The 72089-nt window shown below is 44.7% G+C and overlaps 3 long non-coding RNA genes across 4 annotated transcripts; all 3 read right to left on the bottom strand.

Moving 5' to 3' along the window:
- Positions 1 to 3843: 3843 nt before the first annotated feature.
- Positions 3844 to 15962, bottom strand: LOC148001305 (uncharacterized). 2 transcript variants are annotated; one of them, XR_015636984.1, is made up of 3 exons: positions 8593 to 8952; positions 4637 to 4891; positions 3844 to 4556 (listed from the first exon to the last, which is right to left on the bottom strand). It is a non-coding gene; the product is annotated as an uncharacterized LOC148001305 (long non-coding RNA). The 2 variants fall into 2 exon arrangements; XR_015636985.1 differs by lacking the exon at positions 8593 to 8952 and adding an exon at positions 15915 to 15962 and having other exon boundaries at positions 3970 to 4556.
- Positions 15963 to 24163: 8201 nt separating this feature from the next.
- Positions 24164 to 46315, bottom strand: LOC148001304 (uncharacterized). Its single transcript, XR_015636983.1, has 6 exons — positions 45885 to 46315; positions 30859 to 30953; positions 28638 to 28766; positions 27985 to 28102; positions 24471 to 27392; positions 24164 to 24268 (listed from the first exon to the last, which is right to left on the bottom strand). It is a non-coding gene; the product is annotated as an uncharacterized LOC148001304 (long non-coding RNA).
- Positions 46316 to 51152: 4837 nt separating this feature from the next.
- On the bottom strand, positions 51153 to 53785 carry LOC120096529 (uncharacterized). The gene is made up of 3 exons (XR_015636981.1): positions 53449 to 53785; positions 52950 to 53146; positions 51153 to 51997 (listed from the first exon to the last, which is right to left on the bottom strand). It is a non-coding gene; the product is annotated as an uncharacterized LOC120096529 (long non-coding RNA).
- Positions 53786 to 72089: the final 18304 nt, after the last annotated feature.

The raw sequence follows: 72089 nt of genomic DNA, 5'->3' as shown, positions 1-72089 counted from the left end.
TTCATTGACCTTAATATTTTTCTCCCATGCGCTTTCTGTTTTAGTGCATGACAGCACCATGTGCTAAACAGCAGCTGGAGCCCCCACTCCTACTTCTGTCTCTAAAACATTAGCTTTTATTACTCTGCACCCAAACTCCAAGTATATAGAATCTAACTTCAGATGCTTTGCTGACGTCAACTGTTTTACTTCTGTTTTGCACTAACTGGTTCTCCACGAGGGAGCCATAATCACTGATACTAAGAAAATGGGTTCACTTTTAAAATTATTATTACTATTATTATTGTTGTTGTTGTTGTTAATTTCTGTGTGTGCATGCGTGCATGCGTGTGTGTGTGCCCATGCGTATGCTCAGAGCATGCGTAGCGATCAGATGATCACTCAGGAGTTGGTTCTGTCCTTCCACTGTAAATTCCTGGAATCACATTTGGACTGTAGGCTTGTGTTGCAAGCACTTTAACCCACAGAGGCATCTTTCAGCCTCCAAGACAGATTTTTAGGGTTCTAAAATGGGTAAGGCAAAATGAAGGGGAGGATGGGGTCACAAGTGTACAGCCTTACTCAAGTGTGCATGACGGTCTTAAAAGAGGAGAGGCAGAGGGAATACTTTATTTAGGGCCTCATGGAGTAGGCTAAGGCTTAATCTCAATTCTGTTGCCTGGTCTCATCTCTGGTTTCTGGCCTTGTCTCTCTCTAATCCATTCTTCATATCCTATAAACACAGCATGGTTATGCCATGTGTTGAAGACCTACCCAACTTATGCACACACTGACTTTCCTGCTTAGAATTTTAACTAGATCCTTGATATCATAGAGTCCTTAGTATGACACTTAAGGCTGTCTCAGTCAGAAGGTAGGTCCTTTTCCTGTGCTGTGCTTTCCTATCATCCCCTAATCAAGTTGCCTCTTTTTTTTTTTTTGGTTCTTTTTTTCGGAGCTGGGGACCAAACCCAGGGCCTTGCGCTTCCTAGGCAAGCGCTCTACCACTGAGCTAAATCCCCAACCCCTCAAGTTGCCTCTTAAATGCTAGTTCTAAAAATTATTGTATGTTTGTTTATTGCTTTAAAATTAAACCCAGCTATCAATTTTGGTTCTAATTCTGTGGTTGTGTGATTTGGAGAAAATCCCCAGTCTCTCAAAGCCATCATTTTCTTATCAATAATACATAGTAATACTATTATCTATTGGATAAAGTTGCTATGGATCAATCCTGATCTTATTCAAAAACTAGCACAGTATCAGACTTAGAAGTAGGTCATTTGACTTGGGTTATTATTAATTTATACCAGGTGGAACTCCATGAAGAACTTTCGCAGCCATGCAAGTGCCCACCAACTTCCATCTAGTCCCTGAAAGTTGAATGAGCAGACAGGTGCTGTGTTTGCACAAAGTGCACTTCAAATACTTGTTCACAACTCAGTCCAAAGAGAGCTGATCCTCTGTAGGCTATGAGAGATGCTGGGTCCTCCCTCCTGTACACGTCTACTCATCACAGACAACAGACGTTGCTCAGGTCTATGCTCCCTAGAAAGCTGCTGCTGACCTCTCTAGCTTTACTCGAACTTCCCTGTCAGTAACTAATCTCCCTGTCATTCATTCCATTCTCAGTTCCAAGATTTTCCAAGTTCTTTGGCAGGGTACAGACCCTGAGGAATTTACCATCAGCCACAAGCCAAGTCAACTCCAGTATTCCATCCACAGGGCCAGGAAGCCACTCCTTTTATCATGTTTCATGGGGCAGATAGCCAACCGTGTTCTTTCTTTTAAAACTATATTTGGAATATAAAAGGACAAATTCTCCATCTTTAGGGAAATGCATAAGGCATACAAGTATGTGTAATAATGTCTTTGGTGTCATGGGACATTTCCCCTAGTGTATATGTAGCGAATCTTGTGAAATGTCAGTGGGGTGCCACGCCAAGGATTAATGGCAGTGGCAACAGCCTGATCATGATGGGGTCAGGAGTCTAAAGCCCCACCCACGGAATGTTTCTGAGCATCCTCTATAAAATGCCTCCTAAGCTATTTAGGGACTCAGGGCCTCTCACTATGCCACATCTTATAATAATTCCCCAGGTTCTCTGTGTGTTGGTTTTCTGGACACTGCCATGAATGTGGTTGACTTAAAAACAGTAGACCTCTGTTATCATACAACTCTGTATGTCTAAAGTTAAGGTACTGGCATGTAGGTTCCTTCTAGGGGCTCAGAGGCAGGGTTGACTTCCTGTCTCTCTCCTACTTCTTGGTAGACGTTAGCAGTCTGTGGCATTTTACTTCAATATCTGCCTCTGCCATCTCAGGACCTTTTCTACAAATGACTTGCCAAATACCTCTCCTCCTATAAGGATGTTGGATAGGCTCGCCCTGTCCACTGTGTCTTCCTAATGTGATGTAATCTGCAGAGACCATTTTCAAATGAAAGAACATTCACAAGCACCAGGTGTTAAGACCTGAACATGTATTCAGAGTAAACAGAATTCACCTCACAGTCACCTCCTCCAAGCAGACACCTAGAGGTCTTTCATATTCACCCATGGTAATAACCTCAGAAGTTGTGCAGGATAGTTTTGTATCAATTTGACTCAAGTTAACGTCATCTGAGGGAAGGGAACCTCAATGCCTCCAGAAGGGCAAGTCTATAGGGAGTTTTCTTAATTGGTGATTGATGGGGGAGAGCTCCACCTATTTTGGGTAGCTGGTGGTCCTGGGATCTATAAGAAAGTAGGCTGAGCAAGGCAGTAAGCAGCATCCTCTGTGGCCTCTGCATCAGCTCCTGCCTCCAGGTTCCTGCCCTGTTTGGGTTCTGTCCTGGTTTCTTGTGATGATGAACAGTGATGTGGAAGTGTAAGCCAAATGAACCTTTTCCTCCCCAACTTGATTTGGTCCTGGTGTTTTATCATAGCAGTAAAAACCCTAACTAAGACAGAGGCCAAAGTCTCGATGGGCTCTCTGAGATGTGAGTCCTGTGCAAAGTTGATACATTTTTGGTTTATCAGTGAACGGCACTTTCTAGATCTTTTTTTTAATTTTATGTAAGATTTGTTTGTTTGTTTATTTATTTAATGTATATGAGTACACTGTTGCTGTCTTCAGACACACCAGAAGAGGGCATCGGATCCCATTACAGATGGTTGTAAGCCACCATGTGGTTCCTGGTAATTGAACTCAGGACCTCTGGAAGAGCAGGCAGTGTTCTTACCTGCTGAGCTATTCTCCGGTCCCCCCACTTTCTGAATCTTAACTGTTTTTTTAATCCCCCCCCTGAATCTTAACTGTTAATTACAGAACACATAATATTAACATTTGGATGATATTGAAAGATTCTCAGGGAATGGGAGAAGAGGTATAAGGTAAGGTCTGTGCTTTCAAAAGATCTACATAGTTGTCAAATGTGTGAATTTAGCCTACGGGTTCAGAACCCAGACTCCTGCCTTTTGCAGATGGTTTTTGGCATCGTACCAATATTTCACCTCTCTGGAGTATAGAATCTCCATCAGATGAACCCAAACTGACATAGAGCCTTAGAATACCAGTTCAGCATAACCGATCTGGTTATAAACCTCATAATTCATAACTGTGGGGGTCATTAAATATCAGGAAGCTCTGAGGAAAGTGTTAGAGACTGGCTGAGGCTTAGAAGACCTGACCACAGGTAATGGAATGTCTTGACTAGGTCTTGGAAACAGCAGGAATAACTGGAGGACCTGGCCAAGTGTTAGACCGATTCTGGTTTATAAGAGGCAGACCTACCATGATAGAGAAAAGACGCAGGTATGGGACACACGAGAAAAGAGAACAGGGATCCCCCTGTACTATCCATGCAGTCTTTACTTTAAAACTATTGAAAAATTTTAAATTTATTCGTGGTTAAGGAAATGTTCTCTATAGAAATCTATCCTGTCTCCCTGCCTTGCTAGATGCTGCCGACATCCATGACACCATTTCCTTACACCTGAGCATCTTTTTTTTTAAATTAGATATTTTATTTATTTACACTTCAAATGTTACCTCCCTTTCCAGGTTTCCTCTCCACAAACCCCCTATCTCCCTCTCCCCTAGGGTGCTTCCCCCACCCACGCCTCCCCATCTCCCCACCCTGGCATTCCCCTGCACTGGGGCATTAAACCTTCACAGGACCAAGGACCTCTCCTTCCATTGATGTCAGATAAGGCCATCCTCTGCTACATATGCGGCTGGAGCTATGGGTCGTTCCATGTGTACTCTTTGGATGGTAGTTTAACCCCCAGGAGCTCTGGTTGGTTGATATTGCTGTCCTTCCTATGGGGTTGCAAACCCCCTCAGATACCCTCAGTCCTTTCTCTAACTCCTCCATTGGGGTCCCTGTGCTCAGTCGAATGGTTGGCTGTGAGCGTCTGCATCTGCATTTGTCAGGTTCTGGCAGAGCCTTTCAGGAGACAGCTTCTGTCAGCAAGCACTTCTTGGCATCCGCAGTAGTGTCTGGGTTTGGTGTTTGTATATGGGTTGGATCCCCAGCTGGGGCAGTCTCTGGATGGTCTTTCCTTCAGTCTCTGCTCCACATTTTGTCTCCATATTTCCTTTAGACAGGAACAATTCTGGGTTAAAAATTCGGAGATGAGTGGGCGGCCCCATCCCCCAACCAGGGGCCTTGCCTAACCTCAGACACCTGAGTATCTTATGTGAAGGTAGTTAAGGCTCTTGTTCTGAGGTGGGACCCTGTAGGGCAGTTCCAGATGCTCCTGGTCCTGGGCATTCCTGATCTTTAGGACTCTCCCCTTCAATGTGAAGAGACCTGGTGATTCTTTTTCTTAATCACATAGAATAAAGATGTGAGTGTCACTCGGATGTTGGATTCCAAAGAGACTACATCTTCCAACATAACTCCCCTGCTTGCTACACAGTGAGGAGCTTCCTGGAGAGGCAATAAACAGAGGGAGAGTTTAAGCCCTAAGAACTGTGTCCTCCACCAGCCTTTTAAGAGAGTTCCGTACACAGTTTTCACTCTGGTGAGCCTAGACTCGCCAGCAAGCCAGCTAGCAAGACTTCTGCCTCCTGAGAGCCACACCCGAAGTCTGTCTTATTGCCCCAGCGACTGCTGGATAGCAAATGTTTGTGGTTTGGAACTGTTACATTCTGCTGTTGTTTATTATCCAACAATAGATGAGCAGTGCATATGCTTACCTTGCAGAACTATTGTGAAGAATGAAATGGTTCCCCGGCTAATTAGATTTCATATGCTAATAAGCCCAAACACCCCAGTCAGAACACAAAGCCTCTGTCACAGAGCAGACTACAAGTGACAGCCCTCCCCATTTCCCTCCAGGAGGAGAAGAAAACCTGCTCCGTTGTGTGTATGTTTTGAAAACTGCAATGTACTACGCAATTAGAAAACCTGGAGTAATGGAAGGTATTACTGTAATAAGAAAGAAAACATTATTATTTTCAAAGCTGTTTGCAGTTTAGACTGCTTGGCCCAGAAGGAAGGCGAGAAAATTCTTTCAGAACAAAGCTGTTCTTTTGTTTAGGGAGGGAAAAAGCCTAAATAGGTAGGTATGATTATAAAAGAGCAAATAATTCAGCGAGATCCGAAATTCAAAGCAGGAGGTGACCTTGATAATGTGGTACCCTTGGGGGAAGCTTTTCACAGACTGGGAGAAGTGGTGGCCTTTCCCTAGTACAGGAGATGAGATCTCATGCTACTTTAATGCCTACGTTAAAAGAAAGTCAAGCTCTAGAAAAGAGGGGTCTCGGGTGCCTGGGCAGAATTATTTGCATTACATGTATGTACAAGACTTCAATTTGGCCCCAGATTAAAACCTGGAATTGAATCGGAGTAGAATGTAAAATTATATACTTCCCCAAAGTATGCAGGACAATCTGGTTCCTATGAAACATGTTCTCACTGTTTTATTTATATTAATTTTATTAGTCTTATTAATTTATTATTAATTAAAGTTAATAATTAAAAAACCACAGTTTTTATTAATAATTAAAATCTCTTTAAATTTATTTATCACTTAATGATAATAAAAATTAATTTAAGGAATATTTGTATCACATTTATTTCTATGTGTGGAGGGCATTGATCGTGAAACGGCACATGCAAAGAGCATAACTTGTTGGGTCTGCCCTCTTTTTCCACCATGTGAGTCCTGGGGATCAAATTCAGATCCTCAGGCTTGGTAGCAGGCACTTGGCTCACCGATCAATCTCTCTAGTCCTACCGCCTTTACTGTCCGTCTCTTCCTGATGTGAAATATATAAAAATGTTATTTATTAAGGAATCAAGTGAGCCGGTTACCACAGCTTATAATAACTTAATCTTTGAGTGTTTTCCTTTTTAGATTCATTTATTTTATTTTCTGCATATGAATGAGTGTTTTGCTGGAGTGAGAGGCGCCACATCTGTGCAGTGCTGAGGAGGTCAGAAGAGGGCATTGCGTTCTACGGAACTGGGGTTACAGGTGGTTGTGAATCACTGTATAGGTGTTTGGAATCAAACCCTGGTCTTTTGCTAGAGTCACAAGTACTCTCAACTGCTAAGCTCTCTCTCCAGCCCACTCTTTCTTGTTTAGTGCATATATATAATTATTATTATTACTAGTATATATATTATAATACATATTAATGCAAGTAAGAAATCAGAATTGCTAGGAGAATATCACTCATGTCCCCAACATGCCTGCTCTATCTGTTACTCTCTTTGAGTCCTTCCTAGCCTCAGTCTATACTACTTGCTTTGAGGCCTTGCCCGATCAGTTTCTCGGCAGCCTCCAAACCCACCTCCCACCCATCCTGGGTCTCCTGTGTCTGACACCAGCAACACCAGGCTTTTCTGCGTATACATCACCCTGTTCTCATCCTTCACACTCACTCAAAGGTCACCGTTAGGGGAGTGTCTCTGCCCTCCATAACCAGCAAGCCTTCTCTTCCAGATTGCCTGTTTCAATGCTGTGGTATGTTAGACTGTAGGCTGGGTGAGACCACCAGTTACTGGGCACATGACCTTAGGCAATCCATTGAAATCTTCCTGCTTGTCAGCTTTTTATCACTGTACTAAAAGATCTGAGATCATTAACTTAGAAAATATTTACTTTCGGCTCACAGTTGAAAGTTTCCAGACAATGATGGACTGTCCCATTTCTTTGGGCCTGGGGCAGACCAACATGTCATAGTGGGAATATGTGGTACATCTGGAAAGCAAAAGAGAAGAGACGTGTGTCCCATGGCACCCAATGAGGGTAGATCACCTGTGACCTAAGGACCTCCTACCAGACCCTACCTCCTAAAGACTCCTCTATCTCCCAATACTATATATGCAGACCTTCAGAGAACAGTCAACACCTAATCTGTAACACTATCTGTTCCTCACATTCCACACGGTGTAATGTACGGTGAGGATAACAGTAGAGCCTGTGACACAGGTCATTGCGAGGTGACATGAGTTAGTAGTACAAACTGTTCAGAGCAGTAGAAAGTGTCTTAAACAGTAGCTCGCCACACACTAAATGCTCAAAAAAAAAGCCACAACCATTCTTAATTAACTGATCCTGTTTCCTTGGTTGCAATTTCCTTGAGAATAAGGAAGATGTCATGTCCAGAACATGGTGGAAGCTGGACATGCATTTCATGCTAATATAAACTGACTTTAGGTGAAGTGTGAGTGTGTGTATCTTCTTTGAATTAGAAGGTTCTGTGGCTATTGATTCCTTAGTGGGTTGCTAGGTAATACACAGCTGCTCGAAACATGAGTTAAATTTGTTGCTTGGTATTTCATGGGCACTTATTGATAGTGGTATAGTAATGAAATTCTATTTTTGTTTAAAAAACAAAGCCCAAAGCACGATTGCCATAGTCCATAGGGAAGCAAACAGACTATTTCTTATGGTTTTTTTTTTACACAAACAAAACAAAAATGTAATTTGCATCTGCATCAAAAAGACTTTGTTTTGATTTCTTTTAAAGACTTTCATTAAAAGAAGAATATGGTATTTAAGGAGGATAATTCAATATGCCCGAAACTCAGGTGATACAAAGAAATTAAGAATATTGTAATAGAAACAGCCCCGTCAGTGGCCCACTCCCAGTTTGGAACACAGAAACACACAGACGATGAAATGGGCTCTTCTGCAGAGCCTCCCTGGGCCCCCAGAGCAAACGTTAGCCAGAAATTTTAACGGTAATGCATGGCATGTTTATTGTCCCAGAAAGGGGCTTGATGTACAGGCGCCCAGCTACACCCCTCTTTTCCCACTCCCTTGTTCCCCTCTCCTAAAGTAAAGATTTGCCCTTACCCTCCCCTCTCTTCAGTCCTTACCTCCTTTCCTCATCTCCTACCTGCCATCTTCTTCTTACTTGTTTGCTTATTTACTTATTTGCTGACTGGTTCCTTTTGAGGAAGTTCACAGAGCATCACTAAACTCAGTAATAGAACAACTGCAATGACAGTGCGGACGGGCATGCTGCCATGTCCCGAGTACAGTGTGCCGACTCACTCCCTGCCATTGGGGACAGCCTCTCCCCACAGCATGTGCTCTCCCTCCCTCCCTCAAGCCACCCATGCTTCTTTATCAGCTTCTCCCTCTCTGATGCCAGTAGACTCATGTCCCTCACCTTCAGCGTTCCACTTGTCTCTTCTACATCCTCAAGCTGCTCCCAGTATGGTTTTCTTCTTTGGGCTACGTTTCTTGAATGTGTTAATTAACACTTTTGAGTTCCTTATCGCCATTTCTTTCCTAACTCCTTTTAACATTGTCGATCTACCAAAACAATCATCTCGGGCAGTTGTCTTTGAATTTGGGGAGGATTCTGAGTCCCTTCCCAAATACGATAAAAGTTAGAGATCACCTCACCGAGGAACAAAATGTCTTACAGCTGACACTTTCCCTTTTCAATCTCATAGCCACTGTCACCTAACGTCAGGGCTTCACAACCGAGCTCCTGTGGCTTCCTCAGCATCCTGACTCATACCACAAAAACAATCTTTCTGAAGCATCATGGCTCCTCCTGTGTGTCATCACATGACTCCTCCTGTGTGTCATCACATGACTCCTCCTGTGTGTCATCACATGACTCCTCCTGTGTGTCATCACATGACTCCTCCTGTGTGTCATCACATGACTCCTCCTGTGCTTCATTTCCTCACCAAACCCAACCTCATCTTCTACTGACTATTGTTCTGAGATCACCGTCATTGTGAAACTGATGTTTTACAAAACAGTAAAAGCGATGACTTCTCTCACCTCTGTGGGCATGTCCAAGTATCTTTTACAAATATATGAATGTAATCTGTACAGAAAAACAAAAACAAACAAGCAAACAAAAACAGAGCTGTTCCGAAACCAAAAGGAGGCAACTAAGGCATTGGTGTGTTTAATGACAGTTGATGAAAATAAATATCTGATTCTTGAAGATGTTGAACCGCAGAGGCATGCCGTGGTTCGCCACAGCCATTGCCAGCTGTTTTCGGCATTATTCACCAAGGAAGGACGATGTTGGTCCCAACCACACAGCTCCGTCCACCAAACCTTCTCCGAGTTGAGATGAAGGAGAGATGCTTGGGAGCTGGTCCTACCCAGCAGGGGGAATCCACAGAACAAAGTGTTTGAAGCCCAAGAGGCACCAAAGAAAACGAGGGTTTCAAAGAGTGTGAAATCTAAACACGCCCCCTTCATGCATGTCAGAAACTCTTAAGGGAGGGCAGAACCACCTGAGTTCAATCTCCACGGCCCACGTGGTGGAGGGAGAACTGACTCCTACACTAACTCTTGCAACACGTGACATGATGTACACCCCAATGTGGGACCATGAAAGGCCCCCTGGTTCCCAGTTGAGCTAATGCTAGAAACCCCTGTGACCCTAAGGGAGGGTAGGTGTTTTGTCTGATTCCTGGGAAACCAGGCCCCCAACACTAGCCCTCCATAGATATGTGGTCATCCATCAGTCACCTAAGGGCAATGCCCCAAGCCCCTCCACAGGTAGAGGACATGACCACAGGTCACATAGGTTCAAGACAGACCTCCATTATAATGAACTATCTAAAGGCCTGGAGGCTTAGTCAATGAACTTTCCTTCACAGACACCCCTCCCTGCAAAAGGTATTTAATCTTAGGCCCACTCTGAGAAGTGGGGTATGGTTTTACTCACCTATCTTCTGCTATGACAATAAATGTCTTAAAACCATGAACTGCCTCTTTTCATCGGGATTCTCCATGGGGAGTCATAGAGAAGCCCTTCACTTACTGCTGTCTAATCTCCCATAGAAGGCCTCTCTGTGCTCCCAGCCACAGCCAACACCAAGCCTGCAGCCTGCCACCTTAAAGCCAAAGAAAACCCCCAGGGACCAGCCAGAGCCCTCCCTTTTCCTCTTCAGCCTTGGCTAGATCCAGCCTATGGGCCACCACAGCTCTTTCACACCTTCCAGGGGTGTCTGGATGCCCAAGAGCCTGAGAACCAACTGCACCAGCCTCCTTGCAGACCTGGGGACCCCTGAGCCAGCTCCTGCTGTGCCCTGCACTCAGAAGTGTGTTTCCCCCACCTCAGGAGTGGTGTCCTGCCACTTCCCAAGGCCTATACCCACACAATGGTGTGAGATAAATGTTGTCAACTTCTGGTGTCCTGCCTTCCAGAGCTGCCATGCCCTGTGGCAGAGCAGAGGCGGGATCCCCCTCCCCCATTAATCCTACACCCCCATAGACACACACACACACACACACACACACACACACACACACACACACACACAAAGAGTAAATAAATTATAAAAAACTTAGTCAGGCAGTCATGTTGTCCTCCTCCCCAACACACATCCTTCAGGACATACATGTCTAAACCCTTCACATGGCCTTCAGCCACACCAGACTTTTGTGCCTTCCTTTCTGAATTCTATGATATAATCCAGAGGTTTCCTGAACCTTCTCTATTCACAGCATCATATAGTTTTCCCATTTTTACCTCATCCCAAAAGAGGACATCATTATTAAGTATTAATACCTTTCAACTGTTGTTGCATTCCAAAAAAAAAAAAGCGCCATTGTAGGAAAAAATGTTCATGACTGAAAGAGGCGTTCAATATGTCTAACCCATTAACCACCCTGGCTCAGCAGCACAGCCTTCTGCAGAGTTTTGGATGTTTGCCCTCACAATGGCATGACTGGCTGGGGCTGCAGGTCTGGCCTCATAAGAGCATCCCACTGTTCAGTACTACCTCTGAGATGATCACGATCTGAAAGTGAAGTGGGCTTCCCTGTCAGTGCAGATCATTTCAAGCATAACAGCATAAAAATAATCCTTCAAGCTGAACTGTTGTAAGATGGGAACCGCCTACGATCTTTTGTAGTAACGTCAGTGTCAAGAATCCTGTCCTGACAATGCATATGATAGCTGCTTAACAAGCGTAGAAACTGAAAAAGTTGCTGTTTTACAGATTGGTATGGGTGACATGAAAATAAAATCAAGACTGGGAAGGGACACCAAGAAGACAAAGGGAGGCGGAAGTGTGGGGCACGGGGGCAGTGAGTGGAGGATGTACCCAAAGTACAGTATGTACTTCTGTCAATACACAAGCAGGGGCATAGAGATGACTCAGTGGGTACAAACACTTGCTGACAAATTCACAACCTGAATTTGTTACCAAGGACGCACATGGTGGAAGGAAAGAAAGGACTCCCCAAACTACTGTCCTCTAACTCTCTCTCTCTCTCTCTCTCTCTCTCTCTCTCTCCCTCTCTCTCTCTCTCTCTCTCTCTCTCACACACACACACACACACACAAACACCATTCTCTCTCTCTCTCTCACACACACACACACACACACACACAAACACCATTCTCTCTCTCTCTCTCTCTCTCTCTCACACACACACACACACACACACACACAAACACCATTCTCTCTCTCTCTCTCTCTCTCTCTCTCTCTCACACACACACACACACACACACAGAGACACAAACACCATTCTCTCTCTCTCTCTCTCTCTCTCTCTCTCTCTCTCTCTCTCTCTCTCTCTTTCTCTCTCAATTTTAAAAAGATCCAAAGAAATGTTCTAGCCAATTTATAAACCTCAAACCAGTAATTCTCATAGTGGGTAATCACTCCTACTGTGTCTTGTTTGGTTTTGTTTTATATTAAAAGACAAAACTCTCCCATGGTGCCCCTATGAATTTACTGAAGTGTCCTGAGGTACCGAGAAATGGTTTCCAGATCTCAGATGTAGTCATCTGCATTCAAAACTTAGAGATGAGACAAGGTCATCGCATCAACTGAGAATCTGCTCTCTCCTAATTCCCAGTCTAGACATGTAGCGGTTTGACTGAGAATGCTCCACCTCCCTGCCCCCTCCCATTGTATATACAAATATTTCATCCCGGTGGTAGAACTGTTTGGGAAGGATTAGAAGGTGTAGTCTTGTTGGAAGAGGTGTATCACTGGCAATGGGGTTTGATGTTTCCAAAACCCCATGCTGCTTCCAGTTAATGCCCATTCTGCTTTGCATTAGTGGATCGAGATGTAAGCTCTCAGCTTCTGCTCTAGCACCATGCCTGGCTGCCCGTTGCCACATTCCCTGCTAGGATGCTCATGTACTCACCAGCTGAAGCTGCAAACTCCCAATAAACTCTTCCTTCTATAAGTCAGTTTGGTCATGGCGAAGCTATATTAATATTTTAATGAGACGCCTAGAAATTTCTGCACATGTCACAGTTTGGTAAGCCTGACTACAATCCATTATTTACCATCCGACTTTATCCCACATTGTAAGCTCCATTATGCCTTTAAAAATTCCTGCAATATTTAGTCTTTCCACATGACCTTCCCAAGCAGACAGTTATCCCAGTGGAAGACAACAATATCGTTATGATTTACAATTGAACGAGGTGCTCTGACAAAGCCTTGTATAGAGTAAAATGCTCAATATCCGATGAATGAATGAACCCAATAGGTCTCCCCCATATCTTGACACAGTTATGTCTTCTTTGGTTGGTTTGTTTGTTTGTTTGTTTGGTGAGAAAATGATTGGCAAAGTCAGATGTAGGCACTCTCTCCAAGGCATTGATAACATTCTTAGCAGATTTAAAATGAATGTGGTACTTTGTTGAATCTCTGCTTGATTTGTTATTCTTTTTTGAAATCAAAACTACCCATGGGGTGTATCACAGAAGAAGGAAATCATGGCACCGTTCAGCTTGATAAGAAAAGATGATTATATTTTTGGGACACGTGTCCGAAAACTACTAATGAATGACTGAATGCAAATGGTGGCAGAGTATAAACTGATAAAGGTTAGCTAGATCGCATTTCCTGAAAATGTAATACACTGAGTATTCCAAGACAGTGCTGTCATTTATTAATTGCATTCATGAGCCACATCAATGCCAAGCTCTGCACGTGTACAAAAATGTCATGGAAATTGGACTCAGTTCTGTTTCAAACAGCTGTCTCCACAACAGACAAACTCAATGTACCAAGTTCTTAGGAACAAATTTGGAAGGGGAGGAAAGCAAGCCTTTGCTCTCTGGGAGGGTTTGGGTTTGTCTAGACACCATCACTACTCTTTGCTTTCGTCTCTTTGAGGAGATGTTTCTCACACTGACCATCTATCCCATGGACTCACTGAGATGAAACGCCATGTTAAAGGATTCCAAGCCTACCTCGGATTTCTCCGTGGGTTGGCATGGAGTTGCCACATAACCATCCCTTTCCCTCATTCCAGTCAGCCATACCCAGCTTATGGAGGGGAGAATTGGCAACTGGGGAAAGAGCATGACACCATATAGATCAAGAGGCCATGTATTATCTAGGGTTATGCTGTTGTGACTAAAAGCCTGAGAAATGCAACTTAAGGAAGGAAAGATTTATATCAGCTCATGGTTTCAGTGGGTTCAATCAATGGTTATGTGGCCCCATGCACCTAGACAAAGCCTTGTAATGATGTGAGCGTGTGGTGGAGGGGCTTCTTCATCTCATGGTAGACAGGAAGTAGAACCAGTAGAAGATATAGACCTTTAGGACCCAACTCCTGCTACAGTGTCCCATTTCCTTCCATGAGACCCCATCCTCCCAAATCCCATCGCCTCTATAATCTGTTCAGATTTAGAATCCATCAAAGAGTTAAATCATTCGTTAGGTCAGAGCCCTTGATATGCAGTTGTCTCTGGAAACAATCTTCACAGACACGCCTACAGATCTGCTTTGGCAATCTCTTGGACATTTCTTAATTGAGTAAAGTTCAAAGTCAGGATTAACTACAAGATGCCTTAGCCAGTGCCTGTCACTCTGCAGTGCGCTCACCTTTGCTGCCCCCCTGCCACCATGGCTCCCCTTGCCTCTCACACGGACTGCTCATAGCCTTGCATCCACGGGCTCTGCTTCATCCTTACCCTCACCACACATTTCATGTGACACCCAGAGTAACGTTTAAAATAAGACAGCCAGAGCTGTCCCATATGTCATAATTATTCCTGAATATTAAAATAAGATGCAAATGTCTAGGATCTGGCCATTGTCTACATCTCTCCTCTCATTCTGGGCTGTTTTCAATCTTGCTATGTGTTCTACAGCTGCACTGGCCTGGAATGCACTGGCTTCTTCTTAAGCTTTGCTGGTTGTCTCAGTCTTCCTCTACCTACATTTCTCTCTGGAGAATTCTTTCTCACCATCAAGGTCTCAGGTTGACCTATGAAATTAATCTGACCACTCGCGCTTTAGATCCAATAACTCTCGGTATGACATGACCCATTTCCTCACACACTTTACCATAAGAGGTGTCTAGCTGTGGGTAATGCTAGTTTAAAAATCATGCCCCAACCCCCAAAGGAGAGGATAGATAGGATTAAGGACCTTCTCTCTTCTATTCACTTCTATGTTCCTTGTGCAAAACATGAGCATTATAATAGGCTTATGCCTATCTTGGCCTTAAAAACTGATCTATTTCTGTTCCCTTGTTCTTTGAGAATAGTTGAGATCCAAAAATGCTATTGGCTTGTGACGCAAGACACAGCCAGCTAATAACGATGGAGCCAAAGCTGGGACTTGGTTTCTGGTCCACTGCTGTTTCTGTTTCAACTCCTGGATGCTCATTCAAATGAAAATGAATGCTATCCCAAGTGGTTAAAAATCAATCAAAGTAGGTTCAGATGACTAATTCAGCACTGCCCATCTTTGAATGTGAAGAGTGTTCTACGAATCCCGTCCTCAAAACCCCTTGTGTGCACCCTTCTGTACCAGAATTCCTTGGGATATTAAAGTGCACATTGGTTTAGACTTCCAGGTGCATTTATTCCCTCTAAGTTTCTTCTTCATTATTAAAATAAATCTGTTGACGAAATTAACATATCAGATGGAACAACAAAACTAGAAATAACTTAGATCTCTAAAGATAATTTATTCATTAAATTAGAACTTTTAAATACAGGCAAAAGAGAAAATAACTATTATTAAAATGTTCCAACCAAATTGCTACTTATCTTACATGATGCTAATTAGTAACAGCACCCAAAATTCACTCTTTCACAACAATCAGAGAAAATCAGAGATTAGAGAAGGGGAGTGGGGGAGGGGCAGAGGGCGTTACTGTTATTAACAAGGCTGCTTAATTACCATTGAGACCTGAGTTCAAATTCTGTCCCTGGGTTTCTATGTTCAGATCTCTAATACTTCTCTTTCCTCCATCTCGGGACAGTCCTTTGTGTGTGTGTGTGTGTGTGTGTGTGTGTGTGTGTGTGTGTTTTCTCATAAGATTGAGTTCCCTCCAATCCATTTTTCACACTATAGACAAGAGGATTCTGGGAATGCAGAGACCACACTAGCTATCCCCTGCCTCAGACCCTCAGTCTTATACTGCCCATTAGGAGAAAATGCAAACCATTGTCCATGAGCCGTACATGCCCCACAGTCGTACCTGGCAGCTTCTCAAGGCCTCGCCCATGTTGCTCACCTGCCCCTCTGTGCTCAGTGCCTCACCTGGAGTTGACTCCTTATGAATGCTGCCTCCTTCCCTGGACTGGATCTTTCTCTTTTGAAAATTTGGAAATATATTAATTCTCTGCCAAAGATTGAGTCATGCTCCACCTCCCGTCCCTATGTGTGTGTATTTAGACATAAGGCCTTCAGAGGATAGTGGAGGTTAAATGAGATCACAGGGCAGAGTCAAGATCTTGTACAATTAGTGTCCTTATCCCTCGTAAAAGGAGATGTCGCCATGTGCACCCTCAACAGGTAAACAAATGAGCCATTGAACATACAATGAGCTAGTGTCCACCTGCGAGAGAAGAAAAACATCCTTTGAGGGAAGCCTACCTTTTGACCTATTGGCCTTGAACATCTATCCCTCAGAACTGAAAAAATAATTTCTGTAGTTTGTTCTACCCAATCTATATGCCGTTAGGGCAGCTGAAGGTAGCATACATAATATTAAAGTAGAACAACAAATATAGCAATAACAATGTGTGTGTGTGTGTGTGTGTGTGTGTGTGTGTGTTTTCCAGGCACCGTGATAGCATTTTATCACCTATTTTACAAATTAAATAACTGAGATGCTCAGAAGAGATGGCTCTCAGCCATGATAAATCCATAGTTGGACACGGGCCAGGTTTACACCTGTAATTCCTGCACTCGGGAGGCAGAGGAAGGTGAGTCTCTGTGAGTTTGAAGAGAGCTGGTCCTACACAGTGAGTTTCAGGAAAGTCAGAGCTACATAGGGAGATTCTATCTCAAAAAAAACAAAAAAAAAAAAACAAAAAAACAAAAAAACAAAAGAAAAAAAAACAAAAAAAACAAAGAGAGAGAGAGAGAGAGAGAGAGAGAGAGAGAGAGAGAGAGAGAGAGCGAGCGCAGGGCAGATGAATCACAGAGACTACTTCAAGGTACACTAAGGAGCAAAGACTGTTTCTTGTTTCTTTGGCTGTGTGTCTTGTATTCTCCTTTGCTGTGTGACCTGCTATTTGCCCTAAAGGAGATTAAAATGCTAGTGTCTCATGTGGGACTAATGAAGAATCGTTATGTCCCCTAGAGAGATGGCGTGGTTGCCTTGGACATGGGAAGGCTTCTGAAGAGTGATTTAGCTTCATTTCCTACAATGTAGATGGAAGGATGTTTGAGTCTTTGGCAGGAAAGTCCATAAAACCATTTTCATTTTTATTAAAAGAAAAGGAATTTTCTCAGAGTCAATGGATGGAATGGGTTTTCTAAAGTTTCGGGCCACTCTTTAGGAATGAGTTTAGAAGGAATTCAGAAATTAATTAAAAATCAGACATGGAAATGACAAGGCAGCCATTGGAGGTTGAGTCGGATGACCTCTAAGGTTCCGTTCTGCTCCGAGAATAAATGGCTCTTGGTTTTTTCCCAAACAATAGACTGTTTAAACAGCCTGTTGACTGTCTACAGACCTTGAACCTGTGATTGGTGCAATCACCAAAGTTGGCAAAACCCAAAGTCATACCAGTCACCCCAGCCTAGGGAGGCTGTGGTGCATTTTCTGGCACTGTTATAACAAATGTTCATTTTGTCCAAGGACTGAACATAGGTACAACAAAGGCCCCATGCTGGTTCTGAGTCACTGGGCTTACGAGCCTCCCTTGGCCTTGTTCCCTGTTTTCCAAAGCCCCAGTAGGACAGTGAGCTACAACAGACTCAAGGAAAGAAGCGCCTTTCTCCAGTTTCCATCCTCACTGAGCAAAACCAATTGTCTTCTTTCCTAAAAGGTAAAGGAGGCCTCTGGTGGAGGAGGAAGAGAAGGGGTCGGTCTAGCCTCCCAGCTTTCCCTTCGCCAAGTTCTCAGCACGTTTGTCCTTTTTCGAGACTGTTGTATTGTTTCGCTCTCATTGAATCACACAAAACATCAAGCCCTTGTCCTTTCAATACCCAGCAGTAACACTGGGTGCTTTCATTTCATTCTCCAGCAGAGTTCTCAATAAACTAATTCAACCGGTTTATAATGTGCTTCAAAACAGTAAGCATTTGCTGTGCCCGTTCTGTGCTGGGCACCCCAGGAACTTATACACAAATGAATATTGACTTCTGCCTGGGAAAAGAACCTTATGGGATTCTTGGGCTCAGTTTGTACAACTAAAATTTAAGCTAGCTGAAGCAAGAGAGAAATTCATTGACTCACACACCCAAACTGTAGACGGGTCTGCAAGTACATAAGCCAGAGCCCCAGATGCATTCCAGATTTTCTCCTCAAGTTTTATCTCGTCTTCCCTTTGTTCTGGAGGATGATAACATGAAAAACAGGAACTTCAAGTTTCACCTTCCCAGCCTTTCTACCTAAGAGGAAATTCTCCTCCACATAGGGGCAGTCAGAAAGCTAATAGAAAAGAACTTTATTACCTCAGTGTAAGTCACATGTTGTCGGCTGTTAGAGGTAGAAGAGGGTCCGCTACAGAAATCGTATGGTAAAGGAGGGAGTTTTGTAAGGGTTGAGAGAATGAGGGACAGCTTCTCCAAAAAAAGGAAGATCAGGTGATAGTCCCTGATAGCCCCTACTCCACCTTAGTGGATTTGCTCTTCTGAAGAGGGCAGACGCTAACCAGAAATAACAACACAATATAAGTATATGGTTTAATGAATAGCACTCACAGGCTTTCAAGAACTCAGCATAAGGTTATCAAACCATGAGAACATAATTCATCCTCTCTGGGATTTCAGGTGAAACTAGAATGAAGTGACTGAGGGACGATGGGGACTAGGCTGAGACCAGGTGGCGCTAGACCTTGTACTCTAAGATGAGGAGTTTAAATGTGCCTCAGTGGGATGTAGAGTGGACCTCAGAGTGAGAGCATAATAGCACCCTCAGATGAGATGGAAGGGACCTCTACTGATGCTACCCTTCACTCAGCTCTGACCTTATTAGACATTTTAATTTCCAATATGAGACGTGCACAGGACAAATGTGTACCGAGGGCCTGCGCCCTGCTAGCTTTTGACCAGTGTCCCTGAGTTCAGAAACTGCCAAATTTACCAAACCCACTTTCCAGGTGCAACAGTTATTCTTGGTTATCAACTTGACTACATCTGAAATTAACTAAACCCGAAGCTATTAGATAATTTATGAAAAAAATGTTCTTAAAAAAATCATTTGAATTGGGAAGACATATGTTTAATCCAGATCTTTTGAGGCAGAAAATCCTGATTTTTAAACTGGATCTTTTGAACTGGAAAGATTCACGTTCAATCTGGGCAATGTCTTCTGCTGGCAGCCTCTATAACCAACACAGGAGAAGAAAGTGCTTGCTCTCTGCTGACTTGCTCTCGAGTTTGCTGGCAAGGTCATCCCTTCACAGACATCAGAACCTGCTTCTCCAGATTCCAGTGTATACTGAAGACCACCTGAGACACCCAGCCTCAGGAACCGAACAACTGTTCTACTATATTGGTACACAGCATTATTGAGTTAGCCTGCGAGCCACTGTAATAAATCTCCCAATGTGAGTGTGTGTGTGTGTGTGTGTGTGTGTGTGTGTGCACGCTATATGTATATGCCATGTATATGGTTCTATCTATATATAAATATGTTATATATACCTATACCATATATATACACCATGTGTGTATATATACTTAGTTTTACCATATATACATATATATAACTATATAGTTATATATATGTATAGTTATATATATGTATTATTCTAATATATATGTATGTATGTAAATACTCTATCAATTTTATTCTTCTTAAGAACCCTGACTAATGCACCAGGTTTCAACATCCTGTAGTCATCAAGAGATCTGATGCTAGGGCCCAATTGATACTCAGTTCCTCTTGAGTTCTAAGCTGTGTGAAGGAGCTTAGAAATGTAGGCTTTGATGCTCACATGTAGACATGTAAAACTTTCCAATGGGCAATGTGATTGGCTGGGAAAACAAAAGTTGAGCAATGGGTTGGAAGAACCATATCTAGATTGAAAAACAAGACGTTAAACTGTCTCTATTCAGAAACAGTATTAACCTGACATAGAAAATCCCAAGAACCCACTAGCAAAACGAAAAAACCAAATGTCCTGGTAAACAAGTTCAATAAAAGTGTATGATACGAAAATCAGATATACTGTCTAGTCTGCTAACAACAATAAAAATGAAATAATTAAGAAACAAATTCGTTTTGTAATAACATTGAAAAGAATGAAATATTTAAGAATAAATTTAACAATGTAAATATGAAAGTGTTCTTACTGAGCTGTATTCTTTGTCCTTCAAAGTATTTTTTTAATCAGAATCTTGAACATCACAGAGATCAAGTTGACTCTAAAATTCATTTGGAGTTTCTAGAGACAAGAATAAAAAATAATCTCAAAAGGAGAACAAAGATGAGAGACTTCTTGATTCTAAAACCTTTCATACCACAGTGGTAATTAAGACATTGTGGTGCTAGAGAGTGGACAAATGGAATGGAATTGCAAGCAAAAAAAAAAAAACCCACAAAACAACAACAACAAAATATCTATTATCAACAGGTTAATGACAATGGGCCCAAACCAATTGGAAAAGAGTAATGTTTTCAACAGATAACCCAGGAAGCAGGATAACTATATGTAAAAAATGGAGTTGAATTCTTTCCTTACATAGGAAAAATAGAAAAAGAAAAGAAAAAGAAACCCTTAGACTCCGTTTCTCCTGTGATGTATTCACAACGTAGATCACCTCTGACAGAGATCCTACCCACCAAGCAACCGATTCTGCAAAAGTAGGAATCAGCTGGATTTCCTGTAGTTAAGTTCTGTTCTCACACTAATGGCTATCTGCAGAAATCTTGGAGGCCTCCATCCCTATGACTTCCTCTTTCCTTCTAGAGATGCTTTGTGCAAGCTTGTTTTTTTGTTGGTTTGTTTTGTATTACAGTATTGTACACACTCAGAGTTCCCAATATCCTCCTAAAGCTTGATTGGTTGATTTTAACAGCAGCTCACAGAACTCATGGAAACACGTTATTTGTTTACTGGTTTGCTATACAGACAGACATGGGCTCCCATACCACCGCATCCACCCCCCACCCAAGCATGCCAGCTGCAGGAGCCTACACAAGTTCACCACTTCAGAAGTTCAGAGAACCCTATCCCTCCATATTTTTATAGAGGCTTCCTGGCATAGGTATGGCTGGTTAGATTCTTCACTCTTGGAGATCAACTTAGCCTTTATTTCCTTTCTTGTACCCAGAGCTTGCAGGGCAGGACTGAAATCCCAGCAGGACGACCCCATCTGTCTGCCGAATAATCCTTATGCTCTATAGCACATAAACTCTCCCAATGACAGCTCCATGACTTTAGGCCAGGAAGTGCGTGCAAAGGTCAGATATAAATTCCATGACATTGTACCCCACATTGTGCATAAATGTGAGCTCAAAGTGGGGCAAAGTCCTAAAAGCAAGAGTTAAGTTTTAAAATTGTTAGAAGCTATCACCAAAACAAGTCATCCAGGACCTCAGATCTGCCAATAGATTCTTAGATACGAGTCCAAAAGCACAAACAGCAAAAGAAAACCCAAATAGCTAATACTTCATTGAAATTAAAAACAGTTGCACATCAAAGCCCGTTAGCAAGAAAGTGAAAAGTCAACCAAATACCAAAGATAATTGAATTATACACTTTAAAAGAATCAGAATGGAAGAAAATATTTGTAAATCAAATATCTGATGAGGAACATTAATCTAAAATATGTAATAACTCTAATAAAACGGCAAACAATCCAATGTAAAAATGGGCAAAGGGCTCAAGCCCACGCTGTGACTGCTCTAAGTCACTCCAGGTTGGGTAGAGCAGTGGCTTTCAGCCTGGGACTTGTCATAGGTGGCTTGCTCCATTTTACAAGCAGCATTCGGCTGTCTCCAGTGGCATTGCAGAGGCAGGATGGGTGCAGCCTTTGCCACCACTGGCCAAGAGCCGCTTCTGAGGCACAGACTGATGAACATCTGTGGCGGTTTGAATAATGGCCACCATACACGGATGTGAAAGTGAAGCCCACCCCCATACCACCTGTGGCAGTTGGGACAACGGAGAGAGGGTGATCTGCCCCGCCCCTTGCTGTCTGCAGCACTAGGGAGAGATGGCCCTGTATCAGGTGTAGGCAGCATAGTAGCCAGGTGCTCTGCGTTATCTGGTGGAGCAGATGGGGAGAATGAACTGGCCGAGCAGCTCAGCTATCACCCAGGCCCAGATCCAGGTCCCAAAATCTATATCATCTACTACTGTTGTCCACCACTGACCACCACTGTCCATCACTGTCTACTCCTGTTGTCCACCACTGACCACTACTGTCCATCACTGTCTACTCCTGTTGTCCACCACTGTTGTCCACCACTGACCACCACTGTCCATCACTGTCTACTCCTGTTGTCCACCACTGTTGTCCACCACTGACCATCACTGTCCATCACTGTCCAATACTGCTGTCCAATATTATCCACCACCATCCACTACTGTTGTCCACTACTGTTGTCCACTACTGTTGTCTACTACTGTTGTCCACTATTGTTCACCATTGCCCACTTCTGTTGTCCACCACTGTCCATTACTGTTGTCCACTACTGTACACCACTGACCACTGCTGTCCATCACCGTCCACTACTGTTGTCCAACACTGTTCACTACTGTTGTCCACCACTGTCCACCACTGTCCATTACCGTTGTCCACCAATGTCCACTACTGTCCACCACTCTTTTCCACTACTGTTCACTATTGTCCACTACTATTGTTCACTACTGTCCATTACTGTTGTCCACCACTGACCACCACTGACCACCACTGTCCATCACTGTCCATTACTGCTGTCCACCACTGTCCACCACTGACCACCACTGTCCATCACTGTCCACCACTGACCACCACTGTCCATCACTGTCCACTACTGTTGTCCACCACTGTCCACTACTGTCCCAAAATCTACATCGTCTGTCAACAGTTGGGATGTATAATGGGGCCAGTCTTGCTGTTCCAAAGCTGTAGGATCTCCATGATGGAGGGCAATGACAGGATAACCAGAAGGAGTTCCAAAGAGGATCCAGTATTGATGGAGTCACAAAAGCCAGAGATCTTGAGTCAGACCAATGACTCATTGTAGTGAACCTTTGAATTGAAGATGCGTGGACAGAGGGATCTACTGTGGGACACACTACGGCTTCCACAGTGAGACGTTTCCTATGCTTTGTTTTTGTTGGTGTTGGTGTATGTGGGTGTTGGTGTATGTGTGTGTGTGTGTGTGTATGTGTGTGTATGTGCATGCACGTGTGTTTGATGTATGTGGACATGTGTGGGAATGGGTAAAACTGTGAGTATGGATGTTCACATATGTTATTCACCAGAATGACTCATCTGGTTTGTTGAAACAATGTCTGTCACTTTTACCTATAGCTCATCGAGTAGACTAGACTGGCTGACCAGCAAGCCCAGGGATCCATTTGTCTCTGCTCTTCCAGGGCTGCTACTACATGTATGCACAACCATGCCTGGCCGGTGTGCATGAATTTTTAAAATTGAACTCAGGTCCTCACGATGTGGAACGCCTTTACTCTTGGACCAGAGCTTCTCTTGAAGGTGATAAATATGCTCTAAATTTGGCTGTGAGAATGTTGCATGAATTGACCATACCAAAAAAAAAAAAAAAAAAAAAGTCATTGAATTGTCGACTTTAAGCGAATCAGATATATGGCTTGTGATTTCAATCTCTGGAGAAAAAGTAAAGATTGTCAAAGTCAAAATGGAGTCCCTTGAGTCGATCCTAGCAAAAGGAGGTTATAAAGGAAGGTTCTTACATATGGATGTCTAGCAGTAACTATTATGAAATAGTCTTCTAGAATCGTAAGTTTGCAGAAGCCATGATAATCTCCCATAAATGTCCTTCTGAAGGGACATCTGTTGGTGACCATCTGTCCAACCTCAGACTGGTGCCACCCTTGTTTTGAACAAGAGTAAATCCTTCAGAATATACAACTGAAGCCTCATTTTTTCCTAATCCATTTCCATTTGAATATCACTTAGTTTGTGTCGGCAAGCATGTAGTCATTGTAAACTTGCTAGCCCCGAGACCATATTCTCCATGGAATCTCTTCCTTTGTTGTGTTTAGGCTGAGGTTAACATATGTAAATAAAGATGCTTAAACATCTTAAGACAACTTGATGGGAAACAAAGAACACGTAAACAGACGAATATAACAAACACAGAATAAAAGCAAAAATGCAGATATTCTCTTTGAAAATTAAGTTATTATGGAATGGAACACACACCGTATTTAGGAATCAAAATTCAACATTTCTTGAAAGCTTAAAAAGAAAGTAGGTCAGTCTAACCCAGTGGTTCTCAACCATCCTCATGTTGTGCTGAACCCCAACCATAAAATCATTTTCATTGCTACTCATAACTGTAAGTTTGATACTCTTATGAATGGTAACATAAAAATCTAATATGGAGGATATCTGACATTTGTCCCCTGTGTTCGGGTTGTTTGACACTCCTCCCCAAAGGGTCACAACCTACGAGTCGAGAACCACTGGATCCCACTGTCTGTAGCAAAGTGATTCAGATGCTCCAACCTGTGTTTCATTGGAAGGAACTTCTTTTTTTTTTTTTTTTTTCTTTTAACTTGAGTATTTCTTATATACATTTCCATTGTTATTCCCTTTCCCGGTTTCCGGGCAAACATCCCCCTCCCCCTCCCCTTTCTTATCGGTGTTCCCCTCCCCATCCTCCCCCCATTGCCGCCCTCCCCCCAACAATCTAGTTCACTGGGGGTTCAGTCTTAGCAGGACCCATGGCTTCCCCTTCCACTGGTGCTCTTACTAGGATATTCATTGCTACCTATGAGGTCAGAGTCCAGGGTCAGTCCATGTATAGTCTTTAGGTAGTGGCTTAGTCCCTGGAAGCTCTGGTTGCTTGGCATTGTTGTTCATAAGGGGTCTCGAGCCCCTTCAAGCTCTTCCAGTTCTTTCTCTGATTTGGAAGGAACTTTTTTTTTTCCCGGACCTGGGGATCGAACCCAGGGCCTTGCGCCTGCTAGGCAAGCGCTCTACCGCTGAGCTAAATCCCTAACCCAGGAACTTCTTTTAGTAAGACCCTCCAACATTTTCTTATCCCTTCTCCTGATGTCAGAAGCAGATTATATGATAGGTTCCTTTGAAAAGGAAGTGAACATGCTCTCTATAGAGACCTAGCTCTTAACAAACTCCTTGTGGGAATCTTTCCGGTGACAAACAGTAGATGTATAACCTTGCTTGGGAGGGCGTGTGTTAGAGAGCCATATGTGGGCGCACTGTAGCATTTGAAAACATAGCTGTGTGTTCTTTGACATCCTCCCACCAAGAGTTATGCTCCGTTCCCTTCCTTTGACCCTGGGAGGAGTTTTGTGACTGCTTTAATAAATGGAGATCTGCAGAAGAGGTGGTGCTGTGTATGTAGCTCCCAGGGCTGGCTAAAGAGCTGTATGACTTCTATTGAATTCTCTCAGAGCTCTCTCTTCAGGACCCTAGTTACTATGAAAGAGGCCTGTGTACTCAGAGATCGCCGGTCAGAGAGAATAATGGATGTATGAGACGGGCCATTCTAGCTCTGGCTGTCAGAGTCTTCCTGCAAAACTGCTAGACCCATGATGGCAACCACATGCAAGACACAAATGAAATGTACTCAGCAGCTTGGCCAACTCTTCATCACAAGCAGATAAGTGAGTAGCATTAAGCCATTGTCTGGGGTTGGAAAACTCATACCCTCTTCTCTAAGCTTTGAAATAAATGAAATCTTCTATCCTTTTAACCTTTCTTTCTTATTTGTCAGTTTGCCATAATAAAAAAGATACATATTTAATTAGTCTCCAGAAATTTCAACTTTATTTAGCTCATAAAGAGTATCTGTTCTCTACTCTGTGGACATAGTCGAGTATTGGATAGATCCCGTTTTAATGACTGGGAATGTCTTCTGGGAGGGCTAAACTCCATTGTCACTTTGACAGGATTTAGAATCACCAAGGAGACAAACTGCTGTGTGTGCGAGTGTGTCTGTGTGTGTGAGTGTGTGTGTAATGTGTGTGAGTGTGTGTGTGTTTGTGTGTATGTGAGTGTGTGTGTGTGAGTGTATATGTGTATGAGAGAGAGTATGTGTGTATGAGAGTGTGTGTGTATTTGTGAGTGTGTGTGTGAGTGTATATGTGTGTGAGAGAGAGTATGTGTGTGTGAGAGTGTGTGTGTATTTGTGAGTGTGTGTGTGTGAGTGTATATGTGAGAGTGTGTGTGTGAGTGCATATGTGTGAGTGTGTGTGTGAGTGTATATGTGTGTGTGTGTGTGTGTGCGCACACGCACGTGCGTGCACTCACTGGACTATAAAATGGACAGGGTGCCTTCACTAAATATGGACCTTGGTATCTTTGTCACCCATGATCTTCTGATTCTAGAGTAGGTTCCCTGCTCTCCTACTTAGCAGCTGAGTCGGTGCACAAGGTGATGATATTCGCTGAATGCCAGCTCTTTGATTAAACCAATAAATGTAGGATGGTATTCCCTAAAAGATTTAACTGAAGAGGAAGACTCAAACTGAATGTGGGCAGCGCCCTCTCATGAGCAGGGAACTAGAAGGTGCTCAGGCTCTGCTTGCCTTCCTGAGAGGGAAATCAAGGCAGGAATGGCCAGGAGCAGAAGAGACCTCAGGCAGCAGTGAATGCAATGAGAACAGGTTCTCAGGAGGAAGCTTCAGTGAGACAGCTCGCAATTTACACCATCTGAGGGTGGGTAGGGGCTTTTGGGGTGTGTGTACATCATTGGCTGGGGCCAGGGTGCTGGGGATGCCTCATTTGCATAAGGAGGAATTCCAGGTGCTGCTGGACATGACCTTATAAGGGGAGAGGAAGTTTACCCTGGCTCCTGGACAGTGTGACCCGTTTATGTGCCCAGGGAAACACAGGCTGAGGTAGGAGAGGAGTGATCCTCCTGACAATCTCAGGACAAGATTACAGGGGGCTGGACATGCCTCAGCTGTCCTCTCCATCAGGGCAGGCTGCCCCTCCACAGTCCCACACTAGATTACATACAAGAGGGAAGCAAAGAAAAAGAGAGCTGAGCACCGCCACCCATTTGTGTGTGTGTGTGTGTGTGTGTGTGTGTGCACGTGTCATGTGACCAGCTGCTTCATGCTCCTGAAGCCACGACACCACTGCCTTGATGAATCGTACCCTCAAAGCTTGAGCCAAAATAAATGTTTCCTTCTTTGAGTCTCTTTTGTCAAGCATTTTGTCAGAACAATAAGAAAAGGAACTACTAAGTCTTTCGAGACACCCGAATTGCAATGAATGCACTTGAGTTTGCTGAAACTCAGAGCAGCATTAACCAATTCACTTCTTTCAAACGTCTTCTGGCAAATGTTGCGTTCTCCATGGCTGGGATAATTAATTGTGTCGAAGCTCACTCTCATTTAGATGAACTCAACTTTCTTCAGCTTTTCTTCAAAACAAAAACAAAAACAAAAAACATGTCAGGAAGTACAGGGGGGCTCACAGTTGAGCATGTGCACATAGAGGGCCTGCTACACCATGGCTTCCTGGCCATGTCTGTGGAGCTGCTGCTTCAGGGATCTGTAGTGAGACTAGAGACTTCATAGCTAACAAGGTCCCGTGTGCGGACGCTGTGATCCAGTGACCATGCTTTGAAGATTGGCCACCAGCTTGTGCTAGATGGAACATGTGAGTTCGCTGAAAGAGTTGGGCCGGCGTTTCCGGTGTTCGTGTCTGCTAATGAAATGCAGACTTCCTGAGTGAAACAAAGTTCCTAAGGAAAGCAAAGATCCCTGTGCATGTCACACAGTCTACAGGACAGACAGCGACAACGACATAGGATTCTACATATCTGAGGCCACATCAGAAATACGGCTTAACGAGATTTGCTGTGGACTTAAGTATCCATTTTCTTTTTTAAAAGTGCCATGACAACATAATAATATGACAGCTGAAGGTGCTAACTCATTTTCCCTCGTGGATCCTTATTCTTTCCAGAAGGTTCTACAATCCAGAAATGAAATAAAAATGATATTAATTACCATGGACCTAGAGCTGTCCACATGTACACAGCCAAATTATCCCCTGGCTGGGATAATTAATTGTCTGGAGGTCCAGCATCACTTGGAGAAAGGGGTAACAGTAGCCCTCCGTCACGACCTGAATATTGAGAGAGTTAATACATTTCAAGTTCTTAGACACAGTCCAGCTTCATAGAAAGTACTCTCTTGTCCCTCCATTTTAAATATGGCTCCCAGGGTTCCGAGCATCTGAGAAACAGACATCATCTTCAGAGTTGGAACCTTTCTACCATCCAAGGGGATTTAGGGCGGGATGTATATCACCTCCACCTGTGAAAGGCATTGCTAATTGACAACAGCACTGCCCCTCCTGTGAAAGGCATTGCTAATTGACCACAGAAGTGCCACAGCCTCATGGAGACTGTGCTGTTGTCAGCAAAGGTTGTCCCGAAGACCAGGAGAAAGACCAGTTCGGCCACAGCAGGATTGGGAAGTTGGATTTTGAGGCTCTTCAAGGACATGGTAAAGGATCAAATACAATAACAAACCAGAAATAAGGTGGATGTCACCTGTGGGTGGGGGAGAGTCCTGCTGCCATCCTTCCCTCTGCTTCTGGCTTTCCAGATCTTGGGATAAAACAAAACAAAGAAAGGCCTTTTCTACTGCCATTTTACCTTTGGAACATGGGACAAAGCTTCCTTTATCAGTTAAAGTTGTCACCCTTTCACAAGCAGTGCTCTAGTGACTCCGTTTCATCCAAGGCCACTTATTAGTTACTTCCTGATTACCAGCCAGGAACTCCACTAAAACCAAACGAAAAGGGGACACATTGTGAAGATGGGAGCAGGTGAAACCTTAAAGCAGTACCACAGCCGTTTTCAAAGGCCTAGTGATTCTAGACTGGGAGCCCCAGGTTCCTTACAGCAGGTTCTAGCAAAATTAATCATGTAATCCTGATAAGCCTCCGCTTGCTATCAGTAATATTAATTCATTTTGTCTTAAGCCTCCATTTTGTTCTCCTGCCACACTGAGAAGGAATCATCTTCAAAGAATCAATTCATATTGGTCCAGCTCCTGTCTGCCACACCCCTGAGGCCCTTCCTCTTACCATTGTCCTGCCTGTTGCCACATCCTACTTTAAGTCTTGCAAGGGATCAAATTATCCTTGACCATGTTTATGACCATAACTTACTTCTTAGAGCCCCAGAAGGTTGATGTGTGATGTCCTTACTAGGCATTTATATTGTACTCATTGTGCTTAAGGCTCTTTGCAAATGCTAATTTATTTAATCATCACAACATACCTTCTGGATCTTACAGAATATTCTAGTCCCAGAACCATCAAATACTGAAGAACTGTCAAGAGCCTTGCCTGAGGCCACAATAGTAGGCTGGCACAGTAATTACATAATAAGCAGGAGAGATGGGTCAGTCTAGGACAGCAGTTCTCCCAGGACTCTTCTGTGGCTTGCATATCAGGTTATCCTGCATATTAATATTTACATTACAATTCATAACAGTATCAAAATTACAGTTATGAAATAACGACAAAATAATTTTATGGCTGAGGTCGCCACAACATGAGGGACTGTATTAAAAGGTTGAAGCATTAGGAAGGTTGAGAACCACTGCTCTAGGGAGTGCATGACACTTATGTTCTTGGTTATCTCTATGTATGACCATCACCCTGAGTGTTAATGACACGCACGTGCATTATCTTAGTAATCTGTAGCTAACTCTACAAGGTAGACCTCTTCTTCAACTTCTCAACTTCTCAACTTCTTCTTCTTCTTCTTCTTCTTCTTCTTCTTCTTCTTCTTCTTCTTCTTCTTCTTCTTCTTCTTCTTCTTCTTCTTCTTCTTCTTCTTCTTCTTCTTCTTCTTCTTCTTCTTCTCCTTCTCCTCCTCCTCCTTCTCTTTCTTCTTCTTTTCCTTCTCCTCCTCCTCTTCCTCCTTCTCCTTATTTTTCTTTATTTCTTCCTCCCTGTCTCCTCTTTCCTTTCACTTTATACTTACTAAGAACCAACACCAAAGAGACTAAGTAGCTTGTCCATAGCCATGTAACTAATGCTTGGGATTAAAGCCCAGACATTCGGACTGTAGAGCAGGGTTTCGTGGCCAGAAACTGCACAGGAGAGAATTCTAGCACTGTTGCTGCTAAATTGTGCTAAATTTGGACATGAACTCCATGTTCTTGGCTCTCAAACAAAGGCTTTTGGTCACCAATACTACGACCCTACTCCACCACACCACCACGTGATGACTACTATATCACTACTACAATCACCTACCACCATAACACAAATATTACCATATCACCACCACCATACAATCGCTACCATACCACCAGCACCACACTCCCATTACCATCCCACCCTACCTCACCACCACCACACACATCTACAACACAACCACCACTACAACCACTGCGGGTACCATTACCACACCACCATTCTCACCACCACAGCATCCCACCCCTGACACACCACCATGCCACAACTACTCCATCACCATCACCGCTTTGGCTCTGCTGTACACAATCACCACCATAGCTACCACCAGGACCACTCAGGTCATCTCTACACAGCAGCATCACCACATCGCCGCCATCCCCCACCCCCATCACTACATACCACCATCCTTACGACCACCTCAGCGGCTACTTGAATAAGCAATTTCGAGCATTTGACTGTCCTAGCTTTCATTCTAGCATGCCACACACAGTCCCTCTCAAAGCAAGCTCTGCCCCCTGACCCAGGAGCCAGGCTGTTCTCCTTCAGCACGGGGGAAAAGGGGAAGTTTCATAAAACAGTCATGTTCACTCCGAGGCACTCCCTAGACTACACCATCACAGTTGCTCAAATGCAGTGTTGTGCCAGGAAGGATGACTTCATACCTGTGGCCTTTAACCTGAGTGTTCACGTGTCTCCAGCAATTGCACAGGGAATGGGGAATGGTGACGGATGTCAGGATCTGGAGCAAGAATTGAACCTAGAATGTTTTAAATAAGACATGAGGTGGAGACCTGTGGAATAATGTACAGTGGTAACCCTGGCCTTATGACCCCTGGATGTGTTTATTTAGCATCTGAAGAAAATTGACTCTCTCTGGAGGTATAGAAAACAAACTCCTTGCATGGTAGGAAACCCATAAGCCAGAGGTACTAATAGTTTCTCTCTCCCCTTCGCCCTCCCTCTTCCTCTCCCCCTCCCCCTTCCCCTTTCCTTCTCCCCCTTCAGAAGTGAAGCACCAATCCTTGTTCATTTCCTGCACTAAGGGGAGTCAGAGCTAAGATATTGTTATAGATGCTCCTTATCCTGAAATCTCCTTCCTTCCTGGACCGCTGGGATATAAATCTCCCGACTTTCCACACAGCCTGTTGCCACACTCATCTTACTAACTGAGTTTCTGCTTGCTTTATTGACACGCAGCTGACAGAGCCTTAATACTTGGTTGTTAAGATGGTGCTGGGCCCTCGTTGCTTCCCTGACTTTTAAAGACTCACTGCCTCCCCACTGCTGCCTCTCTGTCGCACTTTTCTCTTAAGGATGCTCTTGCTGCTTCAGATCTCCAAAGGGGCCCCTTAACAGGGCTTTGTCTAGGATTAATTTTACCAGAGGTGGACTGCATGGCTAGGAAACCTAGAGGCATCTTCCTGATGGCCAGCAAGCCAAATCCACACATCAAATGTGATTTCCAGGTAATTCCTTCCCAAATGAGGTCTTTTAAAACCCCATAGCACGTTATAAAACACAAGTTGAATTAAGAACATTTCCACACAGTAAACTGTTTCCCCAAAGTTGATCTTACACAAAAAGTAAAATATTCCTTTATATAACCAAATTAGAGAAACCGAAATGATCTGAGATCCTGTTTTTTTTTTCCTTTAGACAGATCATGTAAAACTGTGTAAACATGAACTTTCCAAAAGCAACAGATTTGGTAACTAATGAAGTTTGTTTTCTCTGCTAAAAGTCATTTTATTGCATGTCCCATTGTCCTAGTAAAACCTTAGTGAGGAATTCAGGCTGCAAGTTTAAACAGGGTAGGGCGTTCTGCTGATCTGGCTGCTTCTCACCCATTTTTTTCTTTCTGTCTGTCTTCCTGTCTTATCATTCATTCATTCATTCATTCATTCATTCATTCATTCTCAGTCTTTAGAGCTAGACAGGATCCCGGGACCTTCTGCCTTCTAGAGAAGCATCTTGCCACTGAGCCAGCCACATCCTTTGCTCCTCACGCATCCCGTTTGACTCAGTTTCAGATTTTGGTCTTTGCTCGCCTCTTCGGAAGGGGTCTCACCATGAAGCGTTGGAACTCACCGCACAGCCCCGGCTGGCCTTACATTTCCCACAATCCTCCCCATCCCTAAAGTACTGGGATTCCAAGTGTGACACTAAACCCCAGCTCCTCCTTTGTAACTTGTCTACACAGGTTCTGCTGGTCAGCATGAGGCACTGCCTGCCAGCTCAGTCATCCTTTAAAAGTATTTGTAACTTCATTTTTGTGACATTTGTATAGTGCGTTTTGACCATAGTCACCCCCATTTTCTCCTTTTCCCCCCTTTCCCTCCTTCTGAACATTTTCTTCCCAATCAGTCCCTTCTGCTGTCATATCTTTGTGTGCGTGTGACTCCCCGAGCTTAATGGGGGTCACTTGCATATGCATTGGTGAGGAATTATTTACTGGAGACTGGGGACTGGGCAACCTCCCAGTAGCTATACCATTAAAGAAAACTATCTTCTCCCCTCAGTGGATATTAAACTTCCAATGGCTCCCCGGGTCATCCTCAGGGCACAACGCCTCCCTACACCCTTTTCCAAATCCAGCTCATAAGTAGGTGTTCAGTTTGTCATCACCCTGCTATTTCCGAAAACCTGTCAGAATCCTACCAGGTCTCTCGGTAGGATCCACTGGAGGAGGCCGGAAGAGCCGTGATGTTTTCAGCTCAGTACACACTCGGCATATTGGCTTCTGTGCTGTCTTCCTGTCTGCTTGCCCTTGAACGAGTCCCAGTGGAAACGCCAAGTCTGAAGATGCCTTTTCCAGAGCTCAGACTCCGTCCCCTGGATTTTTGGTGACCTCCGTGTCCCTCACTGGCAGTTTCCCTAGCCCGTCTCCCATCCAGGTGTTGGAAGCGACAGCTGTTATTATTTTGGCTCTCGTCCCCTCTTTTTAACAGGAGCCAGTGACTCAAGAACTGCCAGGTGGTGCTGTTGATAAACAACACGTTCTAATACCAGATTTCCTCCCGGGAACCAACTCAGGCTCCCTTCTTTTTGGCTGATGACTGAGATAGGAAGAAACCTTCCAAATACTCTTCCTTAGCTCCTAGATGACACCCACTGGGTGACAGGAGAAACTGGCTACACAGGAGTGCCCCGCACTCACTCTGACTTTGCTCCACTTTCTAAATTCTGGATGCCCAACCAGTCTACCTCTGAGAACCCGATGTTAGGATGATACCATGTGACGGTCACTCATCTGCCTCAACCTAGAAAAATCTATAGACCTGTTGTTGTATGTATTTCTGGACATAGTGAGTGTCCAGTTAGATCTAAAAGTTGAATGAACTGCAGTCACTCATTGTTAGTTGCGCACTGCTCCCTAACCCCAGAAAGAACACATCATCTCAGCAATTCCCTTATTTCTAAGCCTCCTCAGAGAGGGCCCGGTCTAGCTTTGCCAACTTTTCCTTCTAGTACCAATTCCCTTGAATATATAAGCAAGTGTTAACTTGAGCTATTGCGGTCAAAGATTATATTGAATATAGGGGGTGGAGAAGTGAAACAGACAAAAAGCAGTGCCTGCCCTTAGGCTGCAAGTGTCCCATTATTGTGTAGCGAGAGTAGAGGGCACATAGCTGCAGTTGCTTACAGTGGGATAGGGCACGAGATAGGGAGGCCATGGGAGTAGAGTGAAGGCTCTAAGGCCAGAGTTGGCTGGAGGGCAGTCAGGAAAGCTTTCAGGGAATGGCCTTTGCATAGCTTAGAGCTACGAATTGGCCACCAAGAGAAGAAAAGTTATGCCCGGTCCAGGAAACAGTACGCAAAATTGAAAGGGGGCAGAGATGGCTGGGGATATAGTTTAGTGGTAGAGCAGTTGCCTAGCCCCCATGAGGCCTGGTCTGGTAAAACAAAACAAAAATCCTGGTCCAGAGTAGTCACTTTTGCCTATAATCCCAGCATTGGAAAAGAGGAAGTAGAGGGTCAGGGGTCAGGGGTCAGGGGTCAGGGGCTTACAGCTCTGTGTTGTGTGGACTTGCCACTTATAGACTAGCCTGTGCTGTACAGTTTCCATAAACCAAAAAGGAAAACACACACACACACACACACACACACACACAGAGAGAGAGAGAGAGAGAGAGAGAGAGAGAGAGAGAGAGAGAGAGAGAGAGAACACAGGAACAAAAGAAAAGATCCCAGGTCTCAATGATAGTCTGAAAAAGTCGAGCAGAGGGTTTCCATGGTGGAATGGTAGAACAGGAGGCCAGATTGCTGTGCACGAAAGTGTTTAATCTTTATGACAGGAGACAGATGACAGATTTAAAAACAAGAGTAGCCTGATCCGATATTTTTTTTTTGAGTGCTCAATCTAAATAAGGAGGAAAGCATTGGAGGAGGCGGGGTGGGGGGTGGGGGACACATTCATTCAGGAGATATCTTGTGGCATCTTCCATGTGCCTGGCATGTCTTTGGTAGGCCGGGTGTCTGCCAGCCAGAGTCAGGAGATGGGAGGAAGACTCGGGGATGAAGGGAAGGACATTGATCTGAGAAATATTTAGAAAGCAAAGTGAAGAGGAGTCAGTGACAACCCAGCTGGGTGAAGCTGAAGGGAGAGGAAGGGATCTTGGATGGTGCCCAGGTTTCTAACTTGGGCAGTTGGGTATCCAAGGATGACATTCTTCATGTTTCTTAAGAGAGGTGCTAATGACATTTCGTACAGAAAAATGTGTGGAATTCCCTCATACATTCAAAACTATTTGGCGCCCTTGGCCTTGCTCCATGAAATGCCAGCAGTATTGCCTAGTCATTGTGACACCCCCTCAAATCCCCCCACTCTCCACATGACTGTTTCATCTCAAGCTAAGAGCCGTATTCAGATAGAAGAAACGAATGGGCTTGGGGGAGAAAGATTAAGTTAGTCAGGGACACGTTCAAGACGTGTTCTGTTCAGACTTCCATGTCTGTGGTCCATATGCCCATGTGTCACAATACTGACCCGCTCTCCATCAAACATGTAAGTACCAATGTCATTTCCTACCCTACAGATACCAGTGCAGCTTTGGACCAGTGCTGTGGACCTGAAGTCTACATGCAGGACAGACATACCTGCCCAGTCACTATGGAATTCAGTTTCTTCAATCTAGAGACACACCACACACACACACACACACACACACACACACACACACACACACACACACCCCACACCACCACCACCAAACAATTATGTATGGTTTCCTTCTCCACATTTTCCACACTTGGAACATTACCAAAATAGTCAAGGTCTGAGAAGAGACATGAGAAGGGCTAGCTCACTCCCATCCTTGGCTACCTCATTTCCCCTTCTCACTTGCTTCTACTCTTCAACTGTTTCCCCTTAGACTTGCATCTGATAACCCTGAGCAGGCCACTGGGGCTGTTCACACTGTCACCTTGGTCCCGATCTGATGCTTCCTCAGGCTGTGCTACCAGCTTTATGAGTGGACTGTTTTGAATCTTGTCGGGCTCGCCTGTGTATGGATGAAGACAAGCATGGGAAGGGTAGTTGCCCTGAGAAGATGTGTTAGGCGGGATGACCCAAGGCTAGCACTGTGGTGAACGCCAGCCTTAAAGAAAGGAATGAAGGACCAAGCACCCAGAAAGGAGCCACACAGCCACAGGCACAGATGAGGAGGAAACCAGAAGATGCCGCAACATCTCGAAGGAAAGACTGAGTATTAAATCTGGAAAGGAAGTCAAGGATAATAGAAACTTAAATTAGGATTCTGAACACTATATCTAGGAGAACACTCATGCCCTGGAACTCAAGCCATGATAAGCTATGTTTTACTGCATCAACTTCTGCTCTCACGTCCTGGTAGCTTTTAGTGTCCAAGGCTGATTTTCTTGCTCTGTAGCCATGACCACTGTGGGTCGTTGGCTACAGATCTGTGCGGACCCTCCATGACCAGACGGATAGCACTGCCTCTCTTTAGATGGGGAAGATGAGTAGGGGACCCATGCAGAGGGTTTTAGTGCCAGAAGTGGCAAATTGTTACTCACATTGGGTTTTAGCTGTTAAAGCAAGTTACAGAATGAGCCTGATCTCAGTCAGAGAGGTGTATGTAATCAGAAAATTCTCTAGAAGTAGAAACTAATGAAAAGGTGCCCCACACAGAGTAGCAGGAAAACACATACATCAAGTGTATTTAGTGTGTGTATGTATGTTGTATGTATGTCCGTACATACATGGAGGTACATGTATGCAGAGGCCAGAGTAGCATCTTATGCGTCCTTCTCTATCATCTCCCACCTTAATCCCTTGAGACAGGCTCTTTCACTGAGCCTTGGGACCACCATTTTTTATAGTCTGGCAGCTACCCAGTCGAGTCAATCTTCTGGCCTCTGTCCCACAAGGCTGGGCTCACAGGCTCCTGTAATCATACACAGACCTTTACATGGGTGCTGGGGATATGAACTCGGGCCCTCGTGAGCAAGACACAGAGAGCATTTTGTCCAAGGAGTCACCCGCCAGCCCCAGGAAATATTCTTGCACATTAATACAATCTACCCGACTTGGCAAAACAATTTCACTCCAACCTCTAGTTTTCCCTTCCATGAGATGATTTAATTAGTGTCCTACTCGATTAGTGCAAGGCATGAACGAGACAGTAAAAGAGATACGGTGAGAGATGTAATTCATTAGTATTTTATCCTTCATCTGCCAGTATGTGGCTATCAACACCCCTCTCGTCATTATAATAATAATTACTATTCCCCTTTCATAGTTTCACTCCCAAATTCAAGAGCCTTTCTCCCACTGTTTCGTTCAAATTGGGACCTGAGGCCATTCTAACAACTGGCTTGTTTGTGATTCATTTTCTCACTGCATCTACAAAATTACTCCTCATGTCAAGTGACGTTCTCTCTCTTTTCCCCCAGACATGTTCCTTGGCTTCTTATAAACAGCCTCAAAATCCCTCTCTGTAAGAAGGAAGGTTAGACTGGGCGATCTCCCTGCTTCCGCTGATGCCCGGAGTGGAGAGAAATCCTTGTGCTCTGATGGTGGGAATGCAAATTAGCCTAGCCACTATGGAAATCAGTAAAGCGGGTCTTTAAAAACTCATTAAATATAGAGCACCCACAAATGTGGGTGTCTACCCAAAAGAATCAAAGTTATCATACAATGGAGATGCCGCACTTCCGTGTATGTTTATCTAGAGTTACTCACAGCAGCCAGCACATGGAATCAGCCTAGCTCCCCATCAGTGAGTAATGAAGAAAGAAAATTGTGTGTGTGTGTGTGTGTGTGTGTGTGTGTGTGTGTGTGATTAATATTCAACACCTCCAAGGGAGAACAAAATTTATGTCATTTGCATGGGTAGAACTGGAGGGTATTGTCTTAAGTGAAATACACTATACTCAGAAAAACAAAAATCACATATTTTCTCTCCTGCAGAGTTTACATTTAAAAAAAAAGACATAACAGTAGAACGAGGAATTGTATGGGATTAGTGGGAAAGGGGACACACAGGACAGAGTGGGGAATGAATGTGACCGGTGTGTTCTATGCAAGCATGATATGTTATAATGAAAACTGCCCATTTTACAATTAACATACACTATTGACTTTTTAAGAAAAAAATGACAGAAGGAAGGGAGGGGGAAGGAGAAAAAGAGGAAGGGAGGGAGGAGAAGAGAGAGAGGGGGAGAATGTCTACAGCTACCTTCTCTTCCCAGCCAGAGGACTCAGTGTGACCCACACCCTGCCTCTCTCTGCTGAGAACATGCTGGACAGCCAGACTCAGGACTCACACCCCTGGATTGTATCAGGGATGACCCAACTCCCAAAGCAGAGGTTTGGACTTGACATGTTTCTTTGGAGTGTAGGGTCTCTGGATCACCCCTGCTAAGTCCTGATCTGGCTTTGTAGATTTGGAACTAAAAGGAAATGGGTAGAGAGGCAGACAACTTGCCCTACCCCCAACCCCTCGCTCAGAGATCTCCAAAATTTACTCAGTCTATTCAGTGATCTGCAGATCTTAGTTGTTGTTGTTGTTGTTATTATTATTATTATTATTATTAGTGTGTGTGTGTGTGTGTGTGTGTAAGAGTGAGAGACAAAAAGAGAGGGGGGAGGAGAGGGAGATAAAGAGGGGGAGGAAGAGGGAGAGGGAGGGAGAATCCTATGGTAGAGTCCTTACTCTGTGCTCTCTGTTTAAATCTTGTTCCCAGATACACATTTGGTCAACTTCCCCACCTTGCTAGACTCTGTTCAAATTTCAACTGTTCAGTCTAAATAGCTGAGTGCACTTCCTATGGTTGACTAAAATAAAATACCACAGAGTTAGCATATGAAAACAGAAGTTTACCCTTTCAGAATTCTAAAGCCTGTAAGTCCAAACTCAAGGTGCATACTCATTACTGAAGGTTCAAAGAAAGGGAGCCTTCCTTGCTCTGGCCAAAAGTAATCCTAGATTTCAGAGGATCACCACGGTCCTTAGCAGCCCTTGTGTGGAAGAGTCATCTTTCCAATGTCTGATGTCTCCTCATGGCTTCTCCCTGGGTGATTGTTTCCTCTCTTTAAGATTTATTTTCATTTTTACTTATGTGTAGGTGTGTGTCCATGTGAGTATATACCATGTGTATGCCACTACCCAGGGAGACCAGAACAGGTCATACAGTCGATAAGAGCTGGCGTGCAAGGCGGCTTTGAGCTGCCTGACATGGAGGAATCAACTTTGGGTTCTGAAGAAGAGCAGCGAGCCCTCCTAACTGCTGAGGCACCTTTGTAGTTGCGATGTTTTGTTTTCTAACTTGGACATCTTTCTTCAGGTTAGAGCCTACCACAGTTCACATGTAACCATAACGGATTACATCTGCAAAAGCCCTCCTTCCAAACACATCATATTCTGAGGTTCAGGGTCACCATGAACTTAAGGACAACAATGTCTGACACCTGGCTTCTAGGACTTCATGCTATCACTGCATAAATAATGCATCAACCTGTCCAACAGCTTCAAGGTTCTTACCCTATTCTAGGGTTAATTCTAAATACAAAGTCAGAAAGTCTCAGGACTCATCTATTTAAAGCCAATCCTGGATGCCAATCCAGGTATGTCCGTGTTGGACAAAGTCTTTCTCCGTCTTTGAGCTGTGAAACCTAGGCAACTAAACACAATAATGACACAGGAATCAGAGACATATTCCCCGTTCCAAAAGAAGAAAATGGAAGGAAGAAAGTCTAAGGCATACTAGTCTAAGGCATGTTTGTGACCCAATGGGGCAAATTACACTCATTTTCAGGCCCAAGAATGATTAAAATTCAATGCTTATAAATACTGTTTTCACCCAACAGTCAAATATATGAGCCAAGTTTTCTGCCTATTACCCAAGTACTCTGTTCTCCAGGGTCTGACAGTACATTTCTCATTCTACCTGAGATCTCACCAAGAGTATATGCTAATGTTTCTATCTGTAGCAATATTCTGTTAATAACTGTTATATAATACATACCAATCAATTATCTATCTATCTATCTATCTATCTATCTATCTATCATCTATATCTGTCTCTAAGGCACTAGAAGTGTTCTCTACAATTCTTCTTACTGAGATTTTATCAGAAATTTTTTAGTATCTATATTTTTGTTGACAGTCTTTTCAAGGTAAGTAGTCTATCCATTTCCTCTCCTGTGCCTCAAAATTCTTCTACCCCTTTTCATTAATCAATTTTAAAATCACGTACACATTTCCAAGCATTTATTTCAACAGTACCCCATTCTTGCTACAGGTTTCGTATGAGATTTATTTTAAGGAATTAGAAAAGTTTCACATCCAATGGTTGTTAGATAGTAGGCTGAAAACTCAAGTAAGAGCCAGGCTGTGGGCCTCAGGTGTTCCTGCTCTCTTGACCAGGTTGGGTGGGTCTATGGGTGTTAATAAGGATACGTTCCTTTACTTAAAATCAACTACCTGAAGTTGGAAACACATCTGCAGAATATCTTTCTGATAGTGTCAAGATTAGCATTTGATTAGACATGCTGGGTGGTAGCCTCGTCGAGCTGACTCAACCCTAGCACGAGGGCTTATTCTCACCAGACCCCTTTCATTTGTGGCTGTTCCTGTGAGGAATGACGCTTAAAGGCTTTTCGAATATCATGCTATTTACTTCTTATACCATTGTATACATTCTCAAAGGTAAGACGTCTTTTATGTTTTGTTTCCTGATGTATTCAAAACACCTATGGTAGTATCTAGCACTAAAACAAACAAACAAGTGCATGGAAATAAATAATGTATTTGGTGAAGGAATTCAAACTCTTTGATTCATTGAAGAGTTGCCGCCATTGGCCTCAATACTTAACTTTAGTAAGCAACTAAAAGCTAAGAAGCAAGTGATAATGTCATACCCCTTAAGGTTGTTACAAGGATTAAATGAGATGTTTATAAAGTGCCTTGTTAATGGAGACCACTGAACCAGTGACAATCATGTGCCTCTGACAGCTCCCCTCATTCTAGTTTTTTATTCTATACATGCTTAAGAGTACCTACTATGTGTCAGGTCATTTCTGAGCACCAACAATTCCACCTGTCTCAATACAAGCTGTTTTCTTTAATGAAACAAGATCATAAATTGTTGGGGATGTGGCTTAGTTGATAAATGCTTGCCTGGCGTGTGGGAAGCCCTGGGTTTGATCCCCAGTACTACATAAAAGTGTACTACATACAGGCAGGGAATTCAATAAGTTCAAGGTTACCCTTGGGAATATAGCAAGTTTTAGGCCAGCCCTCAATACAGTAAACCCCCTGTCTCAGGAACTGAAATGGGGAAAAATAAATCTGTTGACCTCGACCATAAATTGGTCTATTTTTGTTATTACCTATGGGCAACTACAAGATTAAGATCATCGGCCATAAAATGCTCTTAAACAGACTGGACAGAGTCAAAGTCTTTAGCTCTTCTTCACTAGCAAATCCTATGCTGTGTCCAGAATTTTCCCTAGCGTCCATCTCCCTGTAGACAGTCCCTTCTGGGTGAACTGTCTGTTCTGCCCCTGCACAGTTGGAAGAACACTTAGGCCTTGTGGTTGAACGACAAAGCTTCCAAGTCAGAAAGCTGGGGTATGCAGGAGCGCACTCATCCCTGCTCTCTTTGATGATGGTTTTACAAAGGAAAGGAAAGGAAAAGTGAGCTTTTAGCACAGCCTGGGGTGGGTGAGCAGCATTTTGGGGATGTTCTAATTCTCCAGATGCAGATTGAGATGTCTGGCTGTGGAACTGTCGGTGGACTCTGAGGACTTGCTGGGGACCTTAAGGCCCGCTGAGAGCAGTGCTTTTCAACACCCGCTACCCTCTGAAGTCCTCTGGTGAAAGCGTGTGGACTCCTGAGATCCAGGGGACAAGCAAACCTGACCTTCTGAGAGTAGGGTCTGTGCATCTATACCTTGCAAAGCCTCCACCATGGGGACTGAACATAGTGACCACAAGGATTCCTACGTGTAGCTGAGCTTCAGACCTGTGCCCTTCAAGGCTCTGCGTCCCACGTTACAGCAGGTTAACGGGCCCGAGGGTCAGCTGGGGATCTTGCTGATGATGCAGACTCTGACTCATGAGCACTGCCCCCGAGGTCCGGTCCTTCCCAGAAGCCCCCATGTAGATGCTGAGGTAGGCTAATCCGAAGTTACAAGAACACTAGCAAAGTCATTAATTCCGGTTCCAAAAGAGACCCTAGAGATTCAGGGAAGCTCGGGCGCTAATAAGGGAGTTGGTACTGATTCCAGAGAGAGTTTATAAAATCCTAAAGTAATGGATCTGCCTAAAAGCCTTCTTCAACTACAGCTACTGCTGGAAGCAAGGGAATAGGAGGGCAACCATACAGCGTCTGGGCAGGCATGAGGCACCTGTCTGTTTCAACAGCACTTTGGAGGCTGAGGCAGGAGAATCATGAGTTTGAGGCCAGCCTGGGCTACATAGACCCCGGTTTCAGAAAACATAGCGTTTGTTTTTTGTTTTAGGTTTTTTGGTTTGGGGTTTTGTTTTGGTGGCTTTGTTTTTATTTTAAGATTCCCAGAGTTAAAATCCTGAAACTCAAATTTAAACCTTGGTTTCACCCATCACAACCTGTATTCTCTTTGGCAGGTCATTTAATACCTTTCTTTAGAGCTCGGTTTCTGTACCTGTAAAGTGAAGACATTAACAATAACTTATAAAACCATAAGATATTATAAAAATTAAATGAGTTGTTATAGAAAACATGCGAGATCTGTGCCTGGGCAATAGTGTGCTCGTTAATTGTTAGTTACTGTAGTTATTAGAGTGGGGAAGGGTAGGTTTGGGGTCAACACAGACATGTACAAATCTTTACCTAGTCGCTCCAGTGGTGCGACCAGAACCATGGTTCTGGTCCCTATAAGTCTCAGTTTTGTCATCTGACAGGGGGACCATCAAGACCTACTTGACAGACGGTGAAAGGTTATACAGTTAAGTGTACAGCACTTATCAAATGGTCAACATTCAGTGACAAGTACTTGCTAAAGGAGAGTCAAGCCAGTCAGGGCCTTAGGGGCCGAGGACTTGGCTGCATGGTAACTGTGAGACCAGAATCAGGGGCCCACCCGCTTGGTCTATTTCTATATCAGACACTATGATTGGGAGAAGATGTGAGTCCATAGGAGGGCACTTTGTAAATTGAAGCTAAAATTGCAAACTTGGGTTCTAGTACGGGAAAGGTATTTTTCTTTCCTTACCCAGCAGAGAGAAAAATAAGTCTATTTTGTCGTACTCTGGTACTGCGGAGCCCTCCCCCACAGATGTGCTTTCAGGGAATTAGGAAGCAAGTCCAGGTATCACCTCCCTTTCCACTCTGACTATATCAGTTGAAAGAAACACTGTCACTCCCTGAGACAAAACAAAATCCACCTACAGCAAGACTCCTTCCCGTCAGTGCCGTGGTTTTCCTGCAACAAGGCTTTGCTCGACACCCTGCTTCCGTTTACTTATTCTGGTGGTCCGCTTCATCCAAGATCCCTCCAGACACATCTCAATAGGGCCATTAGAAAAGGGAAAGGGGAGGCTGTGTGTTTAATGTGTGTTTAAAAGGGAAATTGGAAAGTGCACTGCAGGGACAGTCCTTAGAGGGGACAGGGTGGCACCCAGAGGTGTCTGGCCACTTGTCTCTGCTAATAAAACCTCCCCAAGCAGGCATCCCTCGTGCCCAGTTCCTCAGCACCATCTGGCAGCCCCATCCTGAGCTCTGCCTCTCTTGCACGTGATCCAGACGGCCCCAGTTCACTCCCATCTAGCGCCATGAGCGTGTTGACATTTAGCACTGGCTTCTACTTCCCAGAGCAGGCAGAGAGGCAGCCTGGCAGACTCGGGGGACCCGAGTCTCCGTGGCATCACACCCAGCAGCTGACATGGAGGATTACTCCTCTTCTGTCACCCTTTGGCACCTGCTTCCCTGCTCAGCGCTAATGACAGCCACTAGCCTGTACTTAGAACAAGGGGAGGAGGGTCCCTCCAAAACCCCACACTTCATGCCAGCTCTTCTTTCCAGGACAACACTGCAGCGTTTACAGACACAATTCACATTTTAGGTATACGTGTGTGTCTGTTAAAATAATGCGGTGCTAATTGAACCAGTACTTGTGCATGTGTGTTCACATATGGAAGGCTTGGATAAACAGCATATAAAAATATAGATTATTTTCCTACAAACTCTACGCTAATCTGGTACTATGCAACAGGCTTGGGCTTCCATTATCAGGACTCGGATTTTGTTTCTCAATCCCTACTGAAGAACAACTGGACTAAGGAGCCATTTTCCTTCTATTTGAACTCACTGGAGCCCTAACGAAACTATCAAATGAGCTCTAAGCAAAAGGTAAGACTATGACTCAACTTCTGGGCACCCTGATAACAGTCTGCGTAAACCAGCGCTTTCTCAAAAATCACCTAGTTTATTCAGGTGCTAACACATTCTTCTGGTCTCTTTGTGTTTTCCAAGCACAAGCCATTGTTTTGAAGGCGAACAATGAGTCTTATGCAACCCACGCTGTCACAGGAGGAACCCTCCCCTCCCCACCTCGTTATCAGCGATTCTTGTTTATTCTACTTTGGAGTCAAACCATCACTTAACTGGCCAGTGAATGGCCGGTGAATCATGCTCTGGCCACAGCAGGAAGATGATGACAGCCACAGCTTTTAAAATTCTTTAGAGAGGAGCCCCAGAAGGAAATGCTGTTGGTTGGACAAAAGATGCAGAGGGGGAGAAAAGAGAAGGGTTCGAGAGAAATGAAGAGCGTACAAGGGTTCTTTTATTATGGGAGTGCCACGGTGAGCGAGTTTGTCACCGTAAACCACAGAGCGGCTCACCAAGTGTCATCTGAGGTGAAATGGAAGATATCAGACCACAAAGGCACAGGCAGAACTCAAATTTTTAGTAAGAGCTGAATTTGCAAGAAGGGGGTCGTGAGGCAGGAGGAGCCTATCCAAACATGGTTGATGTCGAAGTGACCTTCCTGTCCATGGGTGTGGAGAAGGAGCTGGCGAGGACGGTGTGTGAAAGAGGAAGGTAAATGTTCATAGTAGGTGCTGGAGGGAAAATGGAGACTACAGATAACACCTAAGGGCAAGCAGCCTAGTTTTTCACCTGAAGACCCTTTGCCTCCCTACGCTGCTTTAGGGTAAAACTTTCAAACGATTTAAAAATGGCATCTGAAGCCTTCTTATGGGAGGCTAATCCTTCTAGCCCTGTGGATCAACAGCCAATAAATGCTAGCATATATTCTCACTGTGGAAACATCAGACAGGAGTCAGAAATAATTTGAGCAGTCTCCCAAGATAAATATATATTTTAGGGGTCACAGTAAGAAAAAAAAGATTACAGAGACCTGGGCATTATCATATACCACTGAGATGGCTATAAACAGGTGAAATATTTCCACAGGACAGCTTGGCACCCAGAGGACAGTATGTACCAAAGACTCACAATACTGAATACCCTTTGATCATCAGAGGGAGGAATTGCCCAATAAATCTAGGGTCTTTTTCACGAGGCATAAGCAATCATGGCACCGTACAAAGGCAGCTAAAATTCCATCCATCCAACTATTGTTTCCAACAGTAAAAACTGAAACCAATTTAAACTTCATATCATCGGACTGGATGACTAATTAGTGTATGTTCGAAGCAAAATCCTATGTAGTCATCAAATTAATATATAAGAATATTAATTAATGGGAAAAGCCACCCATATTACACCACTCAATCACTGATGTTCTAAAACCACTCATTTTTGTATAAGACACACATGTATAAGGCACACATGGGCTGATACATACTTAGCTATTGAGAGAGGCTTTTCATAGGTAGGAGAATAATGTGGTTTCATTTTCTTTCTTATGTTTATTTTGGACTTCCAACTTTTCTATTAAAATTTATTATATTACACTCGAATGCAGATTCCTGCACATTTGGGTGCCAACTTGGATCCCACTGATTGATCTCCCTTCAGCATGCTCTTCTCACCCAGCATCTCAGAGTCTCCTCGTCTCATGACACAGCTCTAAATGTCCATTCCTTCGAGTTCATCGGAGATCTCGGTCACTGAAACCCTCTAGGAGCTTAGCTCAACCACCCCTCCCTCTTAAGAGTCCCCGATCAGCTCTTTGCCTGTTTTTCCTCCAAGTCTTCAGCCCCACAGACATAAGCCATACCTGAGCCTTCACCTCGGCCGGGTGCCCACTTCCCTCCTGACTCAGCTTGATTTCCAAGATCAATGACTAAATGTTTTCTGCATAGACACTCCATCCCTTGTTTCTCTCTTCTGCTCCATTGTATAGACTTACAAAAAGCCCAATCACAGTTAGTTGCGATTTTCTGCCTCTTCTGTGCCTGTAACCACGCAGCTGAATATAGCTGGAGAAGCGAAGGTCACGAATCTCATTTGAAGATCAGGATTGCTGACGCCAAGTGTGAACTTCCATGGTTCACGCTTCCTTAACCTCCATTTGCATCCTTGCGGGAGGACCCTAATCCTACCTTCTTATAGCAGAACACGGAAGTAGCCAGAAAAGAACTTCAAACGCCACCCCTAGAGCCTTCTAGCACCCCAATATATACTGTCTTTCTACTCTCCAACTGCTGTGAAAGAACAAACCACGCCTCCAGCAAAAGCCACGCCCCCCAGCTGCCCACAAAGCGCTATGCGGTCTTGGTCACCGCAGTGCATTGCTATAGCACTCTTCCTTCCCTCTGGCTTTACTTTTTCTCTTTCTTGGTTTCATCCAACAACCTATGAACACTGTCATTTCTCCCACCCAGACTTTCCACTTCTCCAGTTCTTCCTCCAGTCTAACCTTATGTATTCTTCCCTTGATCACCAAACCCCCTGAACAAGTTGTCGGTCCTCTGTTTCTACCCTCCCTCACCACCTAGCACATTCTACCGACCCTACATGATGGGGCTTTGACGCCGTCAAACTTTTCCTTCATCTTTACTTTACTGAGTCCAGCTGTCAACCATCCGTTTTCACCCCTGTCCCCATCAGCCCAGTCAAGAAGGTGACTGTTTACTACTGGTTGGCAGACTCCTTTCAGTGATATCACAAGCCACTCTGCTCCCTGTTTTCTCTTCCCACCTGCTGCTTTTTCCCAGCATCCTTTGCTGCTTCATCCTAATCCCCTCCCTAAGACCCCTTAATTCTGGAGAATCTCCAGGCTCAGTCCTTAGGCAACTTCTTACTGCTATCCATGCTCGAGTTCTTGGTGCTCCTACCAAATTTCATGGTTTTAAATACCATGTTTACGTTAATACTACACACACACACACACACACACACACACACACACACACGCACACACACGTACATGCACATACATGCATGTATGTATTCCTTTTTATTTCTCCTTCTTTATGTCAATTTAAAAACGATTTAATTATTTTTAATTTTATATGCACGAGCTCTTGCCTGCATGTCTGTGTACTACACTCGTGCCTGGTGCCTACAGAGGTCAGAAGAGGGTGTCGGATCCCTTGGAGCTGGAGTTACAGAGTTGTGAACTGCCATGTGGGTGCTGGGAATGGAACCTGGGTCCTCTGCTAGAGCAGCCAGTGTTGTTAACTGCTAAGCCTCTTCTCCAGCCCCAACGGATTCTCCGAGAGATATTGGCATTTGGGGATAGCAGAGCACTGGATGCAAATTCTACCCTACACTTAATCATGGCCATGTTCAAAGAGCTCCAGGGAAGGAGATTTGGCTTTTGTTTTGTTTTGTTTTGTTTTGTTTTGTTTTGTTTTGTTTTTGAGACAGGGCCTCACCCTGTAGCTTTGGCTGGCCTTTAATTTACGACGTAGACCAGGCTAGCCTTGAACTCACAAACATCAGGCCGTCTCTGCATCCTGAGTGCTGGTATTAAAGGTGTATGTCTTGGCAGTTTTAAAACATGGTCTTTAACATGACATGAGAGGCAGGGGCCTCCCTTTCTGGCCTTCATGACCCACCCCTTAATGAATAGGTTCTGGCAGCTCTCATGGTCTGTCATGCGGAACACTTGTTCTTGGGACATGGCCACCAGGGATAAGGCAGTCTTAGCCTGGGGAGCATCTATATAGATAGGCAGTCCCTGGCTTATAGTCCACATGGAGCTTCCGGTTTATAGCCACAGGTACTTGGCAAGGATATCCCAGCTAAGGTCACATAGAATGGAGACAGGTTGTCCCCACCGAGCTCTGCCCGTATTGTAGACTTATGAACAGAATGAAGCTAAGCCATCAACCTTTGGCACAGACTGTTGTTACACAGGCAGAGAGCCCCACCATTGCAATACCCCCAGTCACTCCCTGTTTGCCACTTGGCTGTCTTTGCTGCTCCCTCAACACTCATAAATGTTCTTGTCTGGGAGCCTTGGCACTTGCTCTCGACTTCTGTGTCCAATACACACACCATTCTCTACCTTCCTCCCTCTCCCCCTCCTCTCCTCCTTCCTCCCTCCCTCCCCACACCCTGTTTCTGAGTCGTTAATCACTCTTATCTTTGCAGGAAGGCCTTCCCTCCTAAACTGGCAAACCACACTGCTCTCAAGTCCCTCCCCCCTGCTCACTGGTTTTCTCCAGAGAAGCCGTCTGATCCGCTACGTGGTTTACTTATTTGGATAGACCTCGGGTGACAGAAACCATCTGTTTCACTCCCTGCTGATTCCCTGTGCTGAGGACAGCTTTCTCTCATGGTCCCTCCTCAACTGTAGGCAGGGCCTTGCTGCACATGCACAGACAGCCTTACAAGTTTGTTCCCTGCCTCCCCACCATCTCCTCTCCAGGGAGCTGACATCAGTCGTCCTGCTTTCTACCTGCCTCCTGGCTACAGAAGTCAGAGGCCATCCAGTATTCTCCACACTGAAGATGTTCATTAGTGCTCCAGAGAAATTCTTTATATCATATCCTGTGCTCATTTCCACCAGGAGTGATTTTGAAGTGTGTGTGTGTGTGTGTGTGTGTGTGAGAGAGAGAGAGAGAGAGAGAGAGAGAGAGAGAGAGAGAGAGAGAGAAAGAAAGAGAGAGAGAGAGAGAAAGAGAGAGAGAGAATGAGTGTGTGTGGCTGTGTAAGTATGTGTTCCTGTGAGTGTATGTGTATCTGTGTAAATGTGTGTGTCTGTGTGAGTGTATGTCTGTATAACCATAGGGGTGTGAGTATGTCTGTCTGGGTGTTTGTCTGTACGTGTCACTATTTGTGTCTATATGTGTGTCTGCATGTGTGTGTGTCTGTGTCTCTTTGTGTGTCTGTGTGTGCCTCTCTCTGTGTTCTGTGTGTATGTTTATGTGTATGTGTGTGTGTCTGTGTGAGTGTATGTATATGTGTTTGTGAGTATATGTATGTGTATGTGTGTGTATATATATGTCTGTGTATGTATATGTGTGTGCATGTATGTGTGTATGTGTGTTTGTGTCTGTGGGTGTATGTGTGTGTGTATGTGTCTGTATGAATGTGTGTATCTGTGTGTATCTATGTGTATGTGTCTGTATGAATGTGTGTATCTGTGTGTATCTATGTGTATGTGTCTGTATGAATGTGTGTATCTGTGTGTATCTATGTGTATGTGTGTGTAGGTATGTATGTATGAATGTATGTGTGTATCTGTGTGTTATGTGTGTAAGTGTTTTATGTGTATCTATGTGAGTGTATGCATGAGTGTGTGTATGCATGTGTGTATGTGTCTGTGTGTATGTGTAGGGGTGTGTGTGTGTGTGTGTGTGTGTGTGTGTGTGTGTGTGTGTGTGATGGGGAAGTATTACTCTCCTGTGCGGGTATGTGGAGACCAGAGGTTGATGTTGAGAGATTTCCTCTGTTACTTTTCCACTTTATGTTCTTAGGTCTCCCACAGAACCCAGAGATCACCGTTTACTACCCTAGCAGTCCAGTGAGTCCTCAAGTCTCCTGTCTTCCCCCTTTACTGGGGTTATAGATGTGCACACCAATGCCCAGTTTTTACATGGAGGCTGAGGATCTGAACCCAGTGCCTTACACTTGCTCAGTGATCTCTTTCACCATTGAGTCATCTCCCTAGCTCCTTCAAGCTTCCCTTTTACTAGCAAAAACTAAGAACTTAAAGTAAATAATGAGTGAGTTTGACTTAAATAAATGAAGCATTGACTGCTGTGTAAAAACAAGCCCCAAGTTCAGACACTTTAAATGACAATCTTTTACTGTGTTCCTGAGTCTGTGATCCGGCCTCTGCATCCCATGGCGTGAGCTTGGGCAAACCAATCCAGAGCTGTCATGTCTGCTTGCAAGTTTGTGCTTTTACCATTTACAGGGTCCTCTCTGTCTCACCAAACTCTGGCTTTCAAGTGTTAGCACGCTTTATTCTCAAAACATTTCTGATTGGAAGCTATGAGAACCCATCACTTTCCTCAGGTTGCATAGCCAAGGAGGCAAAGGGTGCCTATGACCCCTGAGCAGAGGCCCCGCCCCCACCCCCAGGTGGTCATTTATAATCGAAAACTCTATCAATGTAATTATTCAAGTGATTTTAAAGCCACATTTGTATCAATTCTTGGGAGAACTTCATGCAATGCACATTGACCACATTCACTCCCGTCATTCTCCCTAGGGTTCTCGGATTCACTTTCACCCTTCAGGAACCCACTGAGTACAATTTGTTCTGCCCATACATTCATGGGTTCAAGGCCATCCCCCGGAGCTTGGTTGATCCGCCAGGACAATCCTTTAAAGAAAACCTGACTGTTCCTCTCACAGAAGCCACCAACACTCAATACTCCTCAAGGGCATGAACTTACCAATGCCTGCCCACTCTGTGCTGAGTGTTGGCCAGCTTGATCTTGTGCAGGTCTTACATAAGCAACCACGGCTGCCATGTGCTTGAGGGTACAACAGTCCTGTCATGTTCAGAAGACAATGTTTCACTCTGGTTTTCCTCAGTCTTGAGCTCTTACAACTTTCCGCCCAGCCCTCTGTGATGGCTCCTGAGTGTGTTTATGGTACGGACAGTCCACCAGGCTGGGATCTCAGCCTGCATGTGCTCTCTGAACCCTGGATAGTTGTGCTCAGGTGACTTTTATACCTACTGCATTTGTTCACTTCCTAATTCCTTTAGTGAGTAGGAAAAGGGAATTTTTGCTTGTTCCATACCTATTCTTGAAGAACACTGGTGACAAATAATTCCTTTAGCAAATAAGTAGGTAAATTTGATCGAAAATAGTCACAAAATTTACAATGGATGAATGTACTGTTGAGCTTTGCTAAGGACAACCTTCAACGCATTGCACAAACAACTTTTTTATTTTTTATTTTAAAAACATTTGTAAACATTTATTGTTTAATAGCGGTGGGGAGGTCCTTGAGTATTAAAGCACTCATATAAAGAACAACCAAAGGTGGTTGATTCTGTCTTCTGTACTACAATCTAAAAATTTTTAATTTTAAAAAGAAAATGCTATTAAAATATAAATGTATCACGTCAACAAAATGAAGGGTTTTTAAACAGGCTTTATTAATTTTTATTTTATACACATGAACGCTTTGCTTGCATGTATGTATGAGCACTGTATGTGTGCCTGGTGTACACGGAGGGTGGGAGAGGGCGTCAGATCCTCTGGGACCAGGATTACCGATAGTTGTGAGTCACCATGTGGGTGATAGGAACTGAGCTTGGGTCCTCTGAAAGAGCAACAAGTGCTTTTAACCTGTAAGTCAGGTCTTTGTTTTTCTTTTTTGCATCTTTTAAAAAATGTCGGTCATGGGCTGATAAGATGGCTGGGCAGGTAAAGGTGTCTACCACCAAGCTTGACAAGGTGAGTTCAGTCCACGGGACCACATCCATATGTATAAAATAAAAATAAAAACATCTTTTAAAACACTATATATAATTACCTCATGTGCATAATACATATCATATATTCATATATACTTACTTACATAATTATACATAGTTATTTTATTCTCCCCCCCTTTCCTTTCCTCTTTCCAAATCCTCTCATGTACCCTTCCCCTTTGAGGTCTTTCAAATTTATGACTTCTTTTGAAAATTGTTGTTACACACACGCACACACACACACACACACACACACACACAGAGCACACACACACAGTCGCTTTTAAAAACATGCAGAAAGCTTATGGTGTTACTCTGGTTTTTCAGAGCAGTAATCACTAAGAGCCTAGCTGGAATTGAGGCAGGCACTCAGACACTGTTGTCCTTCTGTCCGTCTATACACGGGCCCACGGTGACTTGGCAATGAGGCAGGAGAGGCATCTGAGCCCAGGTCTGTGGGTGAGGATGGCTTCTACAGGAGCTCATTTCTAAGCTGGACCCTAAAGGACAAATGACATTAGAGTCTGATAAGGAGCCGGAGGCTGGGCTCACCAGGCAGAATTGGCAGGATTACCAACTGGTTTCCAGGCAGTATATACAAGGGACTGGGAAGCCAAGGAAATGTAAGCTGTGGCCTTTGACTTATAGACAGAGAGGTTAAATTGTTAAAACACAATGTGTCCATGACTAGGATAGACGTGCGTAAGCCCGCCAGGGAGGTAGAGGAAGTCAGAATCACGGCCAGGTCACTAGGTCACTGAGGGCACATGAGGTGGCCTTTGAGTTTCAGTGCTGAAGGGGGAGGAAGAGTTTACCAAACAGACAGTGGGTGGGAGGCACATCTGTAGAGAGGAAATAACATATTCGGTGAAAGAAATGTTTAAAAGTCTTCCTCTTGCTATATGCAAGCTATTTATTTTGTGTGCCTCAATTTCCCGCCTAATAATTGGGTATAATGATTACACTTAGGTAGAACATTGCTATGAGAACAAGGACAGTAAATATTTGTAAACCATATGATGCAGTGTTAATGCATCATAAGTCCTGTCTGAGCTTTTGTAAAGAGAGGAAACTGTTAACTAAACTCTTCAGTGTCTTATATATAGTAGGCCAGCCCAGTCTCCTCCAATCTACAAGCCTGCCATCAGTTGCTTCTGCCCAGAGGAAATGTAGGACTTGGCATCTGACTCCCCCTAGATTTCCTTCTGGCTCCTCCTGGCTTTCAATTCCTTTCAACTTTGTATCCTGCCCTTCCAGTCCCTGATGTATGCAGAATAGCGGAAGGGTGTCCCAGGGTGAGCTGAGCATGAATCCTGTAGTCATCAAGATCCGTCAGGGTCTTAACGTTGGCGTCTGACCAGCTCTAAGTGGTTCTAATTACATTTCAATGGAGCATAGAGTCAAAATTTGACAAGCACATAAACTTAATAGCTGATCTGCAAGCATAATTACCACCAGGCTGATTTGTAACTGCCAGCGCATAAGCCCACGAGATGGTTATCCAGAGTCTTCCAGTTGGAAGACCGAAGTTGTGAGGATGAAGCCACTACAGACACGGTGGAGCTAAGTGGCTGCCCCATTCCAGGCTCTAGATACAATGCAGGGAAGCGAGCCATCCAAATGCATCACTTGAATCCTGTTTGGCTGTTCTGATGCAGAAGAAGATAAGGAAGGGAATCAGTGGGGGCAAATGTGAGATGCGGAACTCTAAAAATAAGCTGCCTGTCCCTGACATCTGTGTTTGCAAACGCTCTGTTTAAAGCAGTACTCTTCCCTCCGAAGGGCCAACCCCAAGGTGACGTCCTCCACGGTTGGTTTTTCCTTTGGTCCTCAACAGGACAGCTTTCCCAGAGACCTCTTCGCTTCCTGCTTTTATTTAATGTTCCCCATAAAAGAGTGGGCAGGATTATGGACGTTACAAATGGGTGATTTCAGAAACCCGGCTTCTCACCTGCTCCACGGTCCTGCTACTGAGGTGAGCCTGTGATCCCTTGTCTCTGACGAAGTCCTTCCCAGCCCTCGTGACAAGAGTGCCACTGTGCGTAATCTCAGAACAGGCTTGGATCAAATAAATGACACATGACGCAGTGGCCAGATGTTCACGGATGAGAACGGGAGCTAAGTTCACACAATTGTTCTGCCTCCTTGCTTTCCGCCAAGGTTCTTTCCTGTGGGCTGTAGATGGTATTGCCAGCAGCTTGGCTCTGCTCTCCTCCACAGACAGCCCAGCCTGTGCTCCTGGGGCTGCTCAGAGACTGCCTTCCTCTTCCTGTGCAGCTGGTGTTTGCAGAAGGACTCGATTTGGAAGTTGATTTATTTACTTTGCTTTTTTTTTTTTTTATGAATGGACATAGATGTCTGTTGTTGAAACAATCAATCTACTCCGGTGAGATGATTATAATTTAACAGAAAAAAACACCCTTCGGGTCCACATGGAGCGCTAAGGCTCAGGGTTTGGCAATGTTCAAATGAACTGTCCTATTCAGAGTAAAAGCTGAGGGCGTGTTAGGTCTTTAAACGTAAACACAACTGAAAATGATTTGTTTTTTACGCTACAGCCTGGGGTCTGTGAACGAGGCAACACTTTCGATTATAGAAGCCAATGGCTGCAGTTCAGGCCACTTCCTGTTTGTCTTTGTTGTCCTCACTCAGGGACTTTCAGGATGCTCATATGGCCCCAACTATTGAGAGAAAGAGAATATTCCAGAAAGCGCCTCCTCCTCTCTCAAATCCTTTTGTGAAAGTCTGAAGATCTGTTGCTGGAGAGATGGCTCAGCGGTTAAGAGCACTGACTGCTCTCCCAGAGGTCCTGAGTTCAAATCCCAGCAACCACATGGTGGCTCACAACCATCTGTAATGGGATCTGATGCCCTCTTCTGGTGTGGCTGAAGACAGCTACAGTGTAATCCTATGCAGAAAATAAATAATTCTTTTAAAAAAGAAAAGTCTGAAGATCTAAGACACAAACATAGCACTCAAATGAAGGACAGGCTGGAGCAGACACCCCCTTTAAAGAGTTTGTCCATATTTTGAAAGCAATATAAAAAGCATTAAAGGCACAGTCAGCCATAATTCATTCTCTCCTGCCTCTACTATACCGACCGTCAAGTGCTGTCACCAGAGGAACTATCGCATGTCTACATAGCTGTAACACAAAAGAGGGATTTGCTTCTTAGATACACAGATGATAGCATACAAGACGCATTGTGCTTCACTTTGCTTTTTCCTCTGAGCAATACATCAGACGGAGGTGTCTTTTTCTGCCCACAAAGCTGTCGGGGGAGAGGTTGCTCTTTGGTTCAGTGATCTGCATCTGGTTCTGGCTTGTTGTACTGACAACATGCAGGGCGCTAAGCCAACCTGGCCTTCAGCACCCGAATTCCCGGGCTGAAGCAATGGGAGTCCTGGTCAAAACCTTAAAAAGTTTAATAGCAGCGAGTATGGAGTAGGCACGGAGGAAAAGGAAGGCCTAATTGTATCGGACAGAATGCTGTGTAGGCTGACAATTTGAATGAAAGGACACCTTGCAGTCTTGCAAAAGGGCAGTCCGTTGTTTCCTTCTCTGCTTTGGTAAGCAGACGAAACTTACCTGCTATCGTAGCATCGTTCCTTGCCAGACAGAGATCGTGAGGGGCAGAAAACATGGACCAGTTGGTAAAGCGCTGTCTGAGCAGACATGATGACCTGAGTTTGGATGTTTGGTTTCCATGTGAAAGCCAGCAGAGCCATGCATCGCATGACCCCTGCCCTGGGAAGGCAGAGACAGGCAGCTCTCCTGACACTCATTGGCCAGCTAGCTCAGTGAATGGGCCCCAGTGCAGTGAGAGACCCTGTCTCAGAGTGAAATGGATAGTGATAAAGGATGATACCTCCTGGTCTGCTCATGCAACACATATGCACATGCATCCACACAAACACATACATGCAACACATGTGCACATACATCCACACAAACATGTACATCCAGCACATATTCACATGCATCTACATAAACATGTACGTGCAACACATATATACATGCATCCACAAAACACATACATACAGCACATATGTACATGTATCTACATAAGCAAGTACATGCATCACATGTTCACATGCATCCACACATACACGTACATGCAACTCATGTGCACATACATCCACACAAATATGTACATGCAGCACATACACACACATATACACAAACATAAAAGTACAACACACGTGCACATGCATCCACACAAACATGTACATGCAACACATGTGTGCACACATGGATCCATGTAGTACACTTGCATATACCCCTACACAGATGTACACAAGAACCACATGCATACACTTAAAAAAATAAAACCAAGCAATTAATTAATTAATTAATTAAGATACATTTAGGAACAAACTGGCCTAAACAAGGGAGGAAGGCAGAAAGCAGGCCATGGAATGAGGTAAAAATGGGCGTTAATGCTGGATACACCAGACATTAATTCATACAAGTCATTTAACCTGTTATTTTCTTTTCTATAGACTAGAAATACACTGGTAGGGCATGACTGAGACTTTTGTATTTTCAGGTTAGACAAAACTAAGTGTGGTGGTAGACTGAGGTAATCCCACCACTTGAAAAGTTGAGGTGGGAGGGTCGTGAGTTCAAGGTCATCCTCAGTTGTACAGCAAGTTCGAGCCCTACCTAGGTTACATGAGACCCTTTCCTCGGCAATCAGAAGCTAACTGTTACTGTGATGGGGCTGCTGCGTAACAAACAGCCCTGTGTCACATGTACTTGCTTGTTCGCTGAGATTTGGCTGCGGTCTAGCCCATTCTGTCCAGCCTCCAAGCTTTAGGTCAGACTCAGGTTTTCTGTACTTGTCTGATTTCAAAGGGCAATAATCACCAGAGGGCACGATCACTGCAGAGGGTAGAACATAGGAAGGCTGGTAGAATGGACCATGATTCAGGTAGCCTAGGTTTATAACTGGCACTGTTACCACTCTGTCGCCTTTGTTTTATGTTTGCTTTTAGACAGGTTCTCCATATGTAGCTCAGGTTAGCCTTGAGCTCATTATGTAGCCCGAGCTATCCTAAAGCTGGCTAGAAGTGAGCCACCTGCTTTGGCCTTCCAAGTGCTGTGTTTCTAAACGTGCACTGTGACTAGACCTGGCTGCCCACAACCTGTTAATCAAAACATCACATCACCAAGGCCAAAGTCCTTGTGGTAAGAAGAATAGCTAACCACTGCCAGGGCAGAGGTACATTTGCCCCTCTGACAGTCCCACGTGCCTAGTAGGCACACAAGAATGTGGTCTGGTATCCAATAGAAAAGAAGTAGCACTCACTCCATGATGATTCTAAAATAGACCCCGAAACTAACATTTAAAAAATGTTTATAAGTCAGTTTGTCATTTTTTTCCAATCAGAGTTGACACACACACAGCTCCACTGTATAAATTTGAAGACAGGTGTCCCTTCCACACAGATATGACCTCAGGGTCAATAGCATGGTACAGGCATAGCAGCAAAGTCTTCTTCCATGGGGACAAACCCAGGTCTGCACAGAGCCCATGGCTGGAGGAGAGTGGCCCCGCAGCTGGACTTACTGTACAGTGCACACCCAGTGTGCCATACACGGTGTCATTGCTCCTGAGAATGGAAGGTGTCTTGGAAGTCTCACCCAACATGGCGTTCTGCATCTGAATCCAGACCCAGGCAACTTGATGACCTAGCAGCTTGCTCTGAGCTGGCAGCACAGGGAGACGTCCAGACACGCACAACTTAATTTCTCTCATCCTGATTGACAGGATAAGTGGAGGAAGGAAGAGGAAGGAATTCTGAAGAAGCTTTATAAGACACTGACGTTATAAGCCTGTGAGTAGATAAGCTGCTCCCAGGGGAGTAGGGTACCAGGCAACAAATTAGGGAGCTGCATCTCAGGGTGGGAGACCCTCCTCTGTACACATGGAAGTTAGGGGAGAAATATGTAGGATTCTGTCCTGAGTTGCTTATGTGGAGATTAACTAATGAGAAGTTCGGAAGCAATGATTACACTGGGCAGGATATTAAGTTTCTCCTGAAAGTCATGTAGATATTAATCCTGGAGGGGATAGGGAGAAACAAAGGAGGCAGAGGGAGGGAGAGAAGAAGAGAAACACCCAACAGAGAGGAGAAGGATAAAGACAGGAGCTACGTCTGATCTGCTCCCCAGCATCGATCCTAGGATTGGCCTGAGGGGATGCTCACAACATGAGCATGTATGTGAGCATGCATGTGTGGGAGGGAAGAGGGCAGAGAAATTATGACCTCTGTGACTTTACATAGAGCATTTCCTAGTGAGAATGGCAGGACATCTCCAGTCCCCACCAGGCAGTTACACATTGTACTTGCAGAGCCAACGCTCTCACACACATGCACGCACACGCACACACACACACACACACACACACACACACATGCACACATGCACACATGCACACACACACTAGCAATGCATATACATACACACATGCACACACACACTGGCACATGCATATATATACACATATGCACACACACATACACGTATGATGATGGAGCCAAGGTCTCATACATACTAGGCAAATCTCTCTCTCTCTCTCTCTCTCTCTCTCTCTCTCTCTCTCTCCTCCCCTCTCTCCCCCCTCACACACACACACACGCACACACACACACACGCACGCACGCACACACCGTACTTAGCCTCACTCACCCATCTGTCCATCCTTGCCTATCAGCATCTGAGATCTGCAGCCTCCCCCACAGACTAGCGAGATGAGCATTCTGGCTTGCTTGCCCTCCACTCTTTGGTTTTCCTGTTTGCTTGCATGTGAGAGTCTGTTAGATACTTCCTCTGAGGCTTACTTGCCAGCTGACCTGGGGGTATGTGAATACACTCTCTCAGGGCCTCTGGCTCCAGTGACTCTGAGGTGGCACTTCAGGCTTCCCTCAACAAGACTAGAACAGTAACAGCTCCCCTGGAGACAACAAAGACTCCTGGAAAGGGTCCTCCATGAGGGGCCATCCTTGGATGCTGTCCAGATATAAGGTTCAGCCTCTTCTTCCTCTTTAGAATATGGCCGGATCCAGTCAGATCCAAAGCGATCACTCTGAGGACTGAGTCCCATCACTGGGTTACCCAGACCCTTCCAGAGCTACTCGGGACAGAGCTGCTGGTGTGGGGACTCCATCTCCTGGGAGTGACATGTTTATTTCGAATCAATTGTGAGGCTTGATTTTGTAGAGTGAAAGAAATTGGTGCTTGCTGAATGTGGCCCAATTATTACTACACTAATTCTTGCAGAGTAGCAGCTGACATTGGCCAGGTAACAGTCAGGACATTTCAATAGGTTCAGCTGGAAAGTTCTGTGGCTGTGAGGCCACCCACCGACTCCAAGCCAGATGACCCCTCCCTGTCTGGTGGCTTTCACGGCAAGGGTGAATGGCCTTTAAAGTCAACTGAAAGTGGGCAAACTAAGGTGTGGTGGGGAGAGCCCCTGAGGTTAAATACCACCTTGATATCCACATTCAGCCAAATCTGGGTTCCATGATCCTTTGAAAACAGGAGGAACTATAGCATGCTCTGGGAGAAAAACACCTTTTCATCGTCTCATGGGCCAGTTTCCACCCTAAGTCAGCAGTCAAGAGCACAAAGCAATGCTGAAGACAGACGGGATTCTCTGCTGGCCATTAGGAACCAAGTTGGATCCTGTCCAAGTTCATGTATTAGAGCCCAAACCCCGCTATCCAGGAGTGGAACTGTATTTGGAAATCCAGGTCTCAAAGAGGTGATTAAGCTAAAAGGACTCTTGAGTAGGTATTCAGTTGTTCAGGGTTCTCCAGGGAAAGAGAACCAATAGGATACATCCTTGACATGAGGGCGTCCATGACAGGAGGGCATGAACACACACACACACACACACACACACACACACACACACACACACACACACACACACACATGCTTCAGGGAATCGGCTTATACAGTTAGGGAGACCAGAAAAAGACTGACCCTGGGAGGCCGATAGAAAAGCTTCAATCCAACCCACGAGAAATAATTGTGTACGTTCGAACCAAAGGTGCCAGGTAGAGGCTTGGGGAGAGCTGATGTTTCCGTGAGAATCCCAAGGTTGGCAAAAGCCAAGGTTCTCGAGAAAGCAGCAGCCAGGAAGAATTCTTTCTTTCTCAGAGGAGAGAAAAGTTTTTACTGGTCTCGGGCTTTCTATCTATTGGATGAGTGCTACCCACGATAGGAAGAGAAATCAGCTTCCCTCCGTCTAGTGAATGTCAAACTGATCCAGAAATAGCCTCTCATGGAATTCTAGAACAAGGTCAGATGTGAGGGTATCTATGGTCTAATTAAGCGGACACATAATATTAACTCAGTCATAACCCACTCTGACTGCTTGCTGTCCCTATCAAAAGAATAAGTCTGAGCGCACAGATATCAGGGCTATATGTGTGTAAAGACCCCCCATGAGGACATAGGTCTTCAGAAGAGACCAAACCTGCTTCCAACTTGATCTTGAATTTCCAGCCTGTCAGAAAATGCATTTGATGCCAAGACACCAAGTCTGTGGTATCTTGTTAGGTGGCGTTAGCAAACCAACCCACTTCCCCACAAGATAAAAGGTAGGTAGCTTCTGCTAGTGGTCCTGCAGCCCAGTACTCCTGAGCCCATGACTCCTTCACAATTATTTTGGCTTCTTCCTATGCATTGGTCCCATGATCACAAATAGGAAATGCCACCACCACGTGGGAAGGAAGCAGGGGTTGGTTGGGGATGGGGAGTTTCTCCTGTGGGGCTTCAAGATAGAAGGACTGTTATAATGTAAAGTTGGTCCGTGTTATTGTATCCCAAGGCCACCTTGTCCTGTCAGAGAAGCTCACAAATACTAAGTCTTCTTGTCGTACTTTAAGATAAGCTAAGTTAAGAGAACAGGCCTGGGGAAGGTACCAGGAGAACTGGCCTGCAGACTTAGTCAGTGGGCATGACTTCATGCCAATTGGAGAAGCGGCAACTGGTGGATACTCCACAGGACCATCCAGACTGAAATGACTGGAAGAGAGTTTTCTAAAATGACAACAATTATGGGGTTTGGGGTTTTTTTTTTTGCCCCTCTTGGAATGTCCTTGGTACCATAGGAATGCCTCACTATTTATTGAACCTTGGAGCTATTAGGACCCATGAGTTCTTCCTGGCCCTGGGCAGCTTCAGCACCTAGGACTGATCAGATGCTATGGGCCCAGAGCGACTCAGTTAAGACAGCTGTCTACAGGCAAGACTGGCCCTGTGACATGCTCTTGGTGTCCTTTGCCGTGTATGTGGTCTTAAATGAAGCACTTCATCTAGGGACGTGGCTTCCGGCTCTCTAAGTAGCTCCCACCCAAGCCCTGTAGCTGCCAGCCACATGGGAGAGAGAGTAACCCCTTTGTGGAGCAAATTTCACCCCAAGTAAAGAGGAGGTTCACTTCAGGTAGATAAATGCCCTCTTTGTTTCTCGTGTGGACTTCTGTGCTGCTCAGAATAGACTGCGTGTAGTCATCTCACATGACTGAGTACATGATATTCATTTCCCGAGGCCACTGAAACAGCGCGGCCTGAACAGGATGACTTAAACAGAAACTAACTCTCTCTTGGGTCTGTAGTCCCAAAGTCCAACATCAGTGTGTGAGCAGCACCACGCTTCCTATGGGTTCCTGGGCAATGGCTCTCAAACTTCCTAATGCTGCAACCCTTTAATACATTTCCTCATGGTGTGGTGATCCCCCCCCCAACCATTGACTTCATAACTGTAATTTTGCTATTGTTATGAATCCTAATGTAAATATCTGTGTTTTCCAGTGGTCTTAGGTGACCCCTGTGAAAGGATCATCTGACCACCAAAGGGGTCGCAACCCATGGGTTGAGAACCGCTCGCTGCTCTAGGGAGATTTACTTTCTTTCCTTTTTTAAGTGAACCTCCTCTTCTGTCTGTCTGTCCTGTAGATCTCTTGGCATGAGATGGAAGGCCCATTTATTCTAGTGTGGGCTTGTTATTACAAAATACTTAATTACATCTGGAGGAACTTTTGGTCTAGGTAAGGTACTGTTTGTGGGTTACAGGAGTTAGGATTAGACACACCCTAGCAGAGGTCACCATCTGTCCCATCATAGATGGCCTTACTTAACCCTCACTTAATAACCCTCATAGTTCTTCATCAAGCAGTGGCCCATGACAGGGACATGCCCACCTTGCCTCTCCTCCCACCCGTTGAGTCACTTTCTTCCTATCCAGACTATGTCGTTGCCAAAGGACACATTGATACTCAATACTTGCCTCTGCCTCTACTGCCAAGAGGAAGGCCAAGGCGATAATTAAGCTTGATTTGGCAGATGGGAAGTAGGCTTCTAGTCTGTGCAAGCTGATATAATAAATACCATAAACCGAGTATCTTATTTAAAAATCTTTTTCTTCCTGGTTCTGGAGGCTCGGAAGTCCTAGATCAAGATCCTGGAAGGATTTGGTGTCTAGAGAAGACCTCCTCTGCTTCATAAATCATGTCTTCCAGCTGAGTTTGCACAGAATAAGCCTTTCCACAGGCTTCAGGGCCTTGTGGAAGGACACTATTCTCAAAGGGCTTCACCTTTGTGACACAGTCACCTCTTCGAGCGCCACTTCTTACTGCCATCACCCTGAGGGGTAGGGTTTTACCATATAAATCTGAGAGACATAAAAAGATCACACTAAGAGTGTGGACAGCCTCAGCTCTAGCATCAGAGGGAGCTGGATTTAAGCACAGGCCCTGACAGCTCCTACCTATATGACCTTAGACAGGTCATTTACTTAACATCTCTAAGCCTCAGATTGTCAAGTTTAGACAAGAGTGGTAAGAACCCTTAGTTGTAGGGATGTTACCAAGACCAACAAAAAATGCCTAGCTGTCATAAGTACCAAGTATAACCTTCTACTATGATTAATATCTGAGCAGATATGTCCTCTAGCAGTCTGCTCTTGTAGGTAGTAAACTAAGTGCTCTAGACAGTGCGATGGTGGCCACAGCAAAGCTGGCCTCAGCCCCACAATGTGCTCTAGAGGCCACTATTTCTTTTTGCCTCCCATTGTGGGCATGTGAAAGAGCAGAAATGGGTTTCCCACAGACCTTTGTGCCAGTGTGATCCGGGAGCATCAAGTTTGCACATGTGACTTGTCCCCGCGGGTCTGTCTCAGTCCATACACTTCTGTCCCTGGGTCCCAGGTTCTCACGTGGCTGATCCATTACCTGTTCCTTTCAAACAGTCTCAAACAGTCTGGGATTCACACTGTCCTTCCGGCCTCTGGTACCCTCCCTCTGTCCCTCCTCCATGCAGGTTTGTACATGCAAACTGTGAAATGCCACATGTCATTTAAACACCAGAGAAAGGAGCTCGTCCCTGTCTTTATATAATCTGTAGATTAGAAAATATAAAGACATTCGTGATATTCTAATTAAATGTGGTTAAACGTCCAAAAACAAAACAAAACAAAACAAAACAAAACAAAACAAAACAAAACAAAACAAAACTCTTGGGAAATGTAGGAACCAAGAGTAGAGACATCAACCATGCAATTGCTAACTGGAACTTTACTCTTTTGCCTCTGGCCTCTCACTACCTAGCACTCACTTCAAATCCTTCAAGACAGACCACTTCCCTGGGTTTTAATATTCCATTAAATAATATTGAAGAGCAGTTCCCTCAAGCTAAGCTTTGAGATAAATAATTTGTGTGTGTGTATGTTGTGCTGGAAATAGAGCCCAGGTGAGGATGGGTCCTAAGGACTCAGGAACACTAAGCAAGCCATTTCCCATGGAGCTACACTCCAGCCTGAAATCCACTGTATCTTGCCCTATCAAAGCCTCCCACTACTCTCACAAGTTGGCATTCTCCACTCTTCATTCACCACCGTGCTGAATCGTCTTGCCCATCTGTCTATTTTCTTCTTAGCCCCCTCACCCTCAGAAACTACATTGATTTCCTCATTCTCACATTTTATTTTCTGTCATTTCATTAGAGCACGTAAGTTCCACCAGAGCAAGGCTACCTCCTTTAAGCTAAGCTATTCATACATCCTTGATTCTTGGCTATATGGTACCTACTGGGTCTTCAATCAATACTTCTTAGATGCGTTAATTAATGAATATAACCATTTATTTTGCCCGTGTGACTGAGGTTAGAGGTAAACCCAGACATGTCATTTAGTGACTCCTTTTATGGTCCCCTCCTGCCCGTCTTACTTCAAGGTTGTCTCCTTACTCCTGTCTCTGCTTCGTGACTTTGAGGGCAATGGCAGCCACATCCCAGGCATCTTTGCACCTTCATCCCTCAGCTTCTGTAGGGACATGCCTTGCTCCTCAGACACTGCCCATATTTGCTGAGATGAATTGAATATGTTTCCATGACAACACGGGAGCAGGAGGAAGGATGTGAGGCCCTGTATGATTTCCCTACCCTCTCCATTGAGAACTGAATGACAGATTGTGGAAGATTCCTCCTCAGAGCTGCCAGCATAGAGGACACTCCTGATCCAAGAAGGCTTTGTCAGAGAGGCACCACTGATGCTCAAGTTGGCCAGGTCTCTGTGAGGTGACATCACAGTGTTAGCCCGACTGAGTACGTCCTGGAGAAGGTTTCATTTCATTGTCCCTGTGAGGACTGAGGTCCAAGTCATTGCACTTCTTAGAAGATCATAGTCTTTATGACACAGTGACTAACTGGATCGCTTATATGGGCAGGATTCACTGCTAGTGTGAGGTAGCTGGGACATTTCAGTGGAAAGGTGGGTGATGCATCTTTGTGGGAATGCCGCTGGTGCATGGGACTGACTGGCTTGATCCTTAGCTTCTCACATCTCCCCTTAGCTGTAAAAATCAAGGGAGCCTCACAAACTCCTGTACTGTCTCCTTTTATCTGTGTCTATGGGGAGACATAGCAGCAAAAGGTTTCCTTGGCGCTTGCACAAAACTGCCTGCTGTCATCAGGAAACCCAGAGGACCTAAAGAGACTGTATACCACATCAGACTCTGGCCCCCTAGTAGCCAAAGGACAATAAGGGAAGAGAACTGTGGGTAGCATCATGGTCAGGAAGCCCTGCTTGCATCTTTCAGGGGATCAATCATGGTGATGGGAGCAGCCCCTACATTCCCATTTCCTGAGCAGAGATTTAAAAGAGGTAGACCCCATTACTAAACTGACAGAGAAGCAGCTGCCATAGGCTATGACCTTGCAGCAGTTGGATGTCACCTCACTTCCTTATACGAGTCCCCCGTCACCTGAGTTTTCTCCATTAACATAATTCCAAGAAGTCTCACAGAACTGGCCTTTAAGAGAATAATTCTCAGATTTGGGTTCCACGAAGGACTCAGAACCCACTTGAATGAGGTCTACAAGCTGCTCCTGTCAGGCTGCATGGACCACAGCCTCTCTCACGACTGTTCTCTCTGCAGTTCCCATGATGTAACAGCCACAGTGAAGGAGAGGCCAGACACACGGAACCACAGCTTTCTGGTAAATCTTATGTCCAAATGCTGTGAGCCCCTGGATCTGGCCGTGAGCTGCAATTTGCCAACAGAGCATAGGCTTGTTAAGTCAGAGACCTTTCCTCACCTCCTCTTTATCCCCAGGGTCTTTCCCAGGTGCTTCCAAGGGCGGGGTGTTGAAACACTGTTTGTTGAGACGCTAACCAGCTGACAGCAGTTCAAGAGAGTCAGACTGCTCGTGGTACACTTCTTGGAGATGACAGCATATAAAAAGGATCCTATCCAGGGGCTGAGAACCCAAGAGCCAGGCCTCTGGCATCAAACCTGCCACTTCAGTTCCTCTAACCAAACAGATCCTATTGGTTGTGGCCAGCCACAAATCCCCACATCCCAAGTCACTGGGATCTCCTGGTTCCCTCTTGTGATGTTTACAGGAAATAAAGTCTGAGGGCACAGGGTGTCAGGAACAGGAAAGGAACACACAGCCTAGTCACTCTTCATGCTTTGGTACTTCCCTTATGTCCCCAACACGCTAGAAAGCTACTTGGTGCTGTCACTTCACAGGGTGAGCCGGGGCCCCTGCCCAGACTCAGACGAGCTGTCAGCCCTTGAATGAGGGCTAACTGATCTTTAAAAAGACAGCTTGTAGAACCAAGTCCTAATTACCCCCTTTCATTTCTGACTGCAGTGACATATCCCTGGCAGTTACTAAGATCAATCTAGCAACGTCTTTCAAGACAGAAGAAGCCAAGATGGTGGTGATTTCAGCATGAAATTTAGGAGTAACGGCCACTGTACTTCAACTGTCTTCTGTCTCTCGGCTTGGCTTACTAGAGGCTGGAATCCAAAGACCTCTGTGGTATATACTGTGCAACTCCAGGCGTTTGGAAAGTTGACTTTGCATCAGTCAGGACAGACAAGGTCATGCTGCACTAACACAACTTCTTAATACAATAGAAGTTTATCTGGAGACTTTATCTGCCTTTCTTCATTGACTAAACAAGTGGCGTATCACGTGGGTAGAGAAGGCCACCTAGCCATATGCAAGGCGGGACCAAAGGGCTGTGAGCAGGCCTAATGCTTGCTGCAGGCCGTGAATGAAATCAGCAGTCAGGTGCCTCATGGGAAGGATACCCGTAAGGGTTCACCTACATAGTCTACACCGTGTAGCAGAGCACAAGCCATTCATCTGAAGGTTGAACCCAAGTCTAGTTCCAACCATGCTCACCATTCCTGGCCTGCATTACACGAAAAAGTCTCCAACACAGACTGCCACCAGCACAGACAGGGCCCTTCCGGTTTGCCTTCCCTGTTACAATGACGTACAGCCCTCTGACACTGTAACCTGTTGCATGTAGCTTTTGCTACTCTGCCTTGACTCTGAGAAGGGCCGCACTACCGACCTCTGCCCAAAGAATATTGTTTCCACCGAATCAAAACACAGACACACATGCCAGTTATTCATAAATGCTCTGCTTACTCAATGACTGGGCGCTGCTAAACCTTTCCTGCCACCCCAGGCATAATCGGATAGAGTGTCCATTGACCACTCAAAACCAAAAACTCACGTGGCTGGTTGGCATTATCTCCTGTAGCTGCTCCTCGGTTCTTCTCTCCCTCTCATGATTCTGCCTGTGTCCTCCTGAGTTCCACTCCATCCTCAGTCACTGGTCGCTGGTGTCTTTATTGGTGGATCAAGAGCCAGTTGGGGAATAGGACCTTAGCATCTGAACCAACCCTTACAGTGACCAACATAAACATCTCCTTCCTTAAGTGGCTTCTACCCGGTGCCTTGTCACAGCAATGAGACTACTAAGTAATATGCCATGCGCCTTCTGAAACTCTACCTCACATGGGCTGGGACTCCACACATGGATTTGAGGGGCACATGCACCTATTCATAGCACCTTCTTCTGTGCGGCATTGACCCCTCTGTATTCATGGGGCAGCCACAGCTTAAGGACTCAGGTGACGAGCTGGCCCTACCCCCACTGCAGGGCAGCTTCCCGACTCCAGGTCTTTATTCTCTTCAGGTCCCTGATTAGCATGGCTTCCTGTCCTGATGCTGCCTTCCTTTGACTCTGACACACAGCATGGTCTGTGTCCACCCTCAGTTCTCAGCAGTGCAGAGAATGTGTGCCTCCAGGAGTGCCTCATGAAAGTGACCCTAGTGAGGAGACATAGAGGACACAGTAACACCAGACACCCCAGACTAGAGGAGGGCTTAGAATGGGCCTGGGTTTCCTATGAGGTGATAGGCCAGGAAATTAGGTTTTTGATCATGCTTTTTACCCTACCAGGTTTCAAAGGCTGGCTTGCCCTCCAGACACATGAGTAATGAGATGCTGTGTGTCTGCTCCCTTCTTGGTACACCGTAGATCCTTATTAAATGTTTTTTTTTGGGAAAATGTGAATATGTGCATTTAAAGAATAAATTCCATTTTCTTCTTTCCATCCTCAGAAGGGTGATAAGAATTTAACCACAAAGCAAACTACTGACATGTGACAAAGTCAATTAAACCAACGTGAAGGAGGAGGCTTTTGTTCTATGGAAAATCGAGTGGCTATTCAGAATTGGATTGAGGCTTGGGGAATGTTGCTTTTGGACCTCAATTAGAGAATTAGTTCCTAGAAATCTGCCCTAAATGGTGAATGGAGTGGCTTTATAGCACTGTACTTTACTTTTTAAATTTTTATTTATTTGGTTTTTTTCTTGTTTTGGGTTTTGTTTTTGTTTTTTTTGTTTTTTTTTTGTTTTTGTTTTTGTTTTTTGTTTTTTTATACAGGTGCATAGCGTAGGCTGTTCTGGAGATCATTATGTAGTGCCGGCTGGCTTTCAGACTCATGGCAATCCTACTGCCTCAGCCTCCCAAGGTGAGAGCCACCACATCATACCATAGCCCTTTAAATGTTTGTCAAAGTGCTGGGCAGAATTAGTGTGTGGTCTGGTTATGGTGCTGGATACAGAAAGGTATCCATCTTGAAAGCTAGCATCAAGCCTAAACACGGCTGCCTCGGTAACACAAAGCCTCCATCTTTAGACCTTTTCAGTCGAAGGACTACACTCGCCTGTGTATGTATGTAATGTGTAGATACATCAGGATGAGATGTGGAGGACTTTGATGACTTTGATCCTGGGCAAAAGCTGAAGGCAGTCGAATGCAAACCAATATGTGTCTAAAATGCAAGCACACCCCAGTCTCTAGTGCCCTTCCTAATCTTCTTCCTGACAGACTCGTGCTGAAATGAAGCCATGGAAACCTGACCCACCTTCAGGAAAGACCTTGGACTAGCACCTGTCCTCAAGTAAAGAGAGAAGAGGGCAAAGGGCAGGGCTGATGGCACATCTATGACACTGTTCTGCTGCAGTTCTCTCTGCCATTGCAAAAACAAACAAACAAACAAACAAACAAACAAACCAGCAATTACTGAAGGTCTGCTAAAATTCACGTGTGAGAAGCTTGACTCCCGGCAAAAATATGTTTGTGGAATGTGGAAGTGGGCCATTGAGGAGTGATTAATGTTAGGTGAGATGGTGAGGCCCATTCTCAATGACTCTTGTGCCTCTGTACGATGAAGGAGGCACTCATTTGCTACTCACTTGCTCTGCCTCAGATGTGACAGAGCAGCAGGAAGGTCTTTGTCAGTACTGAGTAGATGTCAACACCACGATCACAGACTTCTTAGTCTCCAGAACTGTGAGCTAACCGAACCCCTATTCTTTATAAATTACCTAGTCCTGGATATTGTAACATATATTAGATACTCAGTATTTATTAAACAACATACACAGACATGGATATACACACATATATGGTCAGCAAGATGGCTCAGAGGATAAAGTTACCTGCCATCCAGCCCAAAGACCGGAGTTCAAGTTCCAGGACCTACATGGTGGAGAGACTTGACTGTAGCAAGTTCTCTTTTGACTCCCATAATGCACTGTGATACTCTCCCCTCAAAAAAAAAAAAAAGAAAAAGAAAGAAAGCAAACAATAAATGTAAGGACATTGGTCTAAGCTTGCTTTCTATCCTTATACTTTTCAAGGACCCTTCTTCACATGTGTAGAATTTCCCAAAATGTTGATTCTGACTCCAGATACGGTTCTACTCACATACATGAACGCCACTCACATACATGCACGAAGCACATATGCACACATGAACATTCACATCCATGGAGCAGGCGGTCTTATAGAAAGAGAACAGTTAAAGGAGCTCCATTTACACAACAATGTGGGGGAAACACCTGAAGGTTTGATGCCACATGTACTTTGAAAGAGGGACCAACAATGACCCATTTTCCCTCACAGGCAGAACTCCTGGGTCCAAGGACCAAGGTGGATGTGGGAGAGGCTTCTCTCACTACTGTACCACTTTCCAAATGACAGCCTGCTGTCCCAGATACAAGGGCTCTTCTGGTGTGAAGGTCTGTTTTCATAATAGTGAAACACTTCCACTGCATGCCAAACGCTGTTCTTCTGGTTTGGAAGTGAAGACTAACAGCTGGTCCCCATGAACTAGCAGGTAGGGCAGGAGGTGCTGGTCGGTCTGGTTTAGTAAGAGAAATCATATTTCTTCTTCACAAGTACCATGCCTGGGACGCAAGGGAGTCTCTGATGAATATCATAGGAAAAGGAAACAGAAAGTGTCAGTGTCTACAGCTGAAGCCCAACATTGTTGTATTGTGTGAGCAGAAAGTATGTCCTGAATATCTACTGAAGGGAAAGCTAGGTAAGTACTAAGCTATCTTCTCCTAGTTCAAAACTGCCATCCTGTATTCTCCAAGGTACAATTGGTGAGGCCCGCAAGCCTCTGCCTACCGCTGGGTCTCCATTACTTTGGCCAGTGACACCCTTTACCTGGTTTCTTAGTTAAGGTTTTACTGCTATGAGCAGACACCATGACCAAGTCAACTATTATACGGGCAACATTTAATTGGGGCTGGCTTACAGGTTCAGAGTCCATTATATTGAAGGTGGGAGCACGGCAGTACCCAGGCAGGCATGGTGCAGGAGTTGATGAGAGTTCTACACCTTCATCTGAAGGTCTCTAGGAGAAGACTGGCTTCCAGGCAGCTAGGACAAGGGTCTTAAAGCCCACACCCACAGTGACACACCTACTCCAACAAGGCCACACCTCCAAATAGTGCTACTCCCTGAAACAAGCATTTTCAAACCACCACGCTTGGCCATCAACAGTGCCCACTTATGTGCCCAGCGGCTACAGAATCATATTCACTGAAACCACTTGCAAGGATCTGCACCAAGGTACGATGCTGGTTGCTTTGGTGGTACTGCTTTGTCCCTCCAGCCCTCTCTTACCCGTGAAGTTAATTCCCCAGATTAAACCTCCTCCTGTCCTGACCCGCTACTGAATGACACCAGGAGATCATTTCCTCCTTTGCCAGTCCTACCACTTTTTCTGAAGTTTTCATGAAGACTTCCAATTTCAAAGTTCTGGGAGGCAGTGTTTAAGAAAATATAAAATGGAGTTTTAGCTTTTCAAATGTTATCATCCACACAGGAATGGGAGATTTTTCCAGAGAAGATTTGCAAAACTAATTCATTTTATTTAAAGGCTTCCCTCTTTGTATTTGGAGGTTAAATAAATGATAGAATTCATTATTCCACCAAACAAATCATTTCACTTATTTTGGGTAAATTGCACTAAATGTGGTTTAATTACTGTGTCCAGAATAGCATTTCACATCTGTGGCCCCAGAAGCTGTTGTAACTATGAACATCTAGAGAAAAGAAATGGAGCCCTCTTGTGGCCAATTTAAATACTACATCCCTTGCCCCAAAGAATCCCCAGGGACTTGAAACACCACTGAACGCGTGGCCTCTTGCTGTTCATGCTTCTTAGCATGCAGCAGATACAGCATTAAAAACGTGTATAAACTGTAAGCAAGGCCGTTACTCAATGCCAAATTTCAGATGCAAGTCTGGGGAGTGAGATGGTCTGAGTCTGGGTGGCATACAAGGTGAAAGAGATATCCAAATCCTTCCGTTGTTAGAAGTCCTAATGCGAGCCACAGAAATTTTCTTTTTTATGGTCCATACACAGGTAAGGCCTCAAGGCATAGTAATGAGGGAAACTTACTGAATTCAGCAAGTGATTGACGCTTGGGGAAGACAAGCGGATCTGCACATTATTCCCCGCAAAGACAGAAGAATCTGGAGAAGAGCTCGTTAGAGCCTCGGGGGCAAGCAAGGACAAGGAAGGCACAGGCACATGGGCTTGGGACCCAGTGGCACGGAGTTCAAATGCTGTCTGAGCTTGCTCCTAGCTCTGTGACTTTGGACAAGCTATTCGGTAACCTCCATCTCTTGGCTTTCTTTGTAAAATGAAAGTAGCACGTGCCTCATTCAAAGCGCCTTATAGGAGTGGACAAAGCACTCAAGTCACGGGGTGAGCTGACTGACTTCAAGGGGTGACCTTGCTATGACCTTTGGTAAGTTCTGCCTTCTTATACACTGCAAGGTTGTTTGGGAGATTAAATGACCACCCCCACCCCACCTACAGAGACACAGTCAGTCTGGGCGCTATGGGAGAAAAAGCCATTGTGTTTCTATTTAAAGAGCTCTGGGAGACTTTGAAAACGGTGACGGGAGTAAATGCTAGCTTTATCATTGGTTGTCAATCATCACAGGCAACATACTTTTCCCCGCCCACTTTTTTCTACTGGTCAAATCCTATGAAAATTGCCATTCCAATAGGTCAAAAACGATTGTGACAGTTCTTCAGGTGAGCCCGATGCAAACCAATGCTTGCCACCATTAAGAGCTGTTGGTGTAGGCCTCAGACAAGGAAGAACATAGAACTGCGTTCATGCCACTAGGCCCAGGGCCTGAGGAGGACATTCTGGGTGGTTTTAGTGGGACTTGGTCTCTCCAGCTCTGACTTTGGGAGGATGTCAGAGAAGGACACTGCCTGAGAGTCTGTGACAATTAGGCCCTGACTGGAGGCTCGGGCCCCATTACAGACAGGTGGCTCAGTGGAAAGAATGTAAGGTGGAATTGGAAAAGAGTAAAAGTCTTGATGGTAACAAGTTGATGGCAACACTGGGGCCATCATCGATTAGCAACAAGGGACAGCGACAATCTT

This window comes from Rattus norvegicus, chromosome 14 (genome assembly GCF_021556685.1).
Source record: "Rattus norvegicus strain SHRSP/BbbUtx chromosome 14, alternate assembly SHRSP_T2T, whole genome shotgun sequence".
Lineage (NCBI taxonomy): Eukaryota > Metazoa > Chordata > Mammalia > Rodentia > Muridae > Rattus > Rattus norvegicus.
This window is presented reverse-complemented; position numbering and strand designations above follow the sequence as displayed.